The sequence below is a fragment of the Muscardinus avellanarius genome (assembly GCF_963383645.1).
Source record: "Muscardinus avellanarius genome assembly, chromosome: 14".
In the NCBI taxonomy this organism is placed as follows: Eukaryota; Metazoa; Chordata; class Mammalia; order Rodentia; family Gliridae; genus Muscardinus; species Muscardinus avellanarius.
The window spans coordinates 9,325,170-9,397,258 of record NC_137800.1 but is presented as its reverse complement, the minus strand read 5'-3'; the positions used below and the strand labels follow the sequence as shown (position 1 = coordinate 9,397,258).

The 72,089-nt window shown below is 45.2% G+C and overlaps 1 protein-coding gene across 1 annotated transcript; it reads right to left on the bottom strand.

Moving 5' to 3' along the window:
• Positions 1–50,496: 50,496 nt before the first annotated feature.
• STMN4 (stathmin 4) lies at positions 50,497–55,974 on the bottom strand (the record flags this gene model as incomplete). Its single annotated transcript, XM_080710203.1, has 6 exons — positions 50,497–50,556; positions 53,200–53,391; positions 54,173–54,381; positions 54,718–54,798; positions 55,318–55,413; positions 55,800–55,974. 6 exons carry the CDS (start codon positions 55,972–55,974, stop codon positions 50,497–50,499), a joined length of 813 nt encoding a protein of 270 aa, XP_080566329.1.
• Between the last annotated feature and the right edge of the window lie 16,115 nt (positions 55,975–72,089).

Below are 72,089 nucleotides of genomic sequence, written 5' to 3'. Positions count from 1 at the left end.
CTGGCCACAGAGACGACATTTGTCACCCCACTTGTCACTAGGTGCTGCCGTGAAACTGAGTCTAGCCAGGGGAAGAGACCTCGGCATACAATCCACTCTCCTCTTCCTATGGACGGAAAGCAGAGTCCACCAGAGCCTACAGGACAGGAGGACACACGGTGAAGGGAGTCGGTGCCCCTGGATCACCCTGTAGGAGACGCGCTGGACTCCTGCGTAGCCGATGGAATACGTTTTATTGTATTAATCAAATGCATTTCAAAGTGTGCTTTACTCTAGCAGTTGGTATCGCCTTAAATGAGAAAGCACAGGATACAGAAAAAAGGTGATCCCCGGATGGAGAGGGGCAACAGGAATTTCCAGAGGATGTATGCAGAGAGGTCCCAGGATTACAGCTGGGCAGCACACAAGACAGCAAATATGGTCCAGATTATGAATGGATGCAGAGCTCCAGGAAGGATGTCAGGGAAGGGAGAGAGAGAGGGAGAGGAAATGAAAGAGAAAAGGTGGGGGTGGAACGAAACAGGAGCAGGTCTGACTGTGAAAGACTGATGAGAGGTATTTACATTACGGCGGAAGATACAGAAACAGCAAGGCGTCCTGAGAGAGCCAAGAGGAAGAAAAATTTCAAGGAAATTTATTTTGGAAAGTGAAATGTTAGCCGGGCGTGGTGGCGCACGCTCATAAGCCCAGCATTCGGGAAGCAGAGACTGAAGGATCGCGGTCCATGAACAGCCTCAGCTACATAGTGAGGCCCTCTGCAACTTAGTGAGACCCTGTTTCAAAATAAAGAATAAAGAAATAGGGCAGGGGGTGTAGCTTGGAGGTTAGAATGCGCCTGGGTTCCATCCCCAGTACTGCACCAAAAAAGAAAAGTAAAAAGTTGACAGAAATATAAACATGAGATCCTAGGGCCCATCGGGGAATCATGTTTACATAGTCACAGTAGTGCACCGAGTCCAGACCTAAGCGAAAAATAAATACAGTGTTAGATTTTCTGCTTTGAAGATGTGTGTGTGCATGCGTGTGTGTATGAGAGAGAGAGAGAGAGAGAGAGAGAGAGAGAGAGAGAGAGAGAGAGAGAGAGAGATTAATATAAAATCCTTGGAGGGAAGGATTAAGATGCTGCTCTTTGTCACTGTAACTATTAAATTAGCATTTGACTTTTTATATATATTTATGTGTGTGTATACATTACTTTGACAAAAACAAAAAATCTTTTTAAAAAACAAGGATGGCTGGGTGTGGTGGCGCACGCTTGTCATCCCCGCGCTCGGGAGGCAGAGACAGGAGGATCGCGCAGGTTCAAAGCCAGCCACGCGCGCTGGCTTAGGAGACCCTGTTTCCAAATAAAAAATATAAAAATAGGTCTGGGAGTGTAGCCCGGAGGTAGAAGGGCTTCCAGGAACCCCAGTACCACCAAAAAAAAAAAAAAAAAAGGATATAGTCTACTTGTATTAGGCATTTCTGATCCTCAACCTATATATAACAGTTTTTGTTTCTTTTGTTGCTGGTTGTTTTTTTTTTTTTTTTTTTTTTTTTTTTTTTTTTTTTTTTGCGTGTGTGTGTGTGTGTGTAGCACTGGGGATGGAACCCAGGGGCATTCTACCTCCAAGCTCCCCAGTCCTTTTTTATTATTATTATTCTTTATTTTGAAACAGGGTTCCACTGAGTTGCAGAGGGCCTCACTAGGTAGCTGAGGCTGTCCGCAAACCGGATCCTCCTGTCTCAGCCTCCCAAATGCTGCGATGACAAGTGTGGGCCACCAGGCCCAGCTGATGCAACAGTTTTTTTTTTTTTTTAAAGTGGCTTATATTCAGAAAAGGGATAAATTTACCTTGATTGCAGGCAGTAAAAAAAGAATGTCCTTTCACCATATCTTTTGCAGAGTCAAATTATTCTCTGAGGACACACACACACACACACACACACACACACACACACGCATGCACATGCACACGCACACACATGCACACTACATGCACAGTCGAGAGAATAAAGGGAGCTTTACTTGCTGAAGGTTGGCTAGAATCACTGAGACGAGACTGGACTCCAATGAGCCTGTGCTTCCGTCACTGAAAGAATGCTCTGGCGTTACAGAGAACAGAGAAATGGGTGATGTGGTCACGAAATGCTCTTTCAGTCTATTTTGAGGTGTGAAAGGCCTCTTTCTATTAAAAAAAAAAAGCAGGAAAATAAAAATTCTTTCTTGTGGCACATTGTAGCTGATATCAAATCCACATCCGTAGTGAAAAACATAAATAATGTACACACACTTCATCTCTCCATAAAGACAGCGGAAAAGGAGGTCCAGGCGGCAGCACATCAATCACAGACCCCCAACTCCAAAGAAAGCCAAACCTTAATACTCCATTCCACCACCGGACCATGGAATTGACTCTGTGTCCCGCTGTGTCAGCCCAAGAAGCACGGCAGTGAGGAGCTCTGGCCCCGAAAGAAGAAAACAGAAAAATCAGGACTGGCTGGGCTTTGCTGCACCTCTTTGGCAGCTTTGCCCTGCTCCAAGTCTCCTATTTGCTGTTTTTTATTTCCATCCTACTTTGCCCATCACTTTTCTCCTCTCTTAGGGCCTCCTCCCACCTCCAGTCCTCTAGCCAGGAGCCTCTAAGGCTGAAGATCACTCTGGACCCCTTCCATCCTCCCGCAGCCCCATCTCTATGTCTCCTGAAAGGGAATTTGACTAAGTTGATGTGAAGGTGAATATTCTCATTGCCTTCTGAGAAATTCAGGCATTCAAACCATGGATCTCAGCCCACGCTGTGTGTAATACTGTGTGTGGAGTTGGACAGTGTGGGCATCCAGGCTGGGCAAAGTCATGAGGTGAACCAGGAAGCCTGTCACTGGCCTTGCTGAGGTGTTGACACTGTGCTATGCATGGTCACGTGAAAGTCAAGCAGAAGATAATGCTGTTCCACTCTGGCCTGTGCCAGCACAAGCTGGGAACCAGAAAGTAGTCACCTTGGGGGACAGCTGCTGCCTCTAAAAGAGAAAACCCATCTTCACTGAAATCGGAAAGACGACTTGATTCAGAGACACCAAAGAGCCTGCCTTCTGCCATAGGTGGTATAATTTCTTTTAATTTATTTTATTGCAGAGAGGATGGTATCAGCTCATACACATAAATACATAAATATTGTCTGGCTGGCACTTAGAAGATAATCAAATATTGGATTTTGAGCTATTAATTTTATAATGGTCTCTTTTGGGAAGCCTCAGGTCATGTGGCTAGGATGAAACTGAACTTCTCCCTTCCTGGGTCAATCAAAGTACCAGTCCATTTGGCCATGAACTAGTTCTTCCTAGGATGCAGAAGAACTGAAGAAGCATTATGCATGGGAATGGAAAACGGTACAGTACTCCAGTCAGCTTTCCATCACTCTGAACCAATACCCAACATGTACAACTTAGAAGAGGAAAGGTTTGTGCGGCTCACGGGTGTGGAGATTTCAGAGGCTTCAGTCCATGGCTGGCTGGCTTCAAGGCAGAAGTGGCTTGGCAGCTGGGACTCAGGGTCCAGGAGGAGGAGAGAACGCAGAGAGGTAAAGAAAGAGAAAGAGGAGGGGGCCAGGGACAGACATCGTCCTCAGTGGTCCACTTCCTTCAGCCATCCCCACCTCCAAACCTGGCTAACACGTGAGCTTTTCTGGGGTCATTATATATCCAAACCATAGCCTATAGCAACTATGAAAAATGGTTTGGCAGTTTCTTTAAATATTGAAAATGCAATTGTCATGTAACCAAACAGTTGCACTCTTGGGTATTTTCCCCAGCAAAATGAAAATTATTGTTCCCATAAAAATCTGAACACAAACATCAATAGTAGCCTTATTCATAATAACCTCAAACTGTAGACAACTCAGATGCCCCTCATTGGGTGACCAGTTAAAACAAACTACAGTTAAACTAGTTAGCAAAAACAGTTAAACCAATCTAGTTACCAAAAAGGAGGTAACCATGCATACAGTGAACAAACCCCAGGAGTCTCCAGAGGATGGTGCAGAGTGCAAAAGCCAGCCATAGACGATGTACGAGTCTATTTACAAAATACTATTGACATGATAAAATTGAAGAAATGGAGAATAGATTACCAAGGATTGTGGAGCCTGGGAACAGTAGGGAGTGTGGCCATGAAAGGGGCAACTCTCAGAAGCCTGGAGGTCATAGAAATGTTCTATATTTTGACTGCAGCAATGTTGATGCCCTGGTTGTGATGTTTAGTATCATTTTGCAAAATGGTACCACTGGAAACAATGGGGGAAGGGATTTCCATAAGCGAGATCTCCATATTATTTCTTACAACAGCCCGTGACTCTCCAATTTTTCTCCAAATAAGAAGTTTAACTAAAAAAAAAAATCTCCTCCAAGTAATTTTTGTGTGTCGCCGAGGTAGATAACCGCTGATCTCTGCCATCGCCATACATTTCCTGTGCTGTGTCCCTTCTGTGTTCTGCTTGGGTTCCATGACCCACCTTTCGAATCATTTTTACCATACTTTAAATTCCCTCACCTTCTATGTCTTTATATTTAGGGAGAGTTTCTTCCTAAAGATGGTTACGCTTTTTTCTTGATCTCCTTCGACAATCTTTGATCCATAATGAGACTGTTTTGTCTGTTAAATGTAATGTAATGAATATTTTTGAAGTAAAGTCTGCTATCTGAATTTGTTCCAAATTTTTCTTTATCTCTTTGGTGTAGTGGTTTTTTTACTCTTATATTTTTTGGATTACTTAATTACTTTTATTACTCTATTTCCCTCCATTAGCCTACTAATTATATATGCATTTTATATTCACTCTAGAGGTTACAATAAGCATCACTGACTTAATAAATATTAATATAAAGGCACACATGTATCACTTCTCTGAATTATAGGATCTTTAACTAACTCAATTTGCTACCATCAAATTTTTATTCTATTATATTGGTTCTTATTCCACATATATTTAAACCTCAGAAGACATCGTTAATAAGGTATTGTTTACTGACTATTCGCATATACATACTATCATATTTACTTTTTATTCCTTGCTAAGTTTCCATGCTGTCTCTACCTAGAAAGCACTAAAATAACCCTTAATTTTTATTTTTAGTAGAGTTTTGCTAGTGACAAATTGTTTTAGTGTTTGTCCTCTGAGATGTCTTCTTTGTTTTTCCTTCACTTTTTTTTTTTTTTTTTTTTTTTTTGCAGGTCAGGGGATGGAACCCAGGGGCATTTTTGACCATCAAGCTACACCCTCTGCCCTATTTTTCATTCTTATTTTGAAACAGCGTCTCACTTAAGTTGCGGACGGCCTCACTAAGTAGCTGAGGCTGTCTGCGAACCGCGATCCTCCAGTCTCAGCCTCCCAAATGCTGGGATGACAAGCGTGCGCCACCACGCCCGGCTTTTCCTTCACTTTTGAAAAGCATTTAAAGTGGCCATAATTCCACATACGCAGTTATTTCCTTTACTACCTAAGATATCACTCCATTGTCTACTGGCTGGAATTGCTGGTGTTGAAATCAGCTGCGGCTTCAAGATTCCTATCTCCTTTTCTCTCTCTCATGTTAAAATTTTCTGTCTTTTTAAGACTTCCGGGAAGATGGTGACCTAGAAAAGCGGGGCTTAAGAGTCCCGCTAACAACCAATCTCCATTACCACAAAAAGAGCGCCTTTCATAGCCAGAAAACACCATCACCAGAAAAACAAAAAAACCCACCAGGCTCCAGAGAGAAAGCGGACTGAGAACAGAGCTCAGGGCCACAGAGGAGACACACGCGCCCGAGGACGCGGCAGCAGCGCCATACTGCCGGCGGCAGCGGCGAACTCAACGGACGGCTACAGCAAGCCAGGTGAGCCGCTGTGGAACAGCCAGGCGGGATCTTTCGGCGCAGACAGCATTTAAAGCTCCCCGTGGCTGAGCTAAGCACACGCTGCAGGGATTCAGAGTGGAAATCAAAACCAGAGAAGAAAAAATACGCCAGCCTCATGGCCGAGGGCGTGGCAGAGGCGCCATATTGCCACCGGCGGCGGCAGCAGCAGTGAATTCACCGAGTCCAGTACAGCTACATCTGCGTACTCAAGAACAGTGAGTCAAATCGCGGGCCACAGAGGAGAAATCGCAGTACTGGGCCTCCTGGGACTTGACCCAGTGAGGGAGTGGTGGTGGCAGAGATATCACACCATAGGAGAACGTGCAACCTGGCACCCCCCATAGTTTAAAGCAGCCTCTATCGACTCCCTGGGTCGGAGACTCTGTGATACAACCCAGTAAAGGAGTAGTGGGGTCTGAGATAATACAGACTCGAGATCCAGAGCACCTTAAGTGAAGCCATAGTGACCCAAGGGAAGAACCCAGAGAAGGCACAAACCTCCGAAATCATGGGAAAGAGGAATAACACTGGAGTAATGAATGTGCACAACCCCACAACATCAGAACCCGATAAAACAGAAAATCAGAGATTTCTAGAAGATCAAATCAGGAAAATAACTGTAGAAATAATAGAGGTGCTTCGAAAAGAACTCAGAGAGAGCCAAAAAGAGATAAAGGATGCAATTAATGAAGTAAAGGCCTCAATTCAAAGCACAAACAACCGATTAGACCACATGGAGAACAGAATCTCGCTCTTAGAAGATGAGCAATCCAAAAATGAATGCATAGTTTCTAATCTAGAAAAAAATATCCAACAGCAGGAATCTGACATTGAAGAAATATGGGCCCATCTTAAGAGAGCTAACCTAAGAATAATTGGAATAGAGGAGGGAAAAGAAAGTGATACCAAAGGGATCAACAATCTCTTCAAGGAAGTAATAGCAGAAAATTTTCCAAATATAGAGCAAGAGGTTGATACACAGATCCAGGAAACTTATAGAACTCCCTTTAGACAGGATCGGAGAAGAGGATCCCCATGCCATATAATTGTCAAAATGACCAATGTGGAAGCCAAGCAGAGAATCTTAAAGGCAACAAAAACAAAGGGCCAACTGACATTCAGAGGCAAACCAATTAGAATCACTCCAGACTTCCCAAACCAAGTCATGAGAGCCAGAAGGGCTTGGAGTAACATATTCCAAACTCTGAAAGAAAACAACTTCCAGCCAAAAATTTCCTATCCAGCAAAACTTTCTATCAAATTAGATGGAGAAATAAGAAGCTTCCATGACAAACAGAAACTGAAGGAATTTATGTCTTCAAAACCAGCGCTAGAGAAAATACTCAAAGAGATTAACTACAAAGAAGAAATAGGTAACACTCACCAGAACCAGAGAAACAAGAGTTTCCATCCAACAGACAACTAAGATTGGTTATCTGTGGAGATTCATTATTTATGTTAGTCTATTACCTATCTCTAAGTTGTATTGTTTGCCTTTATTGTTGTTAATTTTTAGGATTTCTAGTTGGAATATTAATATACCTTCAGATATAGCATTTGGAAATATTTTATCCAATTCTATTAGTAACTTTTAACTCTGTTTACATTGTCTTTGGATATACAATATTTTCTTTTATTTTTTAGGGAGTTTGTATATTCTTCTGTTGCCTGTGCCATTGAAATCATATCCAAGAAATCACTGCCAATTTCAATGTTGTGAGGTTTTATGACCCAGATTTTCTCCTAAAAGTTTATAGTCTTAAGATTTATATTTAGGTCTTTTATCTATTTTGAGTTAATACTTGTATATGGGATTAGGTAAAGGTCCAATTTTATTCTTTTCCATGTAATTATTATTTTTCAACAATATTTAGTTAAAAGATTATTATTTCCACCACCAAATGTTTGTGGAAACCTTGTCAAAAATAACTTGACAATATAGGGAAGAATTTAGCTCTAGGCTTGTATTTAACTCCAATGGTCTATATATCTGCCTTTAGAACAGTACTACACTGTCTCAATTATTGTAGCTTTATATGGTTTGAAATCAGAAAATATATATCTGCTAGCTTTGTTCTTTTTCAAGATCGTTTTGGGTATCTAGAATTCATATTCCATATTAGGATAGATTTTTTTCTGAAAAATAAATATATAAATATATGATAGTTTCACCTAAAAAAACAGAAAAAAAAATATGCTCTATTAAGAAAGAAAGCAAAAAGAAATATTGAAATGCTATCTTTAAATCATCAAACTCTTGGTATCAGACAAATGAAACTGTTATGTGAGATTATCATTTTTAATTTTGGATAAATTGCTATAATACTAGATGTCAACCACTAAGCCAAGCATGGGAAGGAGGGATGGGGAGAGAATGGGGTGGGGATCAGGTGGGGGCTGACTGGGCGATGTGTGCATGTATGTCTACAAAAGTTTGTATCCCACTATGATGTATGAATACAGTGCACCAATAAAATAAAATTAAAAAAAATAAAAAATAAAAAATAAAGAATAAAAAAAAAATTTCTGTCTTTAATCTTTAACAATTTCATACTTAGGACCTAGGTGTGAATTTCTTTCGATCACACCTATTTGGGTGTATTGCACTCATCAAATCATGGCTTGAGTCTTTCATCAATTTTGAAAACATCTCAGCTAATACATCTCCAAATATTTCCTGTGTCTTGTTTTTCTCTCATTACAATTATGCATTCATTAGACCTTTTCTCTATGCCCATCGGTCTCTTACATTCCTTTTCCCCTTCAACATTTGGCCCATCAAGGTTTCAGTCTGTATTTTCTATGGACCATTTTTTCCAGTTCTTTTTTCAGATGTCTCTATTCTGCCCTTAAATACATTACTGGGTTTCTAATTTCAGTTATGGCATTTTTAAGTTCTAGAATACTTTATAGGTCCCAGTTCTCTGGTGTAACTTTCCCTCTTATCTTTTTCTTGAATATATTGATTGTGATTATGATAAATTCATATCTGATCATCCCAGAACCTGGATTATCTACGGACTTGTGTGTTTTGCCTTTTATCTCTTGTTTTTCCAATTATGCTGTCTTGTGGCTTGGCATGCCTCCTAATTTTTTATGGAGTGCTGGCTGGGCATTATGTATGGGAAAGTATAACAGTTCTTTACTACAAGGAACATTTATTTTTCTTCTGGCAGACAGATAGAAACAGGAAGATCATCTTCACCCAGTTGGGAATCGAGATGACCAGAGGCTGTTCTGCAGCCTTTTTGAGGGCTGGTCTACTTTCAGTTTGTCCCCTGTTCCTCTGCATGGCCTCATCCTATGCAGGCCCTGAATATTTGTTATCTCTGCCTTCGGGAAGAGACCCTCAGTATCCTGCTACCCCCACAGATGCCCATTCCCCTGCTCTAGCTTTCACCTGTGCCTGCCTTCCTAATCATTTTGTTGTTCTGGATTTTCTTACCCTTACCAGAGCTTTTCTGTACCAGCTGATCCTTCATGAGAAGCTCTTCTTTAGTTCATTAAGACAGTTTAATTTCAAAACTTAATATTTTAATGTGGTTAACAATGTACTTCATTGTAACAGAGGGCTTGGGTCTGCCTCTACTTTACCACGGAATACTGGGAAACTCACTGCACTCTGGATGTTGAAGGAATGGCTAGGGGTGCCCTGCCTCAAGCACTTTATGATCCCATGACTCGAGGAGTGTACCCCAAAGAACAAGTTTTGTTGTGGAAAGTGTTGGCAGAGTATAAGAAGGTTAGCACCAGTGCACATTCTCATTTTTCAAAGGACTTAAGGCAATTCAATAAACGCTGTTATCTCATAAAGTTATGTGCTGACAGTAGTCCCTCCTCTTAGAAGATTTCACTTTTAATGGTTTCAGTTACCCACCGCTAACCTTGGTCCAAAAATATTAAATGGAAAATTCCATGAGTGAACATGTCATAAGTTTTATCACGGCATGCTCTTCTAAGTAGTATGATAAAATCTCATACCATTCCACCTGTCCTGGCCAGGATGTGAACCATCCCTTTGTCCAGTGTGTCCATGCTGTATATGCTACCCTCCCATTAGTCACTTAGCAGCCATTTACCAGATCAACTGTCACCATATCTCAGTGCCTATTTTCATGTAACCCGCAGTTTACTTCGTGATGCTGGCAACTCGGATATGCTGAAGGTAAGTCATAAGATGCTTCAAGTGAAAAGGTAAAAGTTCTCAATAATAAAAAATTGTACATTGAGGTTGCTAAGATCTATGGTAAAATGAATATTTAATCTATAATATTGTGAACAAGGAACAATACATTTGTGCTAGTTTTGCTATTGTACCTTAAACTGTGAAAGGTTCTGACCACAGTGTATAAGTGCTTGGTTAAGACAGAAAATGCATTAAATGTGTAGGTGAAAAAAATGAAAACTTGCTCTAGTGGATAACAACATGACCATAAAGTCTTGAACTACAGAGAAATTTCAGCAAGTGATTCCCCTAAAACGTGTGACATCAAGACATTCCCCTGAAGTTAGAGACGGAAACACAGACTCAGGAATGGGTTTGGACCAATAAACATAAAAATTAGTAGGGACGCTTCCATGAAGAAGCTGCTACCACATTTTAGCAGAGCTGAAGGACTTGTTTATGGCCGAAGGAGGCCAAATCATGTGCCTGATTGGGATAAAACCAGTCTCTTTAGGAAGAAGATGGCAAATCAAACCTACATCCACAAAAATTCAAAGGCACCACCAGAACATAAGATATAAGAGCATAAGACAACTTCTAGTTGCCATATTCTCTAAAAATGTCTTGGCAAAAACCTTCAAATAGTGAGGATCCCCAAACATTGGTGTCATCTGCTCCTGACATCCAACCATCAGCATGTTCATGACTACGAGTCATGACCCGGAGCAGACAATCCCTTTCTGATGAATCATCAGGTGGCCAGGAGGAGCCTGGTGCTACACCATCATGCCTTCATCATTCACCTCCCCTCATTTTATCCCATAGGCATTACACCATCTCCTACTCACCTTGAACTTTCTCAGGACCCAGACCTCAGCCTCAGACTGGGACTTACCTCCCTGACCAGAGCTTCCATGGTTCCTGGCTTTGGGGGTTGAGATATAACGCCTTTGCGTTACAGCACAAGCTTTTCTGCTCTTCCTACATGCAGAAAGCAGCTCTTGGGACTTCTTTGCCATCATAATTGCATAAACAAACTTGTACAAGAAGGAGAGGGGGGGAGAGGGGGGGAGAGGGAGAGAGAGAGGAGAGAGAGAGAGAGAGAGAGAGAGAGAGAGAGAGAGAGAGAAGAGAGAAGAGAGAGAGATTACAAGAATTTGCTCAAAAGAACCCTGATTAATACTATCAATTATCTATTTATCTTCTGATACTGGTATCAATTTGTTAAAAATTATTTAAATGGAAATAAGGTAACCCATCACACTTCTTACACACGAAGCAAGGAAAAGTATAATTAAGTTGGGAATCTGCTTTCAATATGTTGACTGGAGCTGTGATTCCAATCGCTGAAGTACAGCTTCATTATCAGTGGAGCAATGAAGCAAGGATGTGTACCATCAGTAAGATACCACCATGCAAGGGAGAGGACCAGCTCCTCACTGCCTAAATGGAGAAGAATTTAGACACAGAACTACTGGCAAGTCCGTGTCTAAAGGTGGCTGGGATGTTTGCACAGCGAATGCATGATGGCAGTAATTGAGATTCACTGGACCCCATCCAGGTTACTCCTTTACTAGACTTCAAGTCTGGCCTGCCTGAAAGCTGCATTTATGCTTTGCCTGGCTTCATACAAATTAGATCCCACTGTAGAAAATAATGTTTGAAAGTAGCAACAATAACCAGACGTGTTTGCACTGTGGATGAATGGGAAATATTAGTGAAGTAACATAATGAGAAATGCATATCCAGTGACTACCTCATGTCATTTCCGTCAAGGGACTTCCCACATCCTTACTTTCTCCCAAATGGAGACATCAGCATCTTTCCCAGACATCCATTCCTGGGGGATTATGGTTGCTGAGTCTATTTTGACATTATTATTTCACAAGTGTCTAAAGAAAGACTTTGAAGGCCTCATGGGATAATTACAAACCAACTGGGAGTGTTGGGTGGCCCATAAGTGGTGCTCAACATTGTCAAATGATTGTTAAATGAATGACTTCATTGAAACTTGTGACACAGGTAAGGGTGTTAAGTAACAATAAAGTCCTCTCATTCCTTCCTCTTTATTTTTTAATTTGTTCATGAAAAAAATATTTTTGGCTAAAATACGGTATGATCACACTCTGTCCTGCTATATCGTTACACAGAAGACAACTGTGAATGGCGTTCTATTCCATCTTCCTTTAAAACTTCTACCTTCCCTTTAAACATGTTTAATAGGCTCTTTGCTTTCAATTAAACTTCAGTTTTAAAATCCACTCTAACACATGCCACTTAAAGTGCAGATGTAACAGGGAGGGTGTGGATGGGGCTGGATCCCGGAGGAGCAGTTCAGCTCACAAGCCCACTTCCTTACACACAGGATTCAGATTCCTGCCTCAGTGTGATTCCAAGTCATGCCACAAATGCTAGACTGCAGTATCTCCCGTGCATATAATGACTCAGGTCAACTGTGCCCATGCTCGGGATTAGACTCGCCAAGCAAATATCAGCGCCACCAATTCAAAGTCTGACATTTAGTAATAAGTAAAATATATTAAGGAGAAAAAAGAAAGTTTGCCTAAACCTGCACTATTCACTGCTAAGGACCATAAATAAAATCTTTAAGAATGAAAGTCATGTACGGGATATTTGTGTGGGATTTTTGGAAGAGGAGAAAGAAAAATAGACTTTTTGTTGATTTAAAGATTTCGGCAAATATCCAGACCACTGGTTTGAGACCAACATAAACCATCTGCCTCTTAGCCTGACCTTTGGCAGCACTCATGTGAGGGCATTCTGGAAGGAAAACTTATTGTGCAGAGGCTGGCTTTTCCTCATCAAAAGTATGAACTTTTGTTCTTCAAAAGATGCCATTAAAAGAAGGTGGAAAAAATGATCCATTGAATGGGGGAAATTTTTGTAAATCCATACTTGATAAGGGAATTGTATCTAAGATGTACAAAGCTGCCTTATATCTCAACAGTAAAAAAAAGAGAGAGACAAATAATCTAATTAAAAATGAACAAAGAAACTGACTAGCTGTTTTCCTAAAGAATGCATATGAATGACCAATTCTTATATTAAGAGATGTCCAACATCTTTAGCCACCTAGGAAATGAAAATACAAATCACAGTGAGACAGCAATTTACACCGTCTAGAGCAGCTATAATCACAAAGACACAATAACGAGCCTTGGCAAGAATATATAGATGTTGAGATTCTCTTGACCTGCTGATGGAAATGTAAAATGGTAATGACACCTGAGAAGAGAGACTGGAAATTCCTCCAGATGTTAAACGCAGAATTACAGTACGAGCCAGCAATTCTACTCTGAGGTGTAGACTCAAGAGAAATAGAACTATGTGTCTACACAAAAATGTGTACCTAAAAGTTCACTGCAGATGTAACATTCATAATCGAAAAGTTAAAACTATCCAAAAGTCCATTAGTTGAAGAGTGAATTTTTAAATGTCACATATCCATACAATGTATTATTATGTAATAAAATAAATATTATTCTGTAATAAGGATAAAAAATGAAATTCTGATACAACATGGGTGAACTTTGAAAACATTATGCTAAGTGAAAAAGCCGGTCACAAAGGGCTGTGTATTGTATGATTCTAGTTATATGAAACGTACCACAAAGGCAAATCTATAAGCATAGTTTGTGGCTGGGTTTTGCATTTTGTATGAGTGGAGTTGAAAGGGGGCAAAGAGTAGTAATGAGAATGACCTGGGGGTGAGGGGAGCTAAATACAGGGATGTGCTGGAGATGAAGGGGATACGAAGAGTAACAGTGAAAATGATTTTTGTTGTAATAAAAATGTTCTAAAATTGCTTAGTGATGGTTGCACAGTTTTGTGAATATACTAAGAGCTGTTGAATTGTATACTTTAAATGGGTAAATTATACACTATGTGGATCAGATCCCATTAAAAAGCTTTTAGAAAAAGACTTCCAGGACATTCTAGAACCGACCTCTGTTGTGGTTTGGATATAAAATGTCCTCGGGAAGAGCTCATGTATTGGCCAAAATGTTCAGAGGTGAAATAACTGAATCATGGGGGTTCTTATCTCATCAGTGGATAAATCTGGTCATAGATTAAGGGGTCTCTTGGGTGGTAATGTAGGCAGGTAGGATGTTGGTAGGTCACTGGAGGTGTGCTTTGGGGGTCAGGTATGTCCTTCCTCTCAAGCATTGGGATTACATGCACCACCACATCCAGCTGGTCATCAGAAAGACTGGGTTAATGCAAGGAGAATGCTTAACTAAAACACCCCCAACTGCTCACCCCAGATCCTAATGCCACCTCTCTGTCATTGTATCTGCAAAAACCCACAGAAGTGTCTAAATGCTCCCCGAAAGGAAGAGCATACTGATCCCTGTTGAGAAGCACTGAGAAAAAATAATGCTGGACAACGTGCATAAACAAACACTGAAGATTTCCGACACACTTGCCAACAGACACTCATGCAGACAACCCAAGACTTCTCCAAACAACAGCGGAATCAAAACTCAGCAAAAGCCTTCCTTTAAAACCATCTCGCATGTTTCTTTCAAAATCTATGGGCATAATGACATCAAACACAATCTCACATTAAATTTTCTGAGGCTACCTTCACTTATAAAAGAGATGTTTTAATTTCTAAAAGGGGGTATTTTCAGACACATCATCTAGATTTTTTTAAAAATGACTTTTCACAGTCTACGAGAGTGTCTATGACACAGTGCTTCTGAATATCTTTTAACAGAAAGTGTGTTGACAACCACAGACCAAAAGAGAGGGTGGGCATGTAAGAGAAGGAAAGGCCCCATCTCAGCACCAGTGAGGGCCATGCAGTAAAAAGTCAAGCATGAATAACAAAATCAAACCAATGAATTACTTGGTGAGATAGTGTGAGACCAAAACTACCTGATGTGAATGCCTTATTATACTGGCCTCCTGGAATGAAAGTCAATTCCACTGTCAGGCTTTGGAGTTGTGTTGTCTATTACGAAAAGAAGAAGAAAGAAGGAGGAAGAGGAAACGAAAGAATGAGGAGAGGGAGGAAAAAAGAGTAGAAAGAAAGGAGGAGGTGGAGAAAAAGGAGGAGGAAAATGAAGATGAGGAAGAGGAGCATAAGGGAGAAAAAAGAGGAGGAGGGGGAAGAGAAGGATAAAGATGGAAGAAGAAAAGGAGGAGGAGGAGGAGGACGAGGAGAAGAGGAAGAAGAAGATGGAGCAGGAGACAGAAGAGGAGAAGGAGGAGGAAGAAAGTTTCTATCTAAAGGGTTTAAGATACAAAACCACATTCTATTGAAAATGGATTGGGATGGTGCGAGAGTGGAGTCAGAGCTAACTCTACATGTGGGCCAATGGCTAATCTTCATCCCAAATAGCAAAAGACCTGAGGAGTATGTGCAGCTCCGTGTATGGTCATCCCCAGATCATTTAACAGCCTGGGCTCCCTCTAAGTCCCCCTTCGTCAGATCAGGGTGTCTGGGGAAAGCCCCTTGGGAGGCTGAAGGGCTCAGGAGGACTCCTCAGCCAGATGCCCATCTGGACTCAGGGGAGCCTGGTCCCCCCCATCGCCCTCAGGAAAGCTTTCTCAGGAAAGCGACTGCAAGCATGAGAGCTGCTAAAGTAAGAGACGCCTTGGTGAAAGGAGAGGCTGCAACTCGGGCCGGCGGAGCCTCGTGTGGGCTCCCAGCCCACCCCAGAGCGCCACGGTCACATCTCTCTCTATTTGCGCCAACCCAGCCAGGAGCCTGTCCCCCTTTGTTCCAGGGTGGGAAGGATGACTGTTTTTTTCCAGTCCTCCGAAGGTACATTGTGCTTCCCTTTGGGGCTATCAAGTGACAGAACAAACTGAAAATATTTTTTCACAGACTGTACCCCCGCAAGGGAGACTCCAAAAAGGCAAGTCAGTAAGCGCTGGAGGGTAATTTGCTTTGGAAGCTCCTTAGTGCCCTCGGGGCTGAGAGTGTGGATTGCAGGGACCCTTGACGGATCGTCAAGCCAAGATACGGGGTCAAGTCTAAATTTGGAGCTCACGATCTACTTTTTAAAGGCATTTGCATAGCAACAAAGGTTCCCCTTCTGTCAAAACAATCATAGGCAGGAATTAAATGTTTCAATCCAACTTTACATATCGAATCCAGCGCTAATTCTTGCTCTCTGGCAGAAGGAGCCATCTTCAGCCTGCAAATCCATTTCATTTCAGGACCTTTGGTTCAGGGGCTCATGAGGGAATTAACCAAACCCCTGATTAGAAGAGCACATGCTTACACACCAGCAAAGCTTCTGCACAGTCCGGAGACAACTCATCCTCTTGGACAGTTGCTTCTGAGCTCAAGATCGATGGCTCTTGAGCTGAGCTCTTGGAAGGCTCTGAGAAAGTCTGGTGTTTCTAGACACAAGCTGACAGACACAGGAAAATTGACAAGCAAAGAACTACTATTACTAGTTAGAACTTGGGACCCAAGCCCTAGGATCATCTTCCACCCTTGGTGAACTGGGTTCATCTAGTTTCTGTAGTCTAGACCAGTGGTTCTCAAACATTTTGGTTTTGGGGCCTCTTTTCATTCTTAAAAATTATTTGTGCCAAGCATGGTGGCTCACACTTTTAATCCCAATACTTGGGAAGTTGAGACGGGAAGATTGCAGGTTTGTGGTCAGCCTCGGCTACTTAGTGAGGTCCTCTACAACTTAGTGAGGCCCTGTTTCAAAATAAAGAATAAAAAAGCTGGGCGTGGTGGCGCACGCTTGTAATCCCCGCGCTTGGGAGGCAGAGACAGGAGGATCTCGCAGGTTCGAAGCCAGCCGCGCGCTGGCTTAGGAGACCCTGTTTCCAAATAAAAATGTAAAAATAGGTCTGGGAGTGTAGCCCAGAGGTAGAAGGGCTCCCAGAAACCCCAGTACCACCAAAAAAAAAAAAAAAAAGAATAAAAAATAGGGCTGGAGGTGTAGCTCGGAGGCAGAATGCTCCTGGGTTCAATCCCCAGTACAGCAAAAAATAAAAATAAACAGGAAAAAAAAAAAAAAAAGATTCACAGCTTCAAAAAGCTTCAGTTTATGTGAACTATGTTCATGGACATTTACCATAACTGGCAATTAAGATTGAAAAAATATTTACATGTTTAGCAATTCACTTAGAAATAAAAATATCCCATCCTGTATAAACATATGTAACACATTTTTATTATATAGGACCATAGTTTCTAAGACAAAACAATTAGTGGGAATAGTGAAATAAAATAATGTCACTGATATTTGCAAATCTCTTAATGTCTGGCTGGAAGACAGCTGGAGTCTCACATTTGTTTCTGCAGCCAATTTATCACAATATGCTGCTTTAATAAAACTGTATGAAAAAATTCTCACCTCAACAGATACTTAATTGGGAAAGGAAGGAGTTTTAATATCCTTTTTAGATAATTGTGGAGATTTTTCTTAAACCACACAAGAGTCCAACAAATTATAATCTCTTAAAATAAGATACAAAACTGAGTCAATGAAGTTTTTTCAGTGATGTGGCTTAACATCCATAAATTTGTTTTGCATTTTGAGTGATTCTTTTATTCATGATTAATTTTTCAATATCACATAGCAGTTGTTTCTGAAGTATTGGTTCACTAAATTATGAGCATTTTCCAAGTGTTGACATGTGTCAATACTATAGCATCACAAAAAAATCACCTTTGTTAGTGTGAATCACTTCTGTTTTAATCAGAAATGGCTTTAAAGGTAGGAAACTGTTCTCCTAACAATGATGGATGCAGGTTGTTTAAAATTCTGTTCTTCTATATCATCTAACGCTGTCTTGACGCTTTCAACAAATTGGCAATAAATCTGGTCAAGATTTTTTTTCCTTAAAGTGACCAAGGTCACCTTGTTCATTTTCAAAAAAAATGTCTGCAAATACCCAAATCTGAGTAACTACAGTTTGCCTATCAGTCATTCCTTCAAGTAAAAATATTGTCCCATGAGAAAAGCAGCCAATTCAAACTCAAGGCCTCGCAGGAGAGCGTTTCCTCAGGACAGCTATGGTACTTTGGTATTCAGCAGACATATTTCACGTGCATTTCCCACAGGATCACATACCATGTTAAAAATATGATCACAGGTCAATATTAAAAATATGTGCATGCATTAAAAGGCTATTTTATTTAGTCTTAATAAGTGTGTAACAATGGTCGACATTAATTAGAAAATCAAGAATTTGTACTGCTGTTTCAAGTAGGATTGAGAAATATTGCTATGACAATCTATGAAGTACTACTGCCAATCTCACAAACATGTATGAGGAGGGAAAAGCCAGGAATATGGTGAAATGCAGAAATAAATACACAAAGTGCTGTGTGCATGGGTGTTTGTATCACTTTGAGCCTCACTATGATGTAAATTACAATTATACAATGATGTATAATTACAATGCACCAATAAAAGTATTAAAAAAAACCCAAGGCCACTCTTAATTAAAATTGGCCTTCCCTTTTTCATTAGAGCATATTTAGTAAAGTATCGTAGACTATGAGCACAAGTTTGTGCCACTGTTTTGATTGGTGCTAAGGCATTAGAATTTATCCCCCGCTGCTTCTGCATCCTCAGTGCAAATGCCAACGTATTGGAAAAGACAAATTATGCCTTGGCTTAGCCAATCAGAAACTGACAACTGATCTACCTTTAATTAGGACTCTCCACTTCAACCAACCAAATGCTTTCCTTGTCTTGCTTCCAGCAACACCTCCTAGAGCTTCTCCTTAACACTCTCAGAGGAGAACTAACCATGTTTGGTGCTTGGTGCTGCCTGATTCACTAATCAAACCAAATAATGATCCTAATGTGCTGAAGTTAAGAACAAAATGTGAAGGATCTCTACCATCATTTAGCCTTTGCAGTGGGCAGATCTAGGAAATACATAATTTTGAAATAAATATTCAAAGATTCATAATAATAATTCCTATTAAGATATGATAGAGCCGGGCGTGGTGGCGCACGCTTGTAATCCCTGTGCTTGGGAGGTGGAGACAGGAGGATTGCGCAGGTTTGAAGTCAGCCGCGCTGGCCTAAGAGACCCTATTTCCAAATAAAAATATAAAATAGGTCTGGGAGTGTAACCTGGAGGTAGAGGGCTTCCAGGAACCCAGTACCACCAATATATATATATATATATATATATATATATATATATATATATATATATATGATAGAGATTTTCTTGCATTAACTGAGCTGGGAGTGGTGGCACACACCTGTAATCCCAGCAACTTGAGAAGCTGAGGCAGAAGGATCAAAAATTGGGGCAAGCCTTGGAAGAATAGCAAGACCCTGTCTCAAAAGAGAAAATTCAGAAGGGGCTGTGGGAGTACCTTGGGGATAGAGCATCCTGGGTTCAAGCCACAGTTTCACAAAATAATAATAAGAAAGATAAATTAAAATAAAATGACTTGAAATAATTATTTTCTGTCTTTGGTTTATTTAGAAACTACTTGTTAGTATTCATTTTAGCTTATTTTCTTTTTATTTTTAGGGCTAATTCTTAAGTTTGAAATACAGTTGTAGGTTTTTTTTAATACAATTATGTAACAAAATATACATTAAAAATGCTTGACTTCCAATTGTCCCACACATAATTTCTCACTTTACCTATAGGCTTCTTAGTATTTGGTTTATCTTTTTTTTTTTATTGGTGCACTGTATTCATACATCATAGTGGGATACAAACTTTTGTAGACATACATGCACACATCGCCCAGTCAGCCCCCACCCGATCCCCACCCCATTCTCTCCCCATCCCTCCCTCCCATGCTTGGCTTAGTGGTTGACATCTAGTATTATAGCAATTTATCCAAAATTAAAAATGATAATCTCACATAACAGTTTCATTTGTCTGATACCAAGCTTTTGATGACTTAAAGATAACATTTCAATATTTCTTTTTACCTTCTTTCCTAACAGAGAATATTTTTTTCTATTTTTTTAGGTGAGACTATCATATATTTATATATTTATTTTTCAGAAAAAACTCTATCCTAATATGGAATATGGACTCTAGATATCCAAAATGATCTTGAAAAAGAACAAAGCTAGAAGATATATATTTTCTGATTTCAAACCATATAAAGCTACAATAATTGAAACAGTGTAGTACTATTCTAAAGGCAGATATATAGACCATTGGAGTTAAATACAAGCCTAGAGCTAAATTCTTCCCTATATTGTCAAGTTATTTTGGACAAGGTTTCCACAAACATTTGGTGGTAGAAATAATAATATTTTAACTAAATATTGTTGAAACATAATAATTACATGGAAAAGAATAAAGTTGGACCCCTACCTAATCCCATATACAAATATTAACTCAAAATAGATAAAAGACCTAAATATAAATCTTAAGACTATAAACTTTTAGGAGAAAATCTGGGTCATAAAACCTCACAACACTGAAATTGGCAGTGATTTCTTGGATATGATTTCAATGGCACAGGCAACAGAAGAGCATACAAACTCCCTAAAAAATAAAAAAAAAATATTGTATATCCAAAGACAATGTAAACAGAGTTAACAGTTACTAATAGAATGGGATAAAATATTTCCAAATGCTATATCTGAAGGTATATTAATATTCCAACTAGAAATCCTAAAAATTAACAACAATAAAGGCAAACAATACAATTTAGAGATAGGTAAAAGACTAACATAAGTAACGAATCTCCACAGATAACCAATCTTAGTTGACTGTTGGATGGAAACTCTTGTTTCTCTGGTTCTGGTGTGTGTTACCTATTTCTTCTTTGTAGTTAATTTCTTTGAGTATTTTCTCTAGTGCTGGTTTTGAAGACAAAAATTCCTTCAATTTCTGTTTGTCATGGAAGCGTCTTATTTCTCCATCTAATTTGATAGAAAGTTTTGCTGGGTAGGAAATTTTTGGCTGGAAGTTGTTTTCTTTCAGAGTTTGGAATATGTTACTCCAAGCCCTTCTGGCTCTCATGACTTGGTTTGGGAAGTCTGGAGTGATTCTAATTGGTTTGCCTCTGAATGTCACTTGGCCCTTTGTTTTTGTTGCCTTTAAGATTCTCTGCTTGGCTTCCACATTGGTCATTTTGACAATTATGTGGCATGGGGATCCTCTTCTCCGATCCTGTCTAAAGGGAGTTCTATAAGTTTCCTGGACCTGTGTATCAACCTCTTGCTCTATGTTTGGAAAATTTTCTGCTATTACTTCCTTGAAGAGATTGTTGATCCCTTTGGTTTCACTTTCTTTTCCCTCCTCTATTCCAATTATTTTTAGGTTAGCTCTCTTAAAATGGGCCCATATTTCTTCAATATCAGATTCCTGCTGTCGGATATTTTTTTCTAGATTAGAAACTATGCGTTCATTTTTGGAATGATCATCTTCTAAGAGCGAGATTCTGTTCTCCATGTGGTCTAATCAGTTGTTTGTGCTTTGAATTGAGGCCTTTACTTCATTAATTGCATCCTTTATCTCTTTTTGGCTCTCTCTGAGTTCTTTTTGAAGCACCTCTATTATTTCTACAGTTATTTTCCTGATTTGATCTTCTAGAAATCTCTGATTTTCTGTTTTATCGGGTTCTGATGTTGTGGGGTTGTGGGCATTCATTGCTCCAGTATTATTCCTCTTTCCCATGATTTTGGAAGTTTGTGCATTTTCTGGGTTCTTCCCTTGGGTCACTATGACTTCACTTAAGGTGTTCTGGATCTCAAGTCAGTAGTATCTCAGACCCCACTACTCCTTTACTGGGTTGTATCACAGAGTCTTCGACCCAGAGAGTCTATAGAGGCTGCTTTAGACTGTGGGGGGTGCCAGGTTGCACGTTCTCCTATGGTGTGATATCTCTGCCACCGCCCCTCCCCCACTGGGTCAAGTCCCAGGGAGTACAGTACTGGGATTTCTCCTCTGTGGCCCACAATTTGACTCACTGTTCTTGAGTACGCAGATGTAGCTGTACTGGATTCGGTGAATTCTCTGCTGCTGCCGCCGGTGGCAATATGGCGCCGCTGCCACGCCCTCGGCCCTGAGGCTGGCGTATTTCTTCTTGGTTTTGATTTCCACTCTGAATCCCTGCGGCGTGTGCTGAGCTCAGCCACTGGGAGCTTTAGATTTTACCTGCAGCGAGAAATCCCGCCTGGCTGTTCTGCAGCGGCTCCCCTCGGCTTGCTGTAGCCGTCCAGTGAATTCGCCACTGCCGCCGGCAGTATGGAGCTGCTGCCGCATCCTCGGGCGTGAGGCCGGTTATCTCCTCTATGGCTCTGAGCTCTGTTCTCAGTCCGCTTTCTTTCTGGAGCCTGGTGATTTTTTTTTGTTTCTCTAGTGATGGTGTTTTCTGGCTATAAAAGGCGCTGATTTTGTGGTAATGGAGATTGGTTGTTAGCCGGGCTCTTAAGCCCCGCTTTTCTCGGTCGCCATCTTCCTGGAAGTCCCCCAGGTTTAGCTTTTCAATGTTTCTTTGTTTGCATGTATAATAAGCAAAAAAAAAATGCGTACTTGTATATCCCCTCTTTTTCACTCAAAAGATATTCTATAATTCTATACCTTACTTGTTGTACTTACCCATAAATTGATTATCTTCATTTACAGAGCTCATTTTCACTCTTTTTATAATGGTATAGTTTTCCACTGTACAGATGTGCTGTTCTCTACTGGACTCACTTTTTTTATAATGGTATAGTTTTCCACTGTACAGATGTGCCGTTCTCTACTGGACTAGTCCTCTGTGCCACAGTCTTTCAATAATCTACATGTCGTTGCGGTGTGCAACTTTGCACACCAGCTCGTGTGGAGCTTTGCCTGTATTGCTGGGATAGACTCTTGGAAGTGAAACTGCAGAGTCAGATAAATACTGACAGGGCACTTGGCTAGATATGGCCACATTCCCCTCCATGAGTTCTATCACTCTCCAAGCCATCCGCAACGTGTTAATTTGCCTATCACCCTGAAGCCTTCTGATAGATTATATTGTAAACACTGGGATTTTTCTGATATAGTTGATAGAAAGCAACTCATTATCTCATTATGTTTTGTATATCCTGAAATCAGGCATTGTTTTTCAAATGCTAACACTATTCATGTCTTCCATGAATTACCTGTTAATATCCTTTGCTCATTTTTCAGAATCTTTTTAAAAGATTCTAATTCTAATTTCAGTTAAATTAACCCCCAGATCAGATTACACCTTAGACCAAGAAATGTATCTGCAATCCATTTCCAATTTCAAGTTTTGTCCCATGCTATCCAACAAGGGCAAAAAGACAGGCTTGTCCAAATTGCACCATGGTGGATGAAAACCACCATGTCAGCGGTGTAGATGCCCACCCTATTCAATTCGTTCTCACAGTGGCTCTGCAAAGGGAATTACAATTGCAATTACTTCCATAATAAGTTGAGGAAATTGAATTTTAGAAATATTAAATAACATGTCTAAGACTACACAGCTAATAAAGGACAGAGCTCAGGCTCCGTGCCAAACCCTGTGCCCTTTATTACTGGGCATCGCTCCTGCATCTGCTTCATTATTGTTTCAGACTTCGCTTGATAGTTTGGTTGTTCTTAACTTTTTAAATTGCATGATCTCTTATTTCCCCAACTAGATTTTAAGCCCCATGAGGTACCATTTTTATATAAAGAGTTCTTTAGTCCTCTTACGTTTAGACTCTTTAAGTATAGATGTAGACCACATTACTCTGTAGGGGAGTGTTAGCATTCTGTTTTTTCTAAGTCTATATAGATAGATGCTGTGTGTGTGTGTGTGTGTGTGTGTGTGTGTGTGTGTGTGTGTGTGTGTTATGTATTCTCCATCTGAAAAATTATGGAATGGTGCATGTATAGAATGGTGAGAAGACAGATAGTTTTGTAAAATAAAGAATTGGAGCCAGACTGCAGTAGGGCTGGTGACGGGTCAGCATTAATCCTGCAGAAGAGATGAGTTTCAGGACATTAGATTCATCAAACATCCCCAACATGGAAATGATAGTTCAACTAGATTAGATGTGATGGAATTTCTGGAAACTCTCCCAATTCTCAGAATGCAGAACAAAGTATATTTCAAACAGGCAGTTCATGCTGTGACCCCAATTTGATGCCCTAGAGTCCATGGGGGCAGGGTATCACCGAGGGCCGAGGTATCAGAGGAATAAGTTATGAAGGCAAAAGAAAGGGAGGGTCTGGTGTATGTCTTTGAGGCTGGGCCAAGAGGGAAGATTACAGCACTAGGAAGATGCAAGTGTGGGAAGAAATAAAAGCTTATTTTGGTCTAACAATACTTAAAGCGCAATGTGGATATATATATACAGTATCAACTAAATGTAAATCCACAGCTTACATGCTAGAAGGGTTAGGTATAAAATGTTCCCTAAAGAGCTCATTTGCTAATGTTTGGAACTGATGTAATTGTGTTATGAGTGTTGTAACCCTATGCAATCCCATTACAAGGGATAAATCCATTGTCGTGAACTTATCTGGGATATGGCCTGGGCCTGTAGGGTGTGGGTGGAGGGCTGGATCCCTGGGGCGCAGCCTTGGAGACTATATATGGCTCCTCCCTCTGCCCTCTCTCTTGCTTCGGGCCTCCATGATGTGAGGAGCACAGCCCATGTCCTCTCCCTCTCTCCACCTCCCGCCGCCATGCCTTGGAATCCATCCCCAGTATTGTAAAAATTAAATAAGTAAATAAATAAAATTAAAAGGGCTAGGGGTGTAGCTCAAAGGTAGAATGCCCCTGGATTCAATCCCAGTATCACAAAAAGTGTGTGTGTGTAGGAGGGGGGAAGATTTATCAGATCAGCTCACACTCAGAAGTGGTGTGGTCTCAAGGAGCCCCAGGCATCAGCAGCGGGTCACCTGACCCAAGAGCTGGAGGCTCAGAGCAGGGAAGACCAGTGGTGCAGTTCCAACCCAGGCGACAGTCAGTCAAAGAGCAGAACGCCTGAAGTCTACATCTCAGAGGATGTAGCAGACACACCTGCATGCTGAAAGAAGTGCACTGGCTTTCAAACTACTTCCTCCTTCTTCTCACCCAGGCCCTCAGCCTATCAGAACAGTGCTGCCCACACTTAGGGCGGGTCTTCCCCCTTAATCAGCTGTTCCCCATGCCAATCACCTCATCAACACAAACTGACCAAACATAGTCCAGTTCCTAGCACTTTGGGAGTTCCCAAGAGAGCCTTGAATGAATGTATTAGTGGATGAGTGACTTACATGACATGGAGAATACAAAGATAAACTGATAGAAAATAGAACTATGGGGAATGTTAACAGAACAAAAAAAAAATAGAAACCAGAAAAGATTACAGAGACTACGTTATATCATTGGTCAGGTAGACTCTAGCTGTATTGTATACCAAACTTAAAATCATCCAATAGAAATTGTCCTTTATTTTTAATCAACCACAGAACATTTTTATTAATGAGTCACATACCAGGCCACAAAAGAATTTTAATTTGTTTTCTGTGTGTGTACTGGGGATTTAATCCAGTGGCATTCTGTCTCTGAGCTAAGCCCCAGCCCTATTTTATTTTTTTTATTTTGAAACAGTGTCTCACTAAGTTGCAGAGAGCCTTATTGTTGAGGCTGAGAACCTCCTGTCTCAGCCTCCCAAGTACTGAGATTACAGGCATGTTTTGTTATACCCAGAGTCAGTATATTTTTAAAAGGACAGTTGGTACAGGATGTACTTGTAAATTTTGTAGAATTTAGTAGCTAATGTGTAAGTAAAAATATGTTCTCCCAAACAATACTGGATTGAAGAATATATCAAAACTATAATTACCAATTACTTACAAATAAAGCATTAAAAACATGACATGTCAAAACTGATAAATTCTACCGAAAACATACAGAAAACTTAACATGTTGTTCATTACTAACAAGAAAGAATGAAAATAAAAGAATTGAATGCTTAATTCAGGAAGTTCTAAAGTGGAATCCAAAACAAACTTCAACAAAGCAGAATAGACTTGATAAGTATAAAACCAAAAATTATTAGAGTTAGAATAAATAAAGTTTTAAGTAAATCAATGTGCTAGTTCTTTGAAAAAGAAAATAATATACAGAAATTTCTGGCACATTTACTCAAGAGGGAAAGTAAAAACAAAAAAATCACAATCATGTATTATTTAGGAAAGAGAAAGTGAATATATTCATAAAGCAGAATTAAAACTATAATGAAAATAATACTCATTGCTTTTGTATTGAGCATGTACTGAGGGTTTTGATTGGCAGACGTTTGACTTCCTTATTTTCCTTGATGCCCTCAATGATCTAATGACTTTGCAGAGAGAATCAGATGAGAAATAGCCGAGACAGACAAATGGGATGTGTACTGAAGAAACTTTAAGACACTGCACCAGGGAATGCCAGCGTTTCAACATTAAGTATAAAACCTATTTGGAGAACACAATAAAAATTTACTCAAGTATATAAAAGAGATCTGAATAATTGAAGAGAAAACTATTTCTAGAGGAAGATATTTAATGAGCCAAGATTTCAGTTTTCCCTAACTAAAACTATAACTTTTATCCAATTCCAAAAAGAATCTCAAATAATTTTTAGAGACCTGAAAAATTATTTCTAGTTTTCCCCATTATAAAAAAAAATCTTATGAGTTAGCATTAAGAAATTTAAGCCAAAAGAAAAAGTATTTAGAAGATTTATTCTATTTTATTTTAAAGCATAAAAATGGTACCTATTAAAATAGTACTGGAACATGGATAAAAATATAGATTAATGAATCTGAAAAAGAAATCCTAGAATGAAAATATCTGAACAAGAATCTATCATGTGTTAAGGACATTTCAAGTCATTCAATATGAGAAGAATGGGATATTCAAGAGTAGTATCAAAATAACTGGATGGAAGTCATTTAAAATTAAAATCCTACCTCAATCCATATATCCCAATGAAGCCCACATGGAGTCGTTAAATGTAAGGCAGGAAATAAAATCCAAAAGACTCAGAAGAAAGGATAAATATTTATGTAACTTTGTGATGAGGGAAACCTTCCTAAACAGTAACCCAATGGCAAAGGGGAAAAAATACTAGATTTAACCAAATAAAATCTTTAGATATCTGTGCATCAGCAAACAGCACAACAAAAACCAAGAAGTAGAACCAACTGAGGGGATATCCCCATGTCTATTCTAAAAGTTAAACAGTCACGATATTAGGAGCAAGTATCAATAAGAGAAAAAAATTCCAAGAGAACAAATAAGGGATATTAACAGATAATTCCCAAAGTAAGATTCTTGCCTCCCAAAACTATACTCAGTGTGCTTTACCTTGCTAATGGTGAAACAAATATGAAATGTTCAATGTGACAAAATTCAGTGACTGGCATCCATGTTTTGAAAGCTGACGCTGTCCTAGAACAGTGGAGAGTGCTCCTGTAGCTCAGCTGTGTGAAGTGCATTAACCCCTGTGTGAGCCAGTTTGGCAGTGTATTTCAAAAGTCTTAAAATTTTTAATACATGTTTATTGATACGTTGTAATGACACATCCTAGTGCGTTTAAAGGTAACACAAATACCCATGCACACAGCACATGGTGAGCTCCCTCCCCATCCACCCGGCTCTTCCCCGTGCAAGCTGGTGAGGTTGGCAGTGACGCCTTCGTACGTGGACAGAGCTTTATTTGTAATGCTTTCTTCATCCAGCCTCCTTCCCCCTCCCCACCTCCATCCCTCGATCCCCTCCACGCTTCTACTGGTCTGTCTCACAACATCTCCTCTAGCTAAAACTCTACCTTCTCCACCAGATGTATCCTTGGGTCTCTATGTTCCAAGCATAAACTAAATAAGAGTTCTGTCCGCAATTTTATCTTGTGAGTGTGACGCCCACTTGTAAAAGTTAACTCTCTGAGGAAATCGATGAGCACACATTCTCCGTCTCCAAAGCTCATTTTCTGCAGGTCTCCCCGCGCCGGGCTCTCCGTTCCTGCGCCACCGCTGTTGATGGTCTGAGTCTCTTGAGAACAGTGTTCTTCTGCCGTGCCTTCCTCAAAACCTCTCAGTATTCTCCAGAGCTTTAGAGATCTTCCCTTACCTTATCTCTCTGCCAACAACTTTAAGACCTTTGATTTCCCTGGGCATTATGTCAATCCCAGAAACCTGAAAGATAATTTAGAACAAAGACCGACACCATCGAGTCCAACCTCCTCAGATTCAAACTCTGAGCAATGAGAGGTGGCCCCTGCCCCACAAGCCTCAAGAAGAGTCAACAGAGAATGCGCCCATCATTTTCCTCCATCCCCGCAGCTATATATTTGCGCCTGAGTGGGTACGATCCTGCCTCATCTCTTCCTTTATCCACTCAATAAATACTTACGGGGAATACCTTGTGGGGGAGCATGCCTATAATTCCAAGACGGCCTCAGCAACTTAGTGAGACCCTGCTTAGAAAAAAAGGTGGGGTGTGGTATGAAGGGAGAGCGCCCCTGGGTTCACTCCCCAGAACCAAAGTAAATAAATAAAATACCTATGGGGCACTTATTGGGGGCTGGATATTGTGTGAGGTACCGGGCAGTTGCTAAAGGGAACAGGTAAAACGCCTGTTTGCAGAGTTCATACTCTATTGAAGGAAATACGGAGTGAACAGCCAGGTTCTTAAACATTGTGATGAGTACTAGCACAGCCAGAGAGTAATAGCACCAAGGCAAAACGATTCACTTACACGGAGCAAGGAGGCCTGCCTCTCCGCGGGGGGGAGCATTGGAGGCAGGACCTGAAAGATGAGAAGGTATATCCGCTGAGATGCTCTTTCTTTTTACAATGTGAAAACAAACTAGTTTTTTATTGCATTTTAGAGAGTATAGATTATTGGAAATTATTCAGGACACAAAAGATATTTAAAATATAAGACCTCGCTTAACAAGAGTATCCGTCTATTTTGGTGTGACTGTTAATTCTCTATAGACTCAAAATATTTTCTTTCTCATTTGAAGATTACAATTGTAAATCTACACTCTTAGTTTATCACTATCTACAGAAGGTGGATAAAGGACCGAAGCTAGGCGGATGTTGGCTGGCACACACTGACTTTCCCAGTTAGATGTCCATTCTGATTGCCTGGAGTTCACACCAGACTGGAAGGCCCCTGCCATATTATATGCAAAAAAAATTCTTTAATATTAAATGAAATATTACACGGAAAAATATTACACCCCTGCCATATTACATGCAAAAAATTTTAATATTAAATGAAATATTACACGGAAAAATATTACACCCCTGCCATATTACACGCAAATGAAAAACATTTAAATAAAAATACCAGGAAATAATAGCACGTGCAAAAAGTTCTATAGCAGAAAACGGTCCAACCTGCTTAAGAAATGGGGCACCTGCCATTACAATTGATAAACAGTCAGGGGGAGGCCTGTGCAGCTTGCAGGGACAAGACATAGTACAGCATACATTTTTCATCAATGTTCAATAAAAAACCACTGAAGAATTTAAGCACAGTATGTGTTGAGATTTCTAAGAGTTCCTATTGTTACTGTCTGGAGAAAGAATTGGAGGTAAGCAAGGAAAACACTGCATTAGTTGAAGTCCAGCTGTAGAGATAGTCCAGTTCCAAGATGGAAGGAATAAGGAGATTGGCCGTGGAGATGGAGGGAACTGAAGCTCATAACTCCGTGTATCTGGGAACAACAAACACTAGAACTTGCTCATGCAGATGACGAGAGGGATTGAGAATTCATCCGGATTTCTGACTCAAGTCACACAAAAAGATATCTGACTTTTAGCCCCTAGGCTGAAAGAAGAAACTAGACTGGGATTTATTGGGGGAAGGGGCACAGTCAAGTCGCTTAGGAAAAGATCCATCTTTTCAAAACTTGTTTTAGGCTCTGTTATGTGGGACCAGGATGGTCTTTGGGTTGGCTAATCTGGCCCCAGGACTGAGGCACTGCCTTCCTGGGTGTTTCCACCCTGACCCATGGAACACAGATGGTCCCGGCCCGTTAGGAATGTCCTCAAGTTCCTTTGGAGTGAATCTTTTCCTACACTGGATAGTTTCTTCATCTAAATGTACAGATTAGTACTCAGCAGAACATCTAAGAGATAACTTGTGAAGGCCTCAAGAACTCTCAACTTACATCTCTCTCTGTCTCTCTTTGCCTGTAGCCTGAGAGACAAATTCCACTCCCCTGGTGTCCGCGTGCTCTCAGCTGGTGCATTATCCTAGAGAGACCGCTGGGCTCCGACTGCGCCTCCTCTCTGCAGTGCGCCTGCCAGCCCTCGACACAGATGGGCCGGACAGGGCCCGGAGAGCGTCTTTCCTCCGGTTTCAGGCACTGTCCATCATCTTGTGCTACCTGAACTCCATCATTTGAAAAACACTGTTTATTTTTTCATTCATTTTTCAAATTTGTTTCAACACAAGAAGGTAAATCTGATCTGTTTCTCTATCTTGGTCCAAAGCACAAGCTTTCACTAGTTAGCCAACGAGTGCCTAGTTGTGTATATTTTTACATAACTATTCTATTTTTTTTTTTTTTGCTGTGAAGGCCCATCTCATTTTTATGTCCCCTGCCATCCTATTTGTCTCCCCTCATACATGCTACGAATAGCTCCCTAGTTCCAGCCTGGCTTAAATACAATTAACTCCCTGAAACCTATCTTTATCTACTTGATTTCTCCTGAGTTCTAGAGCCCAAATGTCTTATCAATCTCAATGGCCCTCTTTCTTTCTTTCTCTCTCTCTCTCTCTCTCTCTCTCTCTCTCTCTCTCTCTCTCACATTGATATTTCTCTTAGTACACAGTCTCTAAGAAAAAGGACAATCACACTTATCCTTTGATTTTGTGGAAATCTTTATTTATTTTGTTCTTTTATGTTTTATTTTACATACTTTCATTGGTGCATTGTAGTCTCACGTCATAATGTAGTTCAGAGTGACAGACACACACAGCACTTGGGGGGTTTTACCCCGCTCCCTCCCTCCCCTCCCTCCCCCCTCCCCCTCCCCCTCTCCCTCTCCCTACAGGATATTGAGATTGGCACTGATATTCTCACAGATCTTCTTAAACTCCAACCTCTGACTTTTCTGTAGCCTCACCTTTCTAAATATATTCCATTTTTAACATATTCCATTAAAATACTTTGGCATTTTCATATTATTGGTTATATCAATTTTCTTATTTGCTTGACATGGCATGTGGGATTTTTTATCTCCTTTGTACCTCTTCATCCATTTCTGTATACTTATTATCTTAAATACTATCCACACTGTAATCTCTGCTACCTCTACACAATCCCATCCCGCACACCAATTCCAAAGCACCCGGCGCATCCCCACGACTAGGGACCAGTTCCCTGAGAAAATGAAATGTATCTTTTTTCCCACCAATATCAGATAACAGCTTGAGATCCCCCTTAAAGCAGAAGCTGTGCGGGCTCGTGGAGGACTCTGCTCACATGATTTATAGCTAGCTTCACAATCTTAGTTACCACCTATGTGGTCCTTCTTCCCTGTGAACACAGCTGTATTCTTTTAGCATCCCCTCAGGCTGCTACAGTCACAGTCCTTTCCCAAATACTAGTTCTTCTGATATAAAACAAAAGAGGACCTAGGACTCGGTCCTTTGTGACTACACATAGTTACTAGGACCCTAGGACAGATGATAGATAGATAGATAGATAGATAGATAGATAGATAGATAGATAGATGATAGATAGATAGATAGATAACTTTTTATGGTACTGGGGATTGAACCCAGGGGCATTCTACCTCTGAGCTACACCCCTAATCCTATTTTTTATTCTTTATTTTGTAACAGTGTCTCACTAAGTAGCTGTGGCTGGCTCCAAGTCTGCAACCCTCCTGTCTCAGCCTCCCAAGTACTGGGATTACAAGTGTGCACTACCACACCTGGATATATAAATATTTTTTATCCTGGAGGACATCTGATTAGAAGGAGCATGATAATCTATGTTGAGACTTTGGCTCAAATACTTTTTATATTTCTGCATTCTACTGAGATGATTTGGACCACATTACCAAGAACTCTTCCCCAACTAGTTTATAGATGGGCATAACTAGACTTCTCAAGGCTTCTTTCGTCTGGGTCTACCCCTGGGTTTTTGCTCCCTCTTCTGAGCGGTCTAGGAAACCATGGTGAAAGTGGAAAGCTGTACCACACCGTCTACCATCAGCCAAATCAGAGAAGAACAACAAAGACCAACTATACAAATAAATAAATAAATAAATAAATGGCTTTGCAAAAAACCAGGAGGCAATGCAAGTGCAGGGAAGTTTTGATTTCCTGACTTTGCACCCTGGCAGTGTCAAAGCCTAACTTAAAGTCCCAGTCTTGACCCTAAAGTGCCTCTCAGCGCCTCCCAGCTCCCAGAGACCGCGGTGGGACACGGGGAGAAAGCCTGGAGCGCCCCCTAACGTTACCGAGGGCAATTGTTTTATTGCACTTTTTCATTATTTTATTGCACTTAGAAAACTTCTTGATCCTTCTCTTCTCCTTTCCTTCTGAGTGAGTAGAACGAGAAATAGGAGAGGCATCGTTTTCAGTAATAGCCAAAAGATGGAAGTCTAGCCAGAGAGGAGAAAAAGCAGAGATGAAGAAAGGAAGAAAGAAAAGGAAGGGAAACGGGAGGCAGAAAGAGAATAGACAGAGTAGAAAAGAGGGAATAGAAGTATGGAAAGAGCAAGGGAGTAAAAAAGAATGGAAAGATGGAGAGAAGACTGAAATTTCCAGAATAATCATAGCACCTCCCAGGTGTGCGGGGAACTGCGTACATTACGTGTTGAATGTTCACTATTGTCTTATAAAGAAGTAAACTCTATCATGCTCCCATTACAGAGGAAGCCACTGTGTCACAAAGACAACAACCGTCTTGCTGGTGGGAAGGCGATACTTGTCCAAGGCCAGGTAGTGACCAGAGGTGCTGGCTCGGCGTGAATCCAAAGGCTGACCACACAGCCTAGAGCAGGGGAGACTCACGGGCCCACCGTGTTTTGTAGTCTGTGTTCCGCCCATGTGAGGCCGGGTCTGGAGCTCAGGACGTGGCTGCTGGGAGCAGAGAGAGAGGAAGAGGGCAGGACTCTGCTCCCACATCACAGAGGCTGGAAGCAGAGACAGCAAGCAAGAGGAGGAAGACCCCAGCAAGTCCCCAGGCTGCACAGCCAGGGACCCACCCTCTCCCACCACACCCGCTGCCCAGGTTACCCGCAGCAAGCCTCTCCAATGGATCTGTCTGCGGATGAGATCACAGGCCTCGTGACTTGATTGCTTCAGCTCTGAACACCGATTTGTGGGCTTTTCGGGGGGAATTCTCTATCTAGCCACAAGTGGGGTATATGGATAAATGACTTCCTCAGGCATGTGGCCATTTAGGAATGATGGCTGAATGACAGAAAACATGGAAAGTCTTGGAAATATGGCAGGTCGGGGGCACTGTGGGGGAAGAGTGGAATGAATGATAGTAGTCGCGTGGACACTGTGCCCAGGACCCAAGATGTGCTCTCAGATCAGCAGGAGGTGGACAGCAACACCGAGTTAGGGACTGGAGCACTGCCGCCACGGTGTTTTGAAAGATGAGGGAGAAACCATCTAAGTCCACCCAAAACAGTGCTCTCCTTACCAGGGACCAAAGGAAGCAGAAGATCTCCCAGCCTTATGCTGGAGAGTGGAAGCGAACCCATGTATTAAGAGAGGGGCAGTAGACTGCTTCATTCAATGAGTGTTTACTGCAGGCGCCAGGTACAAGATGAGCTATAAGAGGAGCCCTCTGAGTGGCCCACCCAAGGCGGAGGTGAAGCGGAGATGAGCTGGAACTCACAGGGAAGTAGTCGTGTCACACCTGAATGCCATGACTCTATATCAAACTTCCCTTCCATCTTCTTTGAGACTGCAGTCAATTTGTTTGGGTTGACAATTATTTGTATACGAGTTGAACTCTATGCCTAAAGGATTATGTAGTAGAAAACTTAAAAATCATCATTATGTTATGCTCCTTACCATCAAATAAACTGTCGGAATAGCTGAGAGAGTGGATCATTGATTTTTATTTCAGCTGCTAATTAAAGCCATTAAACTGATCCAACTAAGAATGAAAAAAGTAACACATTGATTAGCAATGAAATCGAGGGCAAGTATTCCTGGGTAACTAAAATAACTTACGTAGAGGCTAAGTGTCAGTCTTCCGGTAAAATAACTTGAAGGTCCAACCAAAAGAAATCTGTGAATTTAGAATCAACCCAAGAAGCTTCTTTAAAAAAAAAAATACAGACAGATAATTTCCATCAAAAGTTATCCTCCCTCACAGAAGCAAGGAATGGTGATATCTGAGTAAAGGAATGTCCAGAAATTGCAGACGAGGAGCCGACTCAGGAAGAGGGGTGGAGAGAAACATTAGTCACCTAGCAAAAAGGAATTGCAAGGTGACAGCGTGAAAGTGTCTATTTTACAATAAAATAAGACTCCGTCGATTCCCCAGGAGCACTGCCAGCTGAGACAGCTTGGCCGAGTTTAGATCGTCTTGCAAGTCTGAAATACTAACGCTTGCATCTTCTGGAAGAAAAAGGACAGACGGAGGCCGCGGGGTTTGTCGGTTCTAACGATTTATTGAACCATCTAGAGAGAGGAAAGAGTTCAGTCTCTGTTCAGACCCTGCCCCTCCCCAGACCCCAGGATGACACTGTTTCTGTTGCCAGTCACACTGGAAGAAAGGAGAACCGTGGAATTCAAAGGTAGGGGGAGAGGTGGCACTTTCTGGAATCCCAGGACATGGGAGGCCGAGACAGGAGGACCACAGGTTCAAAGCCAGCTTCAGCAACTTAGGAAGATTTTCAGCAACCCGGCAAGACCCTGTTTCAAAACAAAAAAACAAAATGGGGCTGGAGGCATAGCTCAGAGGTAGAATGCCCCAGTACCACAATCCCCAGTACCACAAAAAAGAACCCTAGCAATGGGATAGGTACCTTGCTACCTCATTGAACCCATTATCATGTTCAATTCCCAAAGAAGCCCATTGGGTGAGTTTTATTGTTCCCATTTCCGAGGCGAGAAGAAGGCTCAGAGGTACCTCTCCTCCTTGTACATAACTTGGAAAGTATAGGAAATAGTTTTGAGCCTGCGTTTAAATTTAAAGTCAAGCAGAGGCTTTACTATTTGGAGATTCTTCTCCCCCAAGGGGTATTTCTGTTTCTTCCGTGGAAACTACATAAAGTTGTAGAAAGGAAAGAGGCCAGGGGTCCTGACACCAGCTTCATCCACAAGCCCTTTCCTTGTGTGCCCTGGATTTTGCTGGCCAGAGGAGGGCCAGACCCCCTTGGCATCTCCTCAGCAAGGCAGGACACCCAGTGCTGTATGCACAGTAAGCTGTGGCTGCGGAAGGCCTCTGGGGAGACTCTACATTCATGAGCAAGGGCTCTGTGTTTTGCATTTTATTCTTTTTTGGGGGGGCTATTGGGGGTGGAACCCAGGAGCATTCTATCTCCTAACTACATCCCCAGCCCTATATTTCATTCTTTAGTTTGAAGCAGGGTCTCACTGAGTTGCAGAGGGCCTCACTAAGTAGCTGAGGCTGTCCACTAACCTTGATCCTCCTGTCTCAGCCTCCCGAATGCTGGGATTATAAGCATGTGGCACCGCACCAGCTCTCTTTCTTTTTATATAGGTTATGTCTTACAATCAATCACAAATTGATTATTCACAGGGGAAAGCGCCTTCCTGGGGGAAAAAATTACTAACAATAGATTGAGCCTAAAATATCTAAAAAAATAAATAGTGAACAGAGGACAAAAGACTTCAGTCTTTCGGCCTTAGCTGTGAACATGGTTAATATTCTCCTGCTAACTTACCGCTGATTTATTTCTAATGCTGTTGGCATGTCTTGGATGTTGGATTTATTTGCACACTCAAAGGTAAGGTTAGAGCTGAGCCTGGCGGTGCACGCTTGTAATCCCAGCGTTCGGGGGGCTGAGACCGGAGGATTGCGGTTCGTGGGCAGGCTCCACTACTTACTGAGGCCCTTTGCAACTCAGTGAGACCCTGTTTCAAAGTAAAGAATAAAAACTAGAGCTGGGGGTGTAGCTCGGAGGTAGAATGCCCCTGGGTTCCACCCCCAATACCGCCAAAAATAAAAGTTAAAGTTAGAAATTATTTACAAAGAGTAATTGCAATCAGTGGTATCCATGGGTAGATAATTCAATTCAAACACATTTCTTAGGAGCCCATACACAACAATTAATACGTATTGAGTCTCATTTCTGCATTAAGTCCCTGATGGGCCAATACCACCTTGCTGAGGAGGCCTACATACACATTAAATTATGACTGAGCCCATCTTTAATGACAGGTTCATTAATACTTCAGGAACAAGATGAAGGGTGATTTTCTAGGCGTTAATGAATCGTCCACTAGCATGGGTTCCATGGGCCTGTGGGTGTGGGGAGGTAAGAGGACTCGGCACAGATGTTAGCAGGCCATTGTGCGTTATGAATTCCCAAGAGCACTAGCGTGCAGCCTGCCCCTAACTCGTCAGGTGAACGGCAGCCTTCTTCATGGAGCATTTTAGTAAAAGCCACATTGAGAAATGCTGGTGGTGGAGCTAAAACACATTTTTTAAAAACATGGCAAAAATGCGTGGAATAAGACAAACATGCTCTAAAAAATATATTCTGCCACTCCCAACACCACAGCTATAGCTCATAAAGCACAGAAAGACAATGAATAGTCCCCACTACGGTTTGCACAATCTTAGGGTATTTCCATGACCTTGCTAAGCCAGCCATTAACACCAAAGGAAGCAATCCGATGGCTCATTGTCACTAGCTCTTGTAAGGCTGTAAACAGCCCAAGACCCCTCATCACCATAGCAACCCTGTCCCTAATTGCCAATTGTAGCAGCTCTGGTGCAGAAGCCTGTTTTGTGCACATCTATGTTTTTGCAGAACCAGTGAGAAGGCTCCTAGTTTAAAAAAACACAAGAGCGCCACCTGCTGAACATAGCTCTGTCCTGCAAGCTCCCTGGGCTCTGAGGAGCAAGGCCAGGCCAAGAGAACAGGAAGGACTGCAAGAATCCTCCGGGTTTCCAGAAAAAAAATGCATCATGACTATGCCGAATTTGCACATCGAAATATTTCCATTCTTATCTCCAGGAAAAAACGTGCCAAGCCGAGCTGCAGAGTCTCTGAACATAATAGGAAGTCAAGACAGGAAAGCAGGAACCAGAATGTGGAAATAAAATACACTTGATCTTTAAGACGCGTTGAATCTGGAAAACAAATCTCCCCCACGAACTCTTTGCTGAGACTTACTTTAACTACTTAAATGTTTTAAGTGAGTAAAGGGTAAAATAGTATTTACTTATTTGTTTACTGTTCACTTGGCTTTTTTATTTCCTGCGTTCCTGTGCATTGCAGGAGCATTTAACAGTTTGTATTACATGTGTCTTAAGTCATCTATTCATGTTGAGTTTTATTTGTGTATTTTATCCTAACGCATGTCTTCATTCTAATGTAATTTCTTTTTCTTTTCTTTTTTTTTATTTTATTTTATTTTTTTTGTGTGTGGTATTGGGGATGATGGAATCCAGGGGCATTCAACCTCCGAGCTACATCCCCAGCCCTATTTTAGTCTTTTCAGTTTTTGAAACCGGGTCTCACTGAGTTGCGGAGGGCCTCACTAAGCAGCTGAGGCTGTCCACGAACCGCGATCCTCCCGTCTCAGCCTCCCGAATGCGAATGCGGAGATTACAAGCGTGCATGCGCCACGACGCCCCGCCCCTAATGTAATGTCATCTTCCTTAAATGCTCGCCAGCAGCAGCAGCTTAGCTCCTTCTCTCCCCAGCCTATTTGTTCTCCGCGGCTCTTACCATCTTTTATGTTTGATTTTCTCCATAGTTTCCTGAGTTTTATAGCGACCAAGCAGATGCTATTTACAATGCATTTCTCTTTTCTATAATTGATAGTAATTATTTCCCAGCGCAGCACTTCCTATCTCTATACCCAAACCTTCCGAAAGCTGTGGTTTGTACCTCTGTCTCTTTTCACAGTGCCGAGTTAATTTTTCTCTATTTACATGTCCTAAAACAAGGACGGTTTTCCATGGCCCTGGCAGTGTTGGATTCTCCTTGGGGCCTTTGGCTGTCTCTCTGGTTTTTTAGAAACCTCTCACAATCATAAGCTAAAGATGAGCTGATAACAGTCATCCCTTCTACTCAGAGAAGCAGCAGTCACAGGCAGCTGAAAAAGAAACATTTGTGAGACACCGTGGAGGCAGAATCTACCCCGACCTCTTGGGCATGTGTGGGTAGAGTTTTCTCTATCAAATCTTACCTTGGGTTTAATCGCCCACAGGGTTCCCAGGCACCTGTCCCTGGGTTTTCCCCTCCTTCTTTCTAAAACCCCAGGGTCTTTCTGGCTCAGCCCTCTGGGCTGAGGGAATCTGAGCAAGTCTCCGTGGCCGCAAGGGGGTACACATGCTTGACTCCCCAAAGTGAGTGCTTCTGGGAATCTCGAAAAGAGACACAGGAAGAACTGCAGCGAAGCTTCTCCTGGGAGGAGGGTACGGCGCTCGAGCATCAGTTCTTGTTGGGAACTGGATCTGGATCCTTGACTCCACCACAAGAGCCTCGTGGAGACCTTTGAAACGCCCTGGCTTGCCGGGCGTGGTGGCGCACGCTTGTCATCCCCGCGCTTGGGAGGCTGAGACAGGAGGATCGCGCAGGTTCGAAGCCAGCCTCAGATACTTAGTGAAGCTCTCAGCAACTTAATGAGACCCTGTTTCCAATTAAAGTATAAAATAGGTCTGGGAGTATAGCACAGAGGTAGAAAGCTCCTGGGTTCCACCCCCAGTACCACCAAAAAAGAAATGCTCTGGCTTCACTGAGACAGAAAAAATAACCGAAGGAGTCCATGCCCCTTTAACGCACTGATCCTATCGGGTGATTCTAATGATTACATTGAGTGAGGGAGCCGGGCACCGTGGCGTGTGTCTGTAACACAGTATTTGGGAGGCCGAGGCAGGAGCATGGCAGGTTCGAGACCAGAGTCAGCAACTTAGCAAAACCCTCAAGGACTTAGTGATATCCTGTTTTAAAATCAAAAGGGCTGGAGGTGTAGCTCAGAACTGCAATGGCCCTGGATTCATTTCTCAGTATGAGAAAAAGAAGTGCAGTGAGATAATAACAGGGGTTATGTCCAGCCATCTAACGGGCACATAACAGGCTCCTCGTGTTGGCTCTCTTCTCCTGTCCCTGGTACAAATGCAGTGGTGAGATGCTGAAACTTCCTTTGGCATTCATAAAGCATACATCTCAAATGAAACGCATACCATCTATGACACTTGCAGAAACTCAAGTCACTTAGCATCGGTTACCATTAGCTCATAGAGAAGCTACATGAATCTACATGAATGAATTATGTGAAGCAAGCTCTCATTACGAATAAATTTAGAGACAGTTAACTTCTTCCCTAAGGCAGCAGTGATCGCAGTCTTAATTAAAATTCTCAAAAATTCATCGTGGTTTTGCCTTTCATTCTTTTGAAACCTTTCCTGATACAAGTCTTCAGATTTTCTTCTCAACCAGGTAGAGCTTCTAGTAAGTTTCTATTAAGCCAGGTGTGCTGCTACACGCCTATAATCTCAGTACTGGGGAGGCTGAGACAGGAGGATTGCAGGTTTGAGGGCCAGCCTCAGCAGCTTAGTGAGACCCTGTTTTAAAATAAAAAAAATATATAAAAAGGGCTAGGGAGTATAGCTCAGAGGTAGACTGCCCCTGGGTTCAATGCCCAGTGCAAGAGAGAGAGAGAGAGGAGAGAGAGAGAGAGAGAGAGAGAGAGAGAGAGAGAGAGAGAGAGAGAGAGAGAGAGAACTTCTATTAACACACAAACACAAAGACGTGCACTCCCTCTGTATCTGTTTCTCTCTCCTGCCTCCTGCCCATAAAACTCTTTCGGTCCCTTGGCCCAAACTTGAAATTGTCACGTCTTCTTATGAAGAGACCCATCACTATTCCTTGGTAACAGACTGTGACGTTCTGAACAGGACACTGTGTGATCATTTTAAGATTTTAAGGGCAGGCCATGAACAAACCTCTTAGCTTTGTCGATCACTTGATAACTCCTAGTGACCTGCAGGCTTGGGCCTAAATTCCTTAGTTTAATATTCGACATCCTTCCCGTCGGTCCAGCCATTCTGGGCTCATCGTCTGCCCATCTAACACGCCAACCTCCCAGAAAACACTGCCTGGAATTTATACGTGCCGCTGCACTGCCCATCTTCAAGCTCCCTGAAATGCCCTCTTCATGCCCCGGTCTCTACCTGACACCAGGCCTCTCACCCTGGAGATGCGGCTCGGTGAACGCTTACCCAGGTGGGGCAACCATTCCCTCCTCTGGGCTTCTGTGAACGGCAGTAAGAAGCCCGTGGCCATTGTCTGGGTTGGTGGTGTCTGAATCTGCCCCAGTAGAATTCAAGCTTTATGATGGCAAGTTCCTTTCTGTATATTCATAATCCCAGTGCTTTCGGGGAGTATTTAATATTGATTTAATTAATTAAGACTGCCTACAGAGTTCAGGAAACTCCCACAAAATAAAAACAAAAACCTATAAAAGCCATTCATTTATATGTAATTGGCTAGCGAGTTATTATCCCAGTGCTTTGGGTGCATTATTATAATCTCAGGAATATAGGAAAAGCAAGATTGTTATTTGAATTTTGATAATGAGAGCTCAAAGTATATACAATAGAATTACATTCAATTGTAATCAGCAAAAAAAAAAAAAAATTCTCAGAAAACTTTTTTTTTTTATAAAACCGGAAACAGAAAGTATGAAAAGAGTTTGGCGTCCGCGGGGTTAGAGATGCAGGATTCTCCCACTCTACTGCACCTCTGCCCATGGTCTCCTCCGGCCCAAGATGGTTGGTCCGGCTCCAGCCGTCATATCAACATTCAATCCGGCAGAAAGTAGGATGGAGGGGAAAATTTAAATAAAAAATGCTTCTTCGGCATCGTATGTGCCATTTCAATTTTCACCCCAGAAGTGAGTAAAACGACAATATTTGGCAATAGAGGAGGCTGCAAAATGTAGAGTCTTTCTCGACAATGCCTTTATGCACATGAAGCACATATTCACCGTACAGACTCCACAGGACACAGCGACTTCCCATCACTAATGACTTACAGTCATTGGCACAATACGCTTAGCATCCGTGCCTTACACTTACAAGCATCTATCCTCATATGCATTTATAATAGGGACTTAAGTTTACCTCGGTCGTGTGTTAGGACATTCTTGCTGCTGCTGTTGCCCCCCAGCCTTTAGAGTCTATTATCCCCACCCCCACACCCCCTAATGTTAGTCAAAAACAACTGTGAACTGGTTTATACAACAGTCGTAATCAAGAACCTGACCTGTTTATATTACCTGAAGAAATCGCATCTTCAAGTGGCCGTGCTTTACAATGAGTACTTCCTGCTAAACCTGGTCCTCCTCCGTATTCTCACCCTGATAGTAGCACCACTGTCCACCCGGGCAAGAGCTCTGTTCATTCTTTCTGTTCTAATCCTCCCCGCCATCAGCCACCGCTCCGCCCGGCCTCCCGGTGACTCGCCTGCCCCTGGCCACAGCCCTTCCTCTCTCCTGTCCGCCTGTCCGCGTGACCACCAGCTGTCAGTGTGTGGCTCCTCCGTTTCAGCTCCTTACACACACAATCAGGCCCACAGCCCTAACTCCCCCGTCCAGGCCAAGAGGAGATCTGTCACCTGCTGACCTGCTCGGCTCCTTTGAGTGCCCTGGACACTCCTCAGGGAGCCGGGGACACGTGCAGAATGCCAAGGGTGTGCTCTCCTTGGCACAGGCTGCTGGCTCCATCTGGAAGACTCCCCCTCCCTTTTCCTTCCTTCTATCCTCTTCCCGCTTCGGCTTCCCTGGATTATCCTGGAAATGTCGGCGCAGGTAGCTCAGGCATCCTTCCTCTGGGAAACCTTTGCTCCCCTTCTCTTGCTCCTCTGAAGAGTGGGCACCTCCCTCTGCTCCTCTCCCATAAAATGTACACTTGTAAATCGGAGCAGAGGACCTAGGAACAGGAAGGGTTAAAAAAATCTATAAAAGAAACAAAACCAAGGGAGGTTAATAAGATATGAGGGTCAAAATGACCAGGCAAGGACTACGGGAATCAAAACAAAACTTCAGCCCCTTCTGGGGGGTACCTGCTGAGGACAACTGGTAGAAATAAATTCAAAGGATGATCAAAGCGGGAGGCAGAAAGCACCACCAGGACATTAGAACCCACCAGCCCTCAAGTTGATTCAAATTAAGGACTGAAACCAGGCTAAAACCAGGCTAAAGACATTAGGTCCCCAAGACCCAATTCTGACCAGGAACAAAAGAGCAGGTGGGGGAAACACAAGAAAGGATGCAGCTCACCCCCTGCCCTGGGAACCCCAGCGGTCCCCTTTGGAAAGCTCCTCCACTGGGCAGGAGCTAGTCTGTCTTTCTCTTTTCTGTCTTTTCCTTGACTTACAAATAAACCTTTGTATTTCTATACCACCCATTAGTCCTGGTACTTCATTTGCGAAACTCCATATTGGACAAGAGCCCAATAGGAGGAGGTTTCCCATATCACTTTCCTGATGTGACTTACCCCAGCATTTTAAAATACCATTTAGTGAGCTCTTGTACATTAGAAAACAAAAAATTTCACTTTGTTTACATCTGAAGCCTTACACAGTACCCAACTTATGATAGAAGCTCACCAGAATGAAAAAGGTAAACAAATAAATTAGCATTCTGCTATATTTACGCCCACATAATTTTATATGGTTGAGAATTACTGGATATATAATTTGATATTCTGGTTTTATCTCCCTTAAAATTACATGATAAACTTTTAAAGGCTTCATACAGGCGGCTGAATCAAGCACCCCATAATCTTGAAGTTTTTTTTATAAACATCTATTATGTAACTGTCCCATACTTTTAAAATATTTCCCTTTTGTTAGATATTTATATTGGTTGTATTTTTATACCATGCCGAAGACATTTATGAACACCATAAAGCCTGGTGTTTCAAAACATTTCTTTAGAATAGATTCCTAAAAAAGGAATTTCTGGAAAGGGAATAATTCAGCCAATGGGTACAGACCTTTAAGGGTCGTGTTATGTATTACCAAATTGCTTGACAAAATGGCCAGACCTATCTGGAGTCACACAAGCAGAATATGAGAGTGATAACTCATTTTGAAAGAGGTACAGGCCAACCAGAAGGCATCTGCGACAGAATGGAAATAACTGGAAGATTTTGTAAGTCATCACATGCAAACCAGTGTTAAAGGCACACGGAAGGTTTACCTGAGGAGGAGCCGTGGGGAGCACCACGTACGATCACAAGCATTTGAAACAGGTGTCGTTGTCTCTCTCTCTCTCTCTCTCTCTCTCTCTCTCTCTCTCTCTCTCTCTCTCTCTGAGTTGATAGCGTGCTATTCACAGTAGCCAAGCGACTCACGTGTCCATTGGCTGATCGATGAGTGGGTAAGCAAAATGCTATATCCATGCAATGGGATAGTATTCAGCCTTAAAAGGAAAAGAACCCCTGCCACGTGTTACCATATGGCTAGACTTTGAGGGCGTGATGCTAAAAGAAAGAGGACAATCACAAAAAGGCAAATACTACCTGATTCCATTTATATGAAGCAGATAAAGTAGTGAAATTCAGGGAAACATAAAATAGAATGGCGGTAGCTGGGCGTGCTGGGCCACACCTGCAATCCCAGTAGTTGGGAGGCGGATACAGGAGAATCACAAGTTGGAAGCCAACCTTAGCGACTTAATAAGATCCTGTTTCAAAATAAAAAGTAAAAAGGGCTGGGGGTGTATTTAAGAGATAGAATTCCCCTGGGCTCAATCTCCAATACCAAATAAAAAAAATTAAATTATAATAGCGGTTACCAAGACTTAGGGCAAGGGAGAGAAGAGATGTTTTATGAGCATAGAGTTTCAATTTTGCAAAATAAAAATGTTCCGGATATCTCGATATATTCATTACATCTTTTGGTTCGTTTGTTTGTGTAGTACTGGGAATTGAACCCCTTTCTTCTGCTTCTGAACTACACCCCAGGAGCCCCCTTTTTAAAAAACAGTTCTAAGTTGCTGCGGGCCTCACTAAGCTCACTAAGTTGCTGAGGCTGGCCTTGAACCTGCGATCCTCCTGTCTCAGCCTCCCAAATACTGAGATTACAGGTGTGCGCCACCATGCCCAGCTATGCTTAATACTTCTGAAACTCCACACTTAAAAATGATTGAAATACTAAATTTTATGCTGAATATTTTGACTATAATAAAAACTATGAACACTTGTATTTTTAAGTTTATTATAACAACGTTCCCCTCATCTTGCCAATAAAATATATATTCTCCAGAAATATATGTGATTTTTATCTTGTCACTTTGCATACCTTTGTAGGCTCTATGCCCAGTTCAAGAAGTCTTACTCTGTAGTTCCTGAGGAAGCCAAACCCATCATTCCTTGAGGAGTCCTGGATTTTTATATCTTCATCCAGAGAAACTATTTAGCCATTCGCCTCTTCTTTTAATGTCAATGCTCTTTGATTAAAGTTACAATCAGTAACTTTCAGAGCCAGGCTTGAAATTTTGGGTCCTTTGAAAGCAACTGATCTTTATTTTTGAGGCTGTAATCCAAGGGCCTCCTACCTCTGAGATACACCTCCAGCCTGTTTCGTTTTGTTTTGTTTTTACTTTGAAACCAAGAGCCGAGGTGTCCATTGATGTGAATTCCAGAGTCCAAAGACTAGGGAACATGGAGTTCTGACATCCAGAGAGAGGGGAGAAGAGACCTCCTCTGTCATTTTCTCCATCTGGGCCCACAACTAACTGCATGCTGGCCACGCTGAGGGCCAGACCTTTCCCAGCCCGTCCACTCACTCACACACCAATCTCCTTTGAAAACACACACACACACACACACACACACACACACACACACACACACACGGCATCCCAATCATTCTAATCAAAAGCAAAACCTCCTGGTTCCAAATCCACAGAAGAGTGTCTCAGTGCTCAGGAAAGCATTGCAAGAAAGTAATCTTTACCCTTAATCCAGTCAAGGTCCAGCACTACTTTAATTTACTTAAAAGCAGGGTGAGTCTTTCAAGGTTTGCTTTTAAGCTGTGTTGCTGTGGCCCCAAGGCAGCTCTTTTTCCTGGAGCAAGGCACGGAGTAGAATAGAGTTTCATTCAGTGATGGTGAACAGGCAGGAGTAAGACAGAGGGGCCGAGAGGGATGAACCCAGTCAGGGGAAGGACCCGAGACCAGCAGAATGAAGAGTGGCATTCCTGTTAAGGCCAGCTTATGTGTAAACTGGAGGCAAACTGTGTTCATATGTAAAACTGAGGTTCTGATAGAGTCAATTCTATAGCCCCAGCTCTAGGTCCCTAGGACGGATGGAGGGAGCAGAGAGGAAGGGAGCGCTTATGAGGGAGCCTATGGCAGCGAGCAGAGTGAGGACCAGGACGCTGCAGCAGCAGCGTGCCCTGAAACGCTGCCTCCGGACCCACCCAGCACCCAAGTCTATTTTAAAAGCACCACTTGAAGCCACTGGCTTGGGGCCTCAGGATTTAAAATCTGCCTCTTTTTTATTTCCCCCTTTATTGGGCCCAGTTCTTCCTCCAGCCCCACCATCCAGGGAACCCAAGGCTCTGTCTTTACAGGCGCCTCGAAGGCAACAGCTCTGGCCCCAGTGTTCCTCAGGCATCCACCGCATCCCAGCCTGTGCTTCCCCTAGGTCTACTGACAGCACACTCGCTCTCAAAGGCTCAGCTCAGGTGCTTCTCCATGGTCCTTGTCCATCAACTCCAGTTAGCAGCCGCCTATCCCTCCTCTTGCCCTTGGAGACACTGTCTACAGATTCATGCTTGGTTGTACAGAGCTATTCCAATTGTGCTCATGATCAGCTCTCCAAAAAATACAATATAGCCATCGGCAGCATATACAAACTTCAAAGCATCCTGTTGCTCATGAGAAATCCTGTCTGTGCATTTAAAATAAATGAGTAGCCGGGCGTGGTGGGGCACGCTTATAAACCCTGCACTTGGGAAGCTGAGACAGAAAGATCGCACAGGCTCGAAGCCAGCCTCAGCTGCTTAGTGAGGCTCTCAGCAACTTAGTGAGACCCTGTTTCCAAATAAAATATAAAGTAGGTCTGGGAGTATAGCCCAGGGGTAGAAAGCCTCTGGGTTCCATCCCCAGTACCACTCCAAAAAATAAATTAATTAATTTAAATAATAATAATAATAAATGAATAAATAATGTATTTATGCAACCAATGAGAATGGATGCTAGAGTGCTAAAGTGAGGGTCTGAGGCCCCCTCGGGTGCTGAGTGTGAGTCTTTTGGCTTTAGGATTGTGGGAGAATCCTAGGGGGTTATAGCTCAGCCTCAACAGCAGGGTCCTCAGCCGCAACAGCAGGGTCCTCGGCCGAAAGAGGGACACTGGCCCCTCCTCAGGACAGAGAAGAGCTGTAAGCAACCAGTTCACCCACAGTGGCATATACCAACTTACTAGAAATCCTTCCAATAACCAAAAATAATTGAAAACAAAATAAGACCTCACTATATAATTTTTAAAGGAAGAAATGAGAAATGTTGGCTAATATGTAGAATCCAGGGCAACACTCTCAAAAGGTACTTTCTCAATAAAACTGGTCAATCATTTTCATTTACAAACACTCAAAGCAAAGACATCTACACTTTAACAAGCTCTCAGAGGAGTTTGGATGTAAATTGAAAATTTAAGAGCCTTTGGCTTGGTAGTTTCCTGGGTGTCCCAGTTGGTTCGTAAACACTTTAAATGCAAAAATTGCTTTTTAATACTTGGAGGCCACCCCATGCTGAGCACATAATTGGAGTCTTCAGTTTTCTGTGTCAGGCACTGGGGATTAGTGAGACCCAGGGGCTGTCTTGGACGTGGGTTTTAGTCACCTGCATAATCTCCATCAGCCAACTCCATTCCAGGTCTTATATACAGGGCTTAAGAAAAGTGCCACAGAAATGAAGCTTCCCCGGGAGTCTCTGGCCTTTCTTTCAACAACATCACTGCTCTTAGTCTCATCTTACTTGAAGCAGCCACTGCTGAGAACACAAAGATTCATAAAAATGGCTTCTATTTTCAAGGGGTATAATATCTAGCAGATAGGAAGGCTGAGTAAAAAAAATCATGACACAGAAACCAAAGCATATAAAAATATAAAAACACCAGCAGAGTCAGTGCTATGGTTTGCATCTAGAGCATAAAAAAAAAAAACAAAAAAAAACACTCATGTGTTGAAGCCTGGTCTCCAGTGCAGCAAGGCTCAGAGGTGGGGCGTAGCTGGGCAAGATGGGTCCTTGGAGGCGTGGCCTTGAGGATGATTCTGTCTCTGGCTTCTTCCTGTCTCTCTCGAATTCCTAGCTGTCACGAGCTGAGCAGCTCTCCTCTACCATGCCCTGCTGCCTTGATGTTTCTGCCTTGGTGCTGGCTGACCATGAAACCAGAAACCAAATAAACCTTCTCTCCTTTAAGTTGTTCTTATCAGGTATTTTTGATCACAGCAACAAAAAGCTGACTATCAGAGTCAGGAATTTTAATATCTATGCTGAGTTTAAAAGAACAGGTAAGGATTAAGCAGGGAAGAGCAGCCCAAGCAAGGGACCTACAGGTGCAAAGGATGGAAATATGAACCAGAAAATAAAGGGAAAGAGCAGGGGCTGGTGAAGGAGAGTGGCAGGAAGGGATTTCCTCCTAGCGTGGGGTGCTCCAATGGGAGGGTAAAGGTGCTGATGGGGTGAATCTGTGCACACTGACTTCCAGGCCATCCATTTGCCTCTGCTGAGATGAAGCTGGTTCTGCTGGCACTGCTATAGCAGCCCTCTTTTTCAAGCACAGCAGTTTCCCAGAGCTCCTGGGCTGCAGCTGGACATCCTGGCTCTGTCTCCATGCTTATTCTAAGGCAGAGACTTTCAAAGGGCTTTGATTTCCACCCCCCAAAGAAATGTGTTTTATGCTGTGACCTAGAAATTTATACACAAAAGCTAAAATTGAAACACAATCTTTCATGAAGCAATGCCTTCATTATTACCTGAAACGAATTTTGATGTTTTGTTTTTCTATTCTATTTGGAAGGAAGGAAGAAGAAAGGAAGGGAGGAAGGAAAGAAGGAAGGAAGGAGGAAGGAAGGAAGGAAGGAAGGAAGGAAGGAAGGAAGGAAGGAAGGGGAGAGGGGAGAGAAAGGAAAAGGGAGGAAAGAAGAAAAGAAGGGAGGGATCAAGCTGGGCGTGGTGGCGCACGCTTGTAATCCCACCATTTGGGAGGCTGAGACAGAAGGATCTAAGTTCGTGGTCAGCCTCAGCTAACTTAGTGAGGCCCTTTGAAACTCAGTGAGTCCTTGTTTCAATTTAAAGAATAAAAAATAGGGCTGGGTGTGTAGCTTGGTGGTAGAATGCCCCTGGATTCCATCCCCCGTACTACAAGAAAAAGACGGAAGGAAGGAAGGAAGGAAGGAAGGAAGGAAGGAAGGAAGGAAAGAAGGAATGGATGGAGGGAGAAAGGATCCACTAAGTTGGTCTCACAATCCAATGAGTCACAACTCACAGTTTGAGAAACACCCATCTAGGACTCACGGCCTAGTTTGGAAGTGTCAAGACACAGCACAGTGCAGTGGCTAAAAATACAGATTCTGAGAGCAACAACCTGCCAAATCCAAGTCCCCGCTCTCCCACTTATTATCTGTGCAAACTCGGGCACACTGCTTGCTCTCTCTGTACCTCAGTTTCCTTGTCTACACAATGGAAAAACAAGAGTAACTTATCCCTCGAGTTGATGTGAGAATTAAGTGAGAGAATATATATGTAAAAGATTAGAAAACTGCCTGGTTTGTAGTAAATGGAGCCTAAGTGTTGGCTGCCACCACCACCACCATCATCATCACCACCATCATCATCACCACCATCATCATCAGCCATCATCTTTGATCACTCCAGCTATCCTATCTAAAATAAAGCTAAAGTGAAGTGAGAAAAAGCAATACCAAAGAGTTTATTTGCAAAGCTGTACAAAACTACACAGTGTGCAGGGCAGGGTGTAGAGGTGCCCTAGGCCCAGAATTATGCAGACTGCCCCCCACCCCTGTGTGCGTGGAGGAGAGGGAGGAGCTCCTTTTTCCAGCCCTGGCTCAGTGTCCTGGAGATCACAGCTGTTGGGTCCGACCGGCTCCCTCTGCCTTCCGCTAAGAAACATTATTTCCTTGCTGGCATTTTGACCCACCTAGAATCCCAAGCCCCAAAGAGAAGAAGGTGTCTCTAGGGTCTGAAGGATGGTGTCACCCAAATTCGCGTGTTGAAACCTAAGCCCACACAGTATTATAAAGAGTTAGGGCTTTGGGAGGCCATGAGATCGTGAGGTCTCTGCCCCCATGAGTGGGTTAGTGCCCTTTCGCTCTTCTGCCGTGTGAAGATGTAGGCAGAAGCCACCATCTTTGAGCAAAGAGGAGCTTTCACGGACATCCGACCTGCCTCTGCCTTGATCTTGGACCTCTGAGCCCCCCAAAACTGTGAGCAATAAATTGCTTTTGTTTATGAATTATCCAGACTATGTTTATTTCATTGTCGTTGCATCAACTAAGTCAACCTCCTTCTTATAATGAAGCCTGGGGACCAGGTTAGAATGTTAGTCTATAGAAAGGGATCATTGCACTTAATCTGGTAAGGAACCGCCCACGGAGAGGAGTAAAGGAAGAGAGAAGGAAAGCAAACCTTTCCATTGTGCCAAAGGCTGCTATCACCCACCTCGTCCCACATCTCAGATACTTGGATGACAAAGTTATAGGACACTTGCTATCCCCTGGGCAGGAGCCCAAGGTTCTAGAACATTCCACCAGTCACCCAAGGGATAAATTCAGGAAATAAGGAACTGGAGACTTGGAGTCAATGTTTCATTGGTCATGATGATCAAAGGTAATGACACACACGCAGACCTCACCCTCCCTCGGCGGGGCAGAACTGGCGCCTCTGGGCCTCACCCCCTCCAGCTGGGCTTACCCTGGGGCCCTGCAGCCATGCCCGCCAGGACTCTGTCCTTGGCTCCTGACACCCCTGGCCGTTGGTCTTCCCTCCACACCGTGCCTGGGGGCTGCTGGTCCAGGCGGAGCTGTGAACACCGGAGGCCTGGCCGGGTCTGTGGTCGGTGGTGTTGCAATGTCCGTGAGTTCTTCTCCAGGTCAGTCCCAAGACGGCTCCTTCTCTCCCCTCTCCCACCCCATCATTGTTCCCCAGAAACAAATAGGATGGCTTCACTGGTCAATTCTTTACATGTACGAACACCAAAAGCAGAGGAAACGCCCCTTGGCCCCCCTCCCCCCAAACCCCGTTGCTGGGATTGCAGCCGGCGGGCGAGGCTGCCGGGACGCGGCGCTGGGCAGCTGTCCGGCTGTCCCGGGAAGTTCCGAGGCCTCTGGGCTTTACCTGGAGGCCTCTTCCTTCAGCTCCTTGTTTTTCCGCACCTCCTCCGCGTGCTTGTCCTGGGAAGGAAGGGAGGGACAAGGGCGGGTCACACGGGCTGCCCGGGGACAGAGGGAGGCACAGGGGCAGAGAAGAAAGCATATGGTGACCACCATAGGGACAGCAGGGCCGTGTTGGTGCCAGCAAGGGCGTCCGGAGTGGGCAGCAGGCGGCAGGAGGGATGCACGAGGCCAAGCGGGGACCGGCCCACGGGGTGGCGGGTCCCAACCTCCCACTGCACGGTGAGCCGAGGGCCTCCAGCCTCTTTCCCCGCCTCTCTTCATCTGGATTGATCTCTCAGCTTGACCCACTAAGCGAGCTGCTCTGAGTAGCTTGCACTAGAGGAACGCCGCCCTGCAAATGGCCAGCCATGGCCCGCTGCTTTTATTCCCTGCCGGACTCCTTAGCGCAGATTGCCTTAAACCCCAGGCCTCTCTCACACCTATTTTAAGAGAATCTTCCTTATTTTCATCAGGTGGTCCAGCCAAAAGACAGTCTCTGCCCCCGCCCTCGAGGCCGCCTGCTCTGTGGCCACGGCGGGCTCTCTACTCCAATCAGGTCTCAGCTTGCTACTCTTCAGAGAGGACCTGGGATGGGCGGCCCCTCGCCTCCCCAGCTCTGCGATGGCGGTGGCCATCATACCTGCCTTATGCTACCGCTCACTGTGGAAACGCTTGGGTCCTCTCTGGGGGTGACTCTGCCTAGCCAGCAGGGACCATGTCTCTTTGATGTGGCACCTGGCACTCGGCAGGTGCTCAGCAAATCGTCCCCTATCGGAGCCCGGCATTATCACCTTCAGATAACAGGATCAACCTGCAGCCCAGGCTCCCAGGATATACCTTAACCTACACTCTATGCCTCGAGGGGCCCTAGAACACCCCTGGGTTGGAAGCAGAGTCGTGTGCCTGGTTCTCTACCTCTGCAGGACCTGGGGAGCCTCATGGTTCTCAGGAACCAACCCTAGAGAGCCAGGTCCCGGCATCTATGATTTTACACTTTGCATCAGCTGATGTTGATGTAGACGGTCAGTGACTGAAGGTGCCCTGGCCTGCTGCGCAGGAGTATGGGGCGGAACCCGCACCGCTGGCTCTCACCCCACCTCCTGCCTCCTGCAGAGCATAAAGGCAAATGGGAATCAAGGGCCCAGAGACGGGTGTCCGCTCAAATGTCTGCGCTGGCATCTGGCTTCTTCTCAGCCCTGGCCTCGCCAGCCCAGCTACTGCTCCTTACAAAATAATGGGAACTGTTCCGATCGCTCCACCTCCGACCCCTTCCGCTCCCAGGTGAGCTCGCTGCCAAAGCCCCAGGTGTATAACCTTCCTCTCCCTGGCCTTCAAAAGGCCCCCTCGCTGATGAAAGGTTAGCGAGACAATGATGGGCTCTTCTCCTTGACAACCAAGGAAAGAGACCCCCGGACCAGGAGCCAGAGCACTGGGTTCCGGCCCCAGCTCTACCACAAGTTGGTTGTGAGATGCTGGGGAAGCCTGTGGCCTTCTCTGCCTTGGTTTCCTCCTCTGCGTGGAGGATGACCTGTCCTGCCTACCCCATGCGCTGGTGAAGACAGTGACGTGATGAAGCCAGTGTGCCCCAGACACTCTCTCAAATGTTGTACCGTGGGTCTAACCTCGGTTATCGTTCGGGGTCTGGCCCGGGAGCCCAAGCTCCTCTCCCAGATGCAGACAGTTTTCCTTCACGAGTTTGCCTCAAGTCACCCCTCACTAACTGAAGGGTCTGGATGACTTCCTTCCTGTGTGGCACTCGGTGGCGGCCTTGCTAGCTCTTGTCATAAAGGGCATCAGAGTGTAGAGCTGCCATGGCTGGCCAGCTCCAGGGCCCCTGCTGCATTCAGACCCCCCGGCGAAGAGAACAGATCTTTCTAGGAGCCGGGGCTGTTGCCAAGGGCCTGAGATTCCAAGTGGATGGGCAGAAAGGTGTGGGGACCACGCTGCTCACCATGGGACGAGGCCACCGATCGGGTCCCGGGAGTCACCGCGCAGCAGGCGGCTCCTGCAAATAAAACACAGAGCTGGAGCTTCCCGGGAGCCGGGAGAAACTGGGGCGGCCTTGAGACTCAGGAAAGGAGGCCGGCGTGTCCTCCGCAGAGCCCGCTGCTGTGCTGCTGACTCGGGGGACCAACCCCAGTCTCCCACGTTTCTTATATTTAGGTGACCCCGTTTCGTTTATTGACAGATATGGCAGCCATTTGGAAAGGACCTGAGACTCACCCAGTTTGTGTGGAGGAAACTGTGTTTCCTGCTCATTTGGCTACTCAGGGCATCAAGCTTAGAGCCAAGAGCATCTTTCTCTAAATCAAGTCCTCCCATTCAAGGATGCAGCCAGGAATGTATAGGCTGTATGTCTCTCCCTACTCTCTTGAATTAGATGCCTTTCTCTAGAAAAGGAGGGGTATCTGCTACCTAAGACCATGAGAAATTTCAGTTGTGTGCAGAAAATCCCCTGAGGAAACCCAATGCTTGGTTCAAGTGTCTTGCCTATGGCTTCCCAAGTCATCCCCTTAAAAGCCTCTAAGGATCCTGCCTACCAGAAATACTCCCATTCCTGCCCCAGGCTGATTCCTCCTGAAATTTTGTATAGGTCCACGTATTCTTGCCACCAGAGGAAGACGGAGCATCCCAGGAGCCTCCTAATCCAGGACCACTTACCTTCTCTTGCAGCCGTTCTAACATGGCAGCAAGGTGGGCCTCCCGGTTCTCCTTGTTGGACTCCATCTTCTGGGCCAGCTTTTCCTTAGCCATCTTGATGAAGTTGTTGTTTTCCTCAATGGCTTTTTGGATCACCTCTCGCTCATGTTCTCGTTTCTCAGCTAGGTGCTTCAGGAGCTCAGCTTCCTGGTACTGGGGCAGCACAGAGGGGAGGAGGGTTACTCAGGTTGAGCCTGCTGGGTGGATCTTTACTATCATGGATTCAGAGTTCCACGGGACACAGCCCTCCCTGAGCCCGGTTCCCTGCCCCTGAGCAGGAAGCCAGGACAGGCACTTTCTGGATCCTCCCATTACATCTGGAACTGTCCACAGTCTTTGATATCTTCTCAACCTTTTTCTAAATGTCCTCAGGGCCATCATGGCTATCATTAATTCATCGACCCATTCATTCATTCATTCATTCATTCATTCATTCATTTGAAATGGTCTTGTGCTAACTGCCAGGCACTATTCTCCAACATAGGAAAGAATAAAAGTCTAGTAGAAAGAAGACATTTATAAACATGATAAATGCCTTTGAGTTGAGAGGCGGCACCACAGGATTCAAGGGAGAAGAGGGTTATTTTCTGCTTGAAAAAAGAAAAGCTCACACCACGATGGCATAGGAGTGGAGCCATAAGAATCAGTAAGAAGCAGAGGGCATTCTGGGAAATGTGACATGCAAAGATCTCCCCCTCTCCCCCAGGGAAGGAACCCTTTGCTTAAGTTCTTACTGTATTTCAATGTCTTACACTAGCCACCATGTATCTATCTCTGGGCGGTTGATGGTGCAATCCCCTACACCTACTGCTTTTCCTTCTGTTTAGCCTTGCACTTGAAAGGCGTTGCCTAAGTATCTGTGACCTTACTCCATGCAGGGCCACTGCCAACTCACTGGGATAGAGGGAAGGGAGAGAGAGGGGTCAGCACCTACCTTCCTCCGCTCCTCGGCTGCTTCCAATTTCTTCTGGATCTCTTCCAGTGAAGGGTCTCGCCTCCGGGGCAGGGAGGCATTGAACTCGGGCACCCCGTCGAAGGAGGGTGGCTTCAGGATGACTTCAAAGGACTGACCCGAGGTGCACTTGTTCAGCTCGATGACTTCCATGTCAGAAATGACGCACCAGTTCAGGTCCACGGTGTCTGCTGCAGAGAGCGGAGCAAAGGGCTGCTCACCTGCTGGGGTGTGGCTGGGGCCCCATGAAGCTAGCGGGCATGCACACATGCATACAGACGTGAAGATGCAGGGGTCCCCAGGGCAAGCCAGTGCCCAGGGTCTATAGCCCCAGCGAGGTCTCAGGCTTCACGAGTAGAGCCCGTGGGATCTGTGAGTATGTGGTTTCTGTCTCTACCACCAGCCTCCTCTGAGATCTGAGCTCTCGCTCCAGTCTCCTTTGCCGGAGACGGTAGTGCAGTCTCCCACCGCCCCCACCCCTCCATCTGACCGCTTGGCTTCTGGACCTCTCCCCTACTCCCTCCTACCCTGTTCTCTTCTTTCTTTCCAGTCAGCACTGTCTTTCCGCTGGCTTTGACCTTTCCTCCTACACTGTCTCCCACACCAGCCTAAACAGAAAAGACAAACTCAGGTCACGCGCACTCTCCTCTCTCGTTGCCCGATCAAACCCATCCCTTCCTCTCAGTCAGGTGTCCACTGACACCTCTCACGAAGACGTGGCCATTCGGTGCTCCCTGCGGGGCCTGGGCTCCGTCCTGGACACAGGCTTCACATAGGGCTCAGTCACAGCCCGGCCCGGAGCATCTCCACCCTCCCCGTGAGGCCGGCTGCCCTCCTGTCCTCTCTTCTTTTGCAGTCTGTGTTCCCTGAGGTGGGATCTCTGCCTGCTCTACCTCTACCCCCTCCACAGCAGCACCTTGTTCCAGGAGTGAGCAGAGGAGGCACTGAGATGGAATGCTCTAGGGAGAGTCCAGCTCAGGGTCTAAGGTCCCCGGCTGCACCCCTGTGGCCCAGAAAGCAAGCCACGGCGAGGGCAGCTTCTGGAAATGGGGGGCTGCGGCGCTGCCCCCCAAACACAGGACAAGGGAGCCGCCACCCCTTTCCTTCCCAGCTGAGTTCCCACTGACCTTCGTATTTATAGGAAGCCTTGTTCCTAGGGTCCGCCAGGAAGCAGGAGCAGAACAGGGACACCAGGGGGAGCTCTTTCACCTTTTCCTTGTAGGCTGCAGGCAGAGCGGAGAGTGAAGACTCACAAGCCCATGCCCCCCGACCACCTACACCCACGCGAGGCCGGCACTCAGATTCCCTGGGCCCGGAGCCGCCTCTTCGGGGTTCCTGCGTGTAGTTCTGACCCTCACCTGGGCCCTATCGAGCTCCAGTTCTCTGAGAGCACCCAGACAGCTCAGCACCGAATGGATGGCAAGTGCCCTCCAGTACAGACCCCAAGAACAAGGGGGCCCCGCCCTCGCCCTCTGAGCTGGCTCTCTACCCAAGACATCCGACCAGAAGAGCCCAGTTATTTGGCTCTAGGAAGCCCATGTACCATTTGACTAAGAGTAGTGGGCAACTACCCAACGGGCATAGAAACGAGCGGGGCAGGGGTCCTCACCATCGGCCCTCCGCTCTGAGCCCTGGCTAGGTAGCAAGTCAGGCTGCCTTTCCCAACCTGCACAGCTCAGTGGTCGGGGACTGGGGGCCAGTGTACAGGTGGGCAGGCATGTATCCTCTCTCCCAACAAGTCTCTGTGTGCAGACGTCACCAGCCAGAGCCGCGCTGGCCACCATGGTGACTCCAGCCAGCCCCTCCCCACTGCCCGAGCAGCGTGTCTGGTCTTCGGCCTGGCATTCCCAGGTCCTCCCTGCCCGGCCCACCCAGGACAGTGCCAGAGGCTCCTCCTTCTCTCAATTTCACAGATTTGAAAACATAAGCAACTGCAGAAATATTACATGGACATTGTAAAAACTTCAAAAAAAAAAAAAAAGACACAGGTATGCAAAAGGAAGAAACATTCAGCCATGACCCCATCTGCTACCTGGGGTTTGAGTGGTGGGATCGTGGGATTGGCAGAGGCTGGGGCGATGGAGCAAGCTCCCGAGGGCGGCAAACTATGACCTGGTAGGATGACAACTGGCTTCCCTACTCCTTGTGCTGTGTGTGTGTGTGTGTGTGTGTGTGTGTGTGTGTGTGTGTGTATGTGTGTGTGTGTTACTAGGGGTTTTCTAACTCTGAGTCATATCCATAACTCTATTATTATTTTGTTGTGTGTTTTGTTTGTCTTTTTGTTTTGTTTTGCGGTACTGGGGGTTTTCTACCTCTAAGTCATATCCATAACTCTATTATTATTTTGTTGTGTGTTTTGTTTGTCTGCTTGTTTTGTTTTGGGTACCCAGGGGCCTTCTACCTCCAAGTTTTGAAACAAGGTCTCACTAAGTTACAGAGGGCCTCACTAAGTAGCTGAGGCTGTCCACGAACACCTCCTGTCTCAGCCTCCCAAATGCTGGGATTACAGGCTTGTGCCATCATGCCTGGTTTTTGTTTTGTTTTAAAGCAGGTCTTGCTGAGTTGTGGAGGGCCTCGCTAAATTGCTGAGGCTGGCCGCGAACCTTCTATCCTCCGTGTCTCAGCCTCCCAAGTGCTGTGATCACAGGCGCAGGCATAGGCACCATGCCTGACTACTCTTGTGATTCCCCCCGCCCAGAGCCACCATGAGACCCTGCTAAAACCAAAGAAGAGGAGTTTACACCTGATGAAATCGTTCCTGGGAGAAAAACCCAAGTATTTTTAGTGGACTTCATTAATTTCGCGTGCATTCCTACCTGCGAGGGTCATGATTTCTGGGATCTGGGGGCTGAATCCAAGCGGAAGTCACAGGAGGTGCCTCTCACCAGCTCAGGACACAGTCACACCCTAGAAAAAGAAAATATTTTCCTGCTGACTGGTTCTTATCCTAAGGAGGGTCTTTGTACACCTGCAGGGAGATTTCAGGTGCTGCACTTACTCAGATCTCCACGCCTTGCCCCTCAAGCTTCCCCTTCCCCAAACACCTGCCCCTTCCATGTCAGCCCGGTCAGGCTCAGCTTCTGTGTGCAAATGGTAACTTCTCAATCAGCTACCCTGTCTCAAGGCCCTGGGCGATGCCAACTTGAGTTACCTGAAACTGTATCAGGGCGTTCACCTGTACCCCTGGGCGGCTCAGGGGCCTGGCCAAGGCAGAGTGAGGGTGAGAGGCAGCCCCTCAGTAAGACTCTTCCTGGGGTGTCTGCAAGATAACCCAACTTCAGCCTGCACACACCCCAGGCCTCTCTCCAGCCAGCTCTGAGGTGGGCTGAGAGGGAGCTGAATGGAAGGTGTTAAAGCATCTTTAGGATGCTCTCCCACTCACTCGCCCTCCAAAGACCACTGGCCCAAGCTCCCCCTGCCCCCACCGAAAATGACCCTGGACCCCCCAGAGAAGAGACAAACGTGAAGGCATCATTTCATCATAACTGCTCAGTCCAGAGTCAGAAATCAGCCAGTGGGAGCAGACACGGGGCCCCTCCTCAGCATGAGGCTGCAGAGCCAGCGGGGAGCCTGAGCTGAGCCTCAAAGGATGTGTCAGGCTGCACCTGGTGGTGCACACTTGTAAGCCCAGTACCTGGGAGGCTGAGACAGGAGGATTGCAAGTTTGTGGCCAGCCTCAGCTACTCAGTGAGGCCCTCCACAACTTAGTGAGACTGTGTTTCAAAATAAAGAATAAAAATTAGGGCTGGGATGTAGATCGGAGGTGGAATGCTCCTGGGTTCCATTCCTAGTACTACAAGGAAGGAAGGAAGGAAGGAAGGAAGGGAGGGAGGGAGGGAGGGAGGGAGGGAGGAAGGAAGGAAGGAAGGAAGGAAGGAAGGGAGAAGAGAGTGTCAGAATTAGGAGCCAAGGGCAAGGCCCAGGAAGAAAACTCAGAGTCTCTGAGTAGCCCTCTCAAGTGGCTTGATGCTGGGCTACAGGGTGAGAAGAGAGGAGAGGAGAGATGGGGAGGCAGGAGGGGCAGGGAGGGGACAGATCTGGTACCGCATGGAGGACAGGAAGCCATGGCGCATCACTGAAGGCTGCCCTCATCAAGTGAGCCTCGGCCAGTGGTGAGTGATTGACATCAAGGCCACTCCATCCAGGGCCACTTGGGCGGTCACCATGCGGGCCCTGAGACCAACAGGGGGCCTCTCCTCCAACACCGAGGGTGTTTCCCGCTGAGGACCAGGGTCCATGCTGGAAGGGCGACTGAGGAGTAGGGAGTCAGCTCTGCCCTTAGAGATAGACCAGGGAGGGGTGGGTAACAGGTGATATCTCTTGCTGTCACCCATCACTCATGCCTTCCCCATGGTAACTTTGGACCAAGTCACACATGTTCAACCACAAAGCCTGTGCCCAGCATCCCGCACACGGAACGCTCTTGAAAAACATTAGCTGCCTTCCCATTGCCTTTAAAGGGCTCCGTTCTCCTTTCTCTTGTTGTGCTTCGAAGCCAGAGCCCCCGCCAGGCCCCTCCCGGGGCAGCACAATGGACCTTCTCTCCTTGGTGCCAGGCGGGTCCTGATGGTACCAGTGTGTCTCTGAGCAGGAAGGCGGGGCTGGTGCCTGGATGTGAAGTCCCTGGTTAGAAGGGTGCAGCCTGGGCAATGTCTGCTCAGCCCCAGGGGTTGAGGAAGCCCTTGCTGGGGAGGGACAGTGGCTTTAGACCTTCCTTTTGCCTACCTAGAAGTGGGTAACCACTTTGTAGCTGTGCGCGTCTGTAGACTGGGTTTACTCAGGAACAGAGGAGCCACTGGACTCATGTAGGGTGCATTGGGAGTAAACCCTAGAAGAGGACAGGAAGGTCACAGATGCCACCACACCTGGGAAGGAGTTTATCTTTTCTTCAGTTATGAAGCCTAGGGCATCCTTTTCTTTTTTTTTTTTTTTTTTTTTCTTTTGCGGTACTGGGGATGAAACCTAGGGACCTAGGGGCATTCTACCTCCGAGCTATACCCCCAGTCCTACTTTTTAAATTTTTTTTTATTTTTTTAAACAGGATCTCACTAAGTAGCTGAGGCTGCCCATAAACCATGATCCTCCAGTTGCCGCCTCCCGAAAGCTGAGATTACAAGCATGCACGACCATGCCCGGCCAAGGGCATCTCTTGAGTGAGAGGAGAGGGGCCTGGCAATGCTGATGGTATCAGCAATAGTAATGGCTACGCCTTCTTGAGCACCTACTTTGTACCAGAAAATCACTGTCTCTATTTAGTCTGTGGGGTTTTTTTTTTTTTATAATAAGGAAATGGAGGCTCAGCAGCATTAGCTAAGTGAGGGGCAGAGCTGGGGTCTGAATCTCTGTGTAACTGGAAAGTTGGCCTCCATCTTTAGAGTCTAGTGCTAGTCCAGATTCACTTGGCAGCATCCACTTGGGGAAAAAGGATCGCACAGGGTTCCTTAACAGGACCCTGGCTCCAGGCTTCCTATAATGGAAGTGACCCAGGAGCAGACAGAGAAGAGCATCCATGACTCTGAAGCCACGTGGTGGCTCACCGCGTGCACACCTGACCTTCTAAGTGCCTCTGACGGCCCACGAGGCCAGCGAGCAAGCATTTCAAGTCTCCCTGTAAGGCATGCCCAGATATTGCTCTCGGGATGTGCCAAATCCCACACAGACTGTTTTTGAGGGATAAGCAGCTAATGCGTGCCCAAGTGGTTTAAACAGAGTTGTACTTGGCAAGGGTTCTAGAAGCCAAATCTAGAACTCTGGCACAGAATCAGGATGGGACCTTCACGGGAGGGGGAGCACTGGAGGCTGAGCCCGGTCCTCTAACCACAAGCTGCATGGGAGGGAATCTTCATGCCTGGCTCATCAGGGGGTTTTCTTAAGAATCCAGATGAAGTCCTGCATTTACCCGGCGTGAGCCACATAGTGGCCTCGGTGTCACCCGTCCCCATTTCGGGAGCGGAGTCATCTCCCAACAGTAGCCCTGCTTACTCCCTGCTGATCCGAGGCTCTGCTTGGCAGCATGTGTCTTATTTGAGTGTAAGGTGCAAGCGAGCTAACTCACTTTTTCATGCATGTGGTTTTTGTTCTCTCCACACGCTGTTTCTTGAGCATGGCAATCTGTGCCAAGTCCTCTGTTCAGTCCTAGGATAACCCCGGGACTAGCATGGCTGCAGGGGATCCAGAGCAGGGGACTCTGGGAGCTGTGCAGGCGCTTTGCAGGGCTTCAGCTAGTCCTCTGCTAACCTGTGGGCCACGTGGACCACGCCATCAAAGAAGGAGGGGGATTAGAGACCATAAAAGTGGGGACTTGTGAGATGCACAGAGGGGGGCCCAGCAGATAGACCGTGTGCGATTCAGCTCTTAGGTTGACATTCAGAGGCCGAGAGGTGGAGATGGCGGGACTGTGGTCAAGAACAACTAACTCCCCGAGAGCCTCTGTCAGGCTGAGAAATGCTGCTTCCACGGTGTCTCTAGGAACCGAGAGCCTGCTAGCAACTGCTGGGCTCTGGAGGCCGGAGTCTGAGGAGGCTCACAAGTTCTGGAGCCATGTTGGAAAGGGAAAAATGGAGGCTGGAAGGTTGTCAGCCTAGAATCATCCACAGTGAGGGGACTCCCTGGGCTATGTTTATCTCCAGTTCAATATATTCAGAAGAGTCGGGATGTCAGAAGTTGATCTGGGGCAGGAATTTTCATGTAGAGCTGTGGTGGAGTGCTGGGCGTGTGTCTGGGGCATCAGGTGAGGTCCTGGGGTTAAGAGGGTTCTCGGGCCTCAGCGCATGGAGAAAGGCCTGGTAAGCTCACTCCTAACAATAATATGGATATTTTATGGTGCATCACGGCTTGCCAGACACATTCCAGTGCGTATGTGTTCATATGTGTATCTTGTGTTTATATAGTGCTTTAATTACAAGCATATTAGCATCATATGTCAGAAATATCTGTATGCCCGAATATTTTTTTAAAAAAGTAAATCCTTGTAGTCTTGTGAGTTCAAACTATAAGCCTTTCCTTCTAGCCCCCAACCCCACCATGCCTATAATTTTTACATAGTTGCAACCAGGGTATTCCTATGAAATAGATATCTTTATACCAATTTAAAAGATGATCAGTTTATGTGGGTAACTTGATTTACCCCGTCATGCAAATGGAAAGTGATCAAGACCAGAGTCTTTTGATTTCAAAGCCTACGCGATTCCTGATAAGGCCCCACGCTCTTCCCTGGCATCCAAGACCGCCCCCACATGGCAGCAGGACAGATGGCTGCGGTGTCCTGCGGGTTAAGCTGTGTGACCCCCAAACTGCCTCCCCACCACAAGTGGCCTCAGCGTTTAAAACTAAGCCGGGCGTAGTGGTGCACACTTGTAATCCCAGTACTGAGACAGGAGGATCACAGGTTCACAGTCTCAGCTACTTAGTGGGGTCCTCCGCAACTCAGTGAGACCCTGTTTCAAAATAAAGAATAAAAAATAGGGCTGGAGGTGTAGATTGGAGATAGAAGGCCCCTTGGCTCAATCCCCAACACCGCAAAAAATATAATAATAATAATACTAAAAATAAAATTGCACTGTTATCATTGGTCCTCTTAAGGGTTATCTGAGGCCCAATAACCCTTTTAACCCCAGGACCTCACCCAATGCCCCAGACACACGCCTAGGTGGCATTCTACCTTCACCCTGTCTCCTCACCACTGAACTCTCCTTTGGGTCAGATGTTGCTTCAGAAAGTCCCTGTTCAAATATTCACACCTGGGAAAGGAAAATTCTCCAGTGCACACGATGTACTTTTGTGTGTGTGTGTGTGTGTGTGTGTGTGTGTGTGTGTGTGTTACTGGGGTGGAACCGAGGCTTTCTACCTCCAGGCTATACTCCCAGACCTATTTTCTATTTTATTTGGAAACAGGGTCTCACTAAGTTGCTGAGAGCTTCACTAAGTAGCTGAGGCTGACATCGAACCTGTGTGATCCTCCTGTCTCAGCCTCCCAAGTGCAGGGATTACAAGCGTGCGCCACCACGCCCGGCCCACACGATGTACTTTAACAAGCATATCAATGTCAATCACTAAGCCAAACGTGAAAAGGACGAAGGGGGAGGGAAAAGGGCGGGAACTGGGGAAAGGCCAATTGGGGTGATGTGTGCATGTATGCCTCCACCATTTTGTACCCCATTAAAACGTGCAACTACAATGCACCAATAAAAAAATTAAAAAAAAAACAAATATTCACACCTGACCTATCAAGTCTCATACATGGAATCATTTTTGTATCAGGAGAGAACAAGCAAATAGAATTTGTGGTCACCTCCAGAGGGTTAAGCTTTCTGCCCATTCTGCAGTCCCAAAGATGGAAGGAGCCGTGCAGATCTCTAGAATTTCTATTTCCCACCTCTTTTCAAAGGAGGAGACAGAGGGTCCAAGAGGCCTGGCGCCTTGCCTGCGTTTTCAAAGGAGCCGCGATTCTCCCCCATGCTTAACTGCAAGGAGCCCCTTATCTTCTGCAATATCACTCTTGCTTCTTTGCCTTTGTTCTTCTCCAATGCTTTTTAGGTTTTAAATATTTTTAATCTTATCTTTAAGCGAAAATCATTTCTTTCTATTTCACTACATCAAATGTGAAACAGTAAGTAATGATTTTCTTCACGTGAGATGAGAGACTTGGAGAAACTTTACTTCCTCCCTTTGCGAACCGGCTTTGTCAGAATGACCTGGGTTTCCACTTCTGAGCTATCATTATTGATTTCTTTCTTATGTTATTCATTCAATAAACATTTGTGGAAAACCTACTCCATGCCCGCTGCCAGGTAGGAGGAAAACATACCCCCGCCTCAAAACATGGATATCTGCATTCGGCTGTATAAGCATACTGATTATAATTAAACCACAGCTCTAAACTCTAGAGCTCTGCTTCTGGCCATGGGTGATATGTCCTTGATGAACTTGGGTTTTTTTAATTTGATCTGGGTGGGGCAGAACTTTCTAGAATACTTTCTAGAATACTTTTTCTCCAGGAAGGGCTCATCAAATACTCCTTGGGATCCTTTTATCTGAACTGGTGGAGGTGTAATGAGAGACAGCCTCGTCCCAGGCCAGGAGTCAGGCTGCGCTTGGGCTGGGCAGGGTCAAAGACGTCTGTCCACCTGTGTCCGCGTGCCCAGTCTGACTCGGCCCCCTGTCTGGTCCTGATTTGGGAGCACAGGTCTCGAGTACTGCACTGCAGCTCAGCACCTTCCTCTCCACATTCTCCAGCTTGTTCTCTGAACCCTTGATTTGCCTGTGTCCTTTCAAGCATCACGCCACCCCCACCCCGGCCCCTTTTGATCCGTCCTGTTCTTCTGCCTCTTGCTGCCCACCTCAGTTAGCAGGACACGCCTAGGGGTGAGGAGGGCACAGAGCGCTCTAACACATGGAAAAGACCAATGAACTTTGGGTGTGTTGGGGGCAGGGTGGGAGTGACATGTGGGGGGGGGGTGCGTGTGTATGAGTGTGGGGGGGTTGTGTATGAGTGGGCTGTATGTGCATGTGTATGAGTATGCAGGATGTGTGTGTACATGTATGAGTGTGTTTGGGGCATGTGTATGAGTGTGTGTGTGGGTATGTGCATGTGTGTGTGAATGCATATGTATGCGTGTTTGTGCATGTGTATGAGTGTGTGGGTGTGTGTGCGTGTGTATTATGTGGGGAGGTGCATATATTAATGTGTCTTCCTGTCTTCCTGTTGGAAATAGACATGTAAAAACCTAAAATAAAAGCTTTGTGTGTAAGTGGTACTGGGGATTGAACCCAGGGGTGTTCTACCTCTGAGCTATGCCTCCAATCCTATTTTACTTTTTATTTTGAAATGAGGTCTCACTAAGTTACTGACAGCCTCACTTAACTGCTGAGGCTGGCTTCAAACCTGTGATCCTCCTGTCTCAGCCTCCCGAGTACTGGGATTGTAGGCTTGTACCACCACGCCCAGCAATAAAATCTTCTTTAAAAAATGGCAGGGGACACTTTTTTTTTTTTTTTTTTTTTTTGGTCTTTACTCCTCCTCAAAGAAAAACAGAAAAAGCAACCTTTCCCAGACTATTACATTTTTAAATATAGCAAATGTTAACTTAATAAGGAAACCAAATAATGCAGTATGCATGCTCATTTCTCAAGCTAATTAAAAGTTTAGCTCTCTAGCAGGTATTATAAAAATTACATTTTACATGTCACATAATTCCCCCAAAAATGTCTATGTCCCTTCCCCCAAAAAAATAGTATCATTTCTTTCCATCCATGACTTCAAAATCTGTAGGAATTCAGTCTCCAAATGAGAGTCGCCAGGTAAGCAGGACTTAAAATAATGGTATTAAGAGACATGGCAGGCTGGGTCTTAGGGGTTCTGGAAAAATGAAGATTTTCTTTGGTCATAATCTTGATAATGAAATGCTTTAGTATATAAAATCAAGAACACAAAGGATTGGAATGTTCCTGTTCTTTCTGGGCGGTTGGTTTCGTAGACACCATCTTCTCTCCTTACCTGCCTTCTCTTTGCCCCACATCCCTCTTTTCGGCTTGACTATCTTTCTAGATCTCACTTTGTCTGTCTTTGTTGCCCTGTTTTAAATATGATCAGTCCGCCCCCTTCCTTCCTATTGGGTAAATGTGGTTTAAATGGCCTCATCAAGTGTAGGGAGGTAGCCAGCTCACTTGGTCCTTGGGTTTCTTTTGTCGACTCAAAATGATTCAGTTTTTATAAGAACCATCAATCAAAGCAAAGGTGCAAAATGATCCCACTATCCCTCCCCCAACAATGTGTGTACACAATAATTCCCTTCCGTCCATAGGAGGTAAGTACCAAGATGTTCTACAGATGTCTGAAGCAGAGAACGCGCCCTATATAAACTGTGTTTTCTCCTCTGCATACATAATTATGGCAAGGTTTAATTTATAAATTAGGTGCAGTTATTAGTTATTAACAACAATAACTAGTCATAAGGTAGAATAAATAAAATAGTAAAGATCACCAGTTATTAGCAATAACTAATAGTAAAATAGAATAATTATAACGATATACTGTTGAAAGTTATTTAAACCTTGTGAATTTCTTGTTTGTAAAATTGTTCAATAAATATTTTTGAATGTAGCTGACCACAAGTAACCAAAAGAGAGGACAACGAAACCGTGGATAAGGGAGGACTAACTGCGGTACGTCCACGAAACACTGGTCAGGATGGAGAATGTTGGACCAAAGCTCTCTGTCCTTATGGGTCCTTTGGAAGATGTTCTCTCATTTAAAACAGTACTTGGAAGTAACTGTGACTTTGGGGCACTTATATACCTGGTACGGAGGACACATAGATAAGCCAGGAGGACGGTACACAGAGTGAAACAAGCCACTCATCAAAGGGCAAGCTCTGTACGGTCCACTGATGAGAAGCACTGTAGGAGACAAACTCCAGAGACTGGAGGAAGAAGGGGCGCTGCCAGGGCTGGGGGAAGGGGGGGGCGGGGTCTACAGTGGTTCCATTTTTAAAAAAAGATTTCTTCACATTGGATACACAACAATGTGCATCCTAACACCACTACACTCTGCGCTTAAAAATAGTCAAGATGCTAAATTTTATGTTACATATGTTTTACCACAATTAAAATTTAAGAATCGAAAGTTCACATTGGAGAGTGAGTTTTCCACTGGGTTGTGGTCTTGGGGTTAAAAGAGGCTGGGCGAGAGGAAGTTAGAGGTGGCATGGTCCAATGATTCTCAACATTCTTGACTGGTACCCATGATAAGGACTATCCTATGTGGTGACATGTATGCCCTGACACATTCACATATACATATATGTACATGAATATACACACAACTAAAAATATGTAACTAAAAAGAGACACAGAAAGCATAATTTACCTCTTTATGAGATATATTCTGATTTTTTCTACTCTATCTTATCTCATCATATTAATATACAAATATATATTTGTTATATCAGTTATATAATGTATAATATTTAATTTTCTATAAGTATAATATATTCACTATATGTTAATTTACATAACTTAATATGTATCAAGTACAATCCACAAAAGCGACTTCACAATCTACTAAATGGGAACCTGTGTTTTGAGAAATGTTAATATAGATCGATCCCCAGTGTAATGCAAAAATCTCTCCTGCCGCTGTGCTGGGGAGCAGTGTTCCAGCTTCTGTGGAACACCTTCAGGGAAACTCACTCCCTACGAGATAGCATGCTCTCTGGTGAGCCCCCCGAGCCACGTGGGATCTCTGCTCACTCCAAAGCTGTTCCCATGTGCGGCTGGGTGGGGCTGGGATAAGAGGAGCGTGGCAGCTCCGGAGAGGGCTGGGAGATGGGTTCCTAGCAGCAAGGTGGGGGCTTGGGCGCGCTAGAGGGACAGCAGCTCTGGGATGCTCCCGCTCCCGCTCCACTCCTGTGGAGCGAGGTCCAGACCCGCCCCTCTGCCTCCCCTCCACTCCAGCACTATGATTATTCCCACATCTGACATATGATCTCATCCCCCCTGGCACCCGCCCGTGGGAGAGCCTTCCTCCCCTAGAGGGGGCCTCGGCCTCCGCAGAGACAGATTCCCCAGGCTCCCTCTCGACACCCCCCCACCCTCACCCACCTCCATCCATCGCCACCTGCCGTTCTCTGGGTACCGGGCCAGGGGGTATCCCTGCCTGGGACATTCAGGGTAGAGCTGTGGGGAAAAGCCTGACCTAACGCCTCCCCGCTCAGGGCAACGACTCTTCTCACACCTGCTTCTATCTTCTCCGGAGAAATAAAACAAAGGCAGCGTCGCCACGTGGGGACAGAGCTGGCCGCTGGACTTCAAAGCCCTGGGTCCCGGGCTGAGGAAGAGAGGATGCCTAGGCTGCTGGCCAGGCTGGTGGGCTGGGCGAGCAGGGACCGGGGCGTGGCAGTTCGGTGCTGCTGTGGCTTAGCCTGAGGACTAGCGCCCAGCCAGGTGGGAGCAGGTTGACCTCAGGCCGGGGCGGGGCGGGGCGGGGCGGGGCGGGGCCGGGAAGAGCGATGATCTCATTGTATCTTTAGGACCAGAGGAAAAAGTAAGGCGGCAGGGAGATGCAGGAGAAAGGAGACAGGTGGTACAAACGGGGGGGGGGGGGGGGGGGGGGCTGCGAATGGCAAACACAGGGCAGCTCCCACCTCCAAAGGGCTTTGCGGGTCAGAGCCAGCCCCCCCCTTCCCCAGGGAGGGGGTCTCCAAACAAACCTTTCTCCCCCAGCAGCAAAACATTTGCATGCACAAATAACTCACCAAGGACCTCCAGCATTTCCCACCGTCCTCTCTCCTGAACAGAAGTGACAACCGGAGCCCACCCTGGCCCCTCTGCCCAGCTCCAGCCTTCCCGCCTCGCCCTGTTTTCTCCAGGGTTTGACAAAGTTTAATCGATTAGGGCAACCGAAGGCCCTGGCTCCTTCCCTCCTCTCCTCTGTGGCTCCTGTTTGGTGTCCTCCTTTTGTCTAAAAGCTTCCGATCATCATTAGCATCTCGTCTCCACTTACCTGCAGTTCAGTTTGAAGCGAGCTGCTCTTTCTCACTCCCTCAATTAGTGGTACCCTGGGCTTCTCTCAACATCAGCACCACTGCTGGCTCTTGCCATGACATCACCTCCGAGCTCCCTGATTGGCCAACAGCGGGTTGCTTGGCAATTGGACAGCCTCCTCTGGTGGAGCGGGGATTGCCAGAGTGAGTAACTCTTAGCAGACCAGGCAATGGGAGATGATGTCAGACAAAGAGCCTGCTTTCTCCACAGCTTGTGGAGCTGGGGAGGCAGAGGAAAGGGAGAGGGAGTGGTCAGGCCAGAGTGGGGAGAAGACACAGCTTGCGAGCTGGGGGACGATGAATGATTTTGAGAATCTTTAGCTCCTTCAAATCTGGGGGTGGGAAAATATGAAATCCAGCAGAGCAATAAGAAAGAACAGATGAACCCTAAAAATAGCTTCCCCGAGGGCTGGGTGCCTGTCTCCAGCTCCGTCAGAAGGGCTGGTGGGCTAGGAGGGTGAGTCAGAAGACACTGGGGGGCTGCAGAAGCCCCTGGCCCTGGAGCCAGCGAGGGCTGGGCATGGGTGTCTCAGGAGAGCAGGCTATCCCTCCAGCCTACCTAACGATGGTGTTGGCCACGTCTCCGCTGTGGCATTGGGCCAGCCAGCGCTGGGGGTCCCCACAGCCCATTCAGCTGACCCGGCAACCAGGGGGAGCCATGAGTAGGGAGCTAGACTGACTGGTGATTCCCACATAGGGTGGAATTCTGAGGGGGTCACGGGTCATGGGAATGAGGGGGCCCTGGCGCAGTGTCCAGCAGCTGCTCACCCTCGGCCTGTGGTCTGGAGAAAGCGGGTGCAGCTGCAGGGGTGGGCACCCAGTGGAGCAGGACCCTCTTCTCCAGGATGCCTCTCCTGATGGAAGCCCCTCTGCATGTGTTCAGCACCCGCATGCTCTGCCAACAGCTTCCGTCCACCCCATTCTCTTGGGACAGTAATAACATGCAGAACATAAATGTTACCATCTAAAGTGTGTGTGTGTGTGTGTGTGTGTGTGTGTGTGTGTGTGTGTGTGTGTGTGTGTGTTGCTGGGGACCAAACCCAGGGCCTGTGCATGCTAGGCAAGTGCTCTGCCACTGGGCTACACCCCTAGCCCATTAACCTGTGCGTGTGAGTGAGGGGGGAGATACTGGGGATAGAACTCAGAACTGTTGTGCCTCTGAGCTACACCCCCACCCATATTTTTTTTTTATTTTGAAACAGGATCTCACTAAGATGCCGAGAGCTTCACTAAATTGCTAAGGCTGACCTCAAACCTGGATCCTCCTGTCTCAGCCTCCCAAGTATTTGTGTTATAGGCATGTGCCACCACACCTGGATCCACTGACCTTTTTTCTTTTTTTTTTTCCTGTCGCTAAGGGTGGAACTCAGCGGCTTTTCTACCTCCGGGCTATACTCCCAGACCTATTTTATATTATATTTGGAAACAGGGCCTCACTAAGTTGCTGAGAGCCTCACTAAGTAGCTGAGGCTGACTTCGAACCTGTGCGATTCTCCTGTCTCAGCCTCCCAAGTACTGGGATTACAAGCGTGCGCCACCACGCCTGGCCCTTTTTTTAAAATATAGAGTTTAGTGGATAATGCAGGATCACAGACTGTGCAGCCTTCACCCCCATCCTGCTCCAACTTTCCTCTCTCACCCTGCACACTAACTCCTCCCTCTGTGACCTCCAGTCTACTTTCCACCTCTACAAACTCATCTATTCTAGGGCCCCCTGAAATGGAATCATCTAGCTCCTGCCCTTTTGTATCAGAATTCTCTCACGAGGCGGAATATCTTTGAGGTCCATCCACATGGTACCCAGTTTCAGTATCCCATCACCTCGCCCAATCAATATCATGAGTCCTCATCATCCCACCGCCTCGCCCAATCAACATCTTGGGTCCTCGTCATCCCATCACCTTGCCCAATCAACATCTGGGTCCTCATCGTCCCACCGCCTCGCCCAATCAACATCGAGGGTCCTCGTCATCCCACCGCCTCGCCCAATCAACATCGTGGGTCCTCGTCATCCCACCGCCTCGCCCAATCAACATCATGGGTCCTCATCCTCTCCCCTGGTGACTGAGGACACGTAGAGGGACAAAACGGTACCGTGAATTCAGCCCACGAAATTTGAAATTGGTTTCCTAACCACAATAGCGACAAGGAGCCTTTGAAAATGGTGGTTGAGGTGTGTAGAAGAAACGTTGCATGTCCGCTCTGCAGGCGGCGTGGGACGGTAAGTAGATTCTCAGACCCTGGCACCAGCTGCTGACCTGCTCCCCGGGGCTGGGCCCCGCTGGTTGGTAAATCACTGCCCCGCACCCTGCGCCGTCCTGCAGCGAGTCAGCTCTGAGCTGTGGGCGTGCATCTCCGTCCCCACTTCAAAACCGGAGGCTGGGACCCCTGTTAGGCTACCTGGGTGTGCCAGAATAATGAAGGCCACTTGCCTTTGGGGTTCATAGCACATCTGGCTAGCTTCTCGTGTTCCTCCTCCACAGTGCTGCAGGGGCAGCAGCAGAAACTCAGTTCTGTTCGACATTCAGCCACATGCCACCAGCCCAGGACCCTGCGGCCCACGCTGGCCCATTACAGAGGGGGCCAGGAGTTCCTAAGAATATCTGAGTCATTTCCTCCCATGTGTGCAGACAATAGAGGCCACGCTTCATGGCGGGCTGGAATTTGGAATCTGAGCAAACCCCAGTGTGTGGCTGCCCTGTCCCCTCCCCCGGCTGCCTTCCCTTCCAGCCCTTCAGAGTCTGGGACTCCACAGATCTGCTGGCTCTGGAAAGTGAGGGAGGGGGAGTGGATACCAGGGTTGCCATGGTGATGGCAGCCAATCAGAGATGCTCTGCTACTAGGGGAAAGAGGCGCTGCCCTCACAGCCTGACAGTGCAGGAGGGTAGGGTGGAGACAGACAGGGTTCTGGGGGGCAGGACATCTCCCCCCAACTGACCAAGGCAGGTGAAAGGGAAAGAGGAGGGCTGCTCTATTTCTAGAACGATCTAGTTACTGTTTGAATGCTAGGCTAAGATGGTCAACACACACACACACACACACACACACACACACACACACACACACACACACTCTGTAAATCTATAATAAACAGGGAACCTAATCCATTTATAACAGAGACAGATTTGGAAAGGAGACAGCAAGCGGCGTCCTTGTTAAGTGACGAGGCCTCCATTTGAGCTCTGGGGTACCGGGGAGGGAAGGAAGCTGGGAAGAGCTACTGCCCAGAAGTCTTCTTGGGTGTGAGAGCCCAGGGCCTCCGAGGTGGTAAAATCATCACACAGTAGTGATGAGACCAAAAAGGGAACACAATTACTGTAAGAAAGGGGGCCAAACATCAAGCCCAAAGTGGGAAGGGCAAGGAGAGACCAAAACCAGCAAGGTCAAAGCTAGGACGTTCAGGGGACCAGAGCACAGACAAAGGAGAAGACTAGGCAGGGCTCACGCGCTTCACACCTCAGCACTCCAAGCTGCAAAAGACAGGTGGCCTGAGACCAGCCCTGCACCTCTGAGCTGGTGTCGGCTTGGGCTGGCCGACAGTGGTCAGTCCCCTGCACCAGGTGTACCCAGTTTATTTACTTCTAACCAGGAATCTAAGCACGACCACTGGCCAGTGGCCTGGTTTACCTTATGATGATTCACACTTATCTCCGCTGGGGCATAGAGAAAGGGCCCAGGCTCCAAGGGGCCCCTGCCCATGAGCAAGAGAGTTCCACTCAAACCAAGGGGCTGTCACCTGGGGACTCCGTGCAACCTCTGACCTCTTTCCAACGTTCCAGAAATGGAAGGACTCTGATGGGAATTTAGAATATCTGATTGGTGCATGCGTGCCTGGTTCTCTGGCACCGATGCAATTTGTAAATCCCACGTAACATAAATGGGTGCTTATTTCTGCCTTTATTTAGGAGGAGACTAAGGTTTGGGGGACTTACAAAGAATTTGTTGCACTGAGCATTGTCTGCTCTTGACTTACCATGAATAAAGACATGTATGCATGATGTCATTTTCTAAAATGCGAATGCTTATTTCACCGGAAGAGTAGCTGTTCTGACTCATGTGCCCCTGTGATACCACTGGCTTAGATCACCTTTCAACCAGCCGAGACACAAATAAACTCAGCCAATTCGCATCTGAGCCATGTCAGAGTACCAGGGCTGTTTGTTTATGTTGATGACTGGATTTGTAAACTAAATTGTAATGGAAGTTATTCTTAATAAAAAAAAAACATGTTATGTTTATAAAAGCAAAACACTTACCAAGTAAGCTAAGCCCTGTATATCACGACATAAAGTATGGGCTCGATAAGTGCCCGCTATTATTGTGATTGCCATTCACGCAAAGCAGATGACTCAGGAATC